The sequence below is a fragment of the Emys orbicularis genome, chromosome 3 (genome assembly GCF_028017835.1).
Source record: "Emys orbicularis isolate rEmyOrb1 chromosome 3, rEmyOrb1.hap1, whole genome shotgun sequence".
Classification (NCBI taxonomy): domain Eukaryota; kingdom Metazoa; phylum Chordata; order Testudines; family Emydidae; genus Emys; species Emys orbicularis.
In genome coordinates this window covers 81,559,857-81,631,945 of record NC_088685.1, presented here as the reverse complement: position 1 = coordinate 81,631,945, position 72,089 = coordinate 81,559,857, and positions in this window count along the sequence as shown.

Here is a 72,089-nt window from a genome sequence, read left to right as displayed (position 1 = left end):
TTGTCTGGGCATTTGATGCACTGGATGAGGTCACCAAATGTTGTGATAGGCATGTATGGGACCCAACAATTTTGAAATGTGTTTTGTGGAAGGTATTGATAATCATAGCAGGGGCGATATGGCTTTGTTTTGCATTTCTTTCTTTCTAGCACGGACTGGTGCCATCTTGAGTTTGTGTGCCCTGATCTATGGGAAGCCTACGTCTGTTAAGGTTGGGGGGGGGTACTTTGAAGTCCAGAAGAGGCAATTTCTGAAGGATTTCTTTCAGGATATGATCACCTCAGGCACAGGTTGTAATTGTTTTATACCCCATATAGATTCCAGTGTGGGTGGTGAGTATTTTTTATATATTGAAGCATGTTTTCTCAGGGAATTAGGGTGGCCCATAGCCCTATACCATAATATAATCAACTTATCTGGTGGAGTGTCTTCGTTTGATGAAGTCAGGTTTAAGTGTGTATTCTAGACTTTCTCCTCTGAGCATATTCTGTGTTCGGCGTGCCTGTCTATAGATGGTAAATTTCTTGGTGTGTATGGAGTCATTGCAGGACCTATGGAGGTAAGCATGGTGATCAATGGATTTCTTGTATATAGCTGTGTTAGGGTTCCATTGATGAAGCTGATCATGGTGTCCAGTAAGTTCTATAGAGAATTTGATGGATGGGTGGTAGTTTTTGAATTTGTGGTAGAAATCTGGGAGGGAGCTTAGGTCTGTCCAGTGGGTGAAAATATGAATGTATAACACTGGTTTTGTTGTACATTTTTTCCAGAAATTCTTCCTCAAAGTGGCCATAAAGAGGTTAGCATATTGGAGAGCCATCCTAGTACCCATTGGGTGTTCCCCAGGTCTGTCTTGTTGAATGTAAAATTGTTATGGGTGAGGATGTAATGGATGAGTTTTGGTGATGTTTGGGATGGATATCTGAGGGCTGTCCCTTGTCTTGTAGAAATTTGAGGCAGGCAGCCATGCCATCATGATGAGGGAAGCTGGTGTATAGTGTGGTGACATCCATAGTGAAAAACATGGTGTTCTGAGGAAGGTGGTTGATGTTCCAGTGTTTCTAGAGGAAGTAGACTGTGTCCTGGAGGAAACTTGCCCTTTGTGTGGTGAAAGGTTTGAAGACTATTTTTATGAGACCAGATATTCCTTCAGAAATGTTTTCTCATTACAACAATTTGTAATACAGTAATTCTTTTTTGTCCTATGACTGCAGAGGTGGTAATTTCCCATTTCATTTTGAATGGTTTCTTGCAACACGTATTAATTCCTTATGCTTAAGTATGTTCCATCTTGAATATAGCTGTGATTACCTTTCCCTGATCTGAAGAAAAGCTCTGTGGAGCAGGAAAGTGTCTCTTTCGCTGACAGAAATTGGTCCAATAAAAGATATTGCCTTACCCATCTTGTCTTTCATATCCTGGGATCAACATGGCTACAACAACACTGCAAACTTAATTTGAAAGTAAGTCATCCTCACTGGTGGCATAATCCCTCCTCTACTGTGAATAAAAGTGGGGAACAAAATCCTGGACTGGAACTTAAAAGGTAAAGAGCATCACTTGCTAAGTATTCTGATTGCACAGCATATACCTTGAAATTCACATACATATACAAAAGCTGTTTTTCTTAGGGAACAAAAAATCCAAGGAAATCCTTACATAAGCTTCCAGAGGATGATGGGACAATTGGTTAGGGAGAAAATGACCATTTTGTAAATACATTGCAAGCAATCACTCCTCCTGGTAAATTGGGTTATGGATACACATGAACTGCAATGCCTTAGTTATTTAAGAGTTTAAGCCTGGATAGCTCAAATACTGCATAAAATGGTGCAGTGGGATAATGACCTCATCTTATTTGATCTCAAGGTTTTGAGGGAGACGTGTAACATCTGGGTCCTGCATTCTCAATAACTTATAAGTACAGAGACAGTTAAATAAAATGCTTTGCTGCAATGATCTAAAGGTAAAAATGGAGTCTATTAAATGTTAAGATTATATAAGGGAATATTACTCATTGGTAACTTCCATTCAGCATTATTTCCTCTTCCTCTATCTAGGATAGCAATGACTGCTATACTGCACTGCTTACTCGGAAAAGGAGGGAGCAGTACCCTGTGGAGGAGATCTTGCTTTGTGTCACTTAAAGGACTTTGTGTGCAAGAGCTTGTGTCTTTAGTGACACTTGTGGAAGTAGATGGGCAGAGTGGAGAAGTCCATTGTTGGGCAGGGGAAATGATACCATTAACCCAAAGAAACTTGCACTGCCTAGATTGAATGTGAGGCACTAGATCAGTAGGAGGAACAGGGGTAGCCGATGCAGGGTTTAAGTCCAGACTGGCTGTGGAGCTTGGTTCAGAGTGAGGTTAGTTGGGGGACCAAAATCTGTCCATATCAATCTCCTTTTATAAGATACCTGCCCTACATTTATTTAATGAATATTTGGGTCCCAAACAAAAATAGGCCAGGTGTCCTATAAAAGGAAATTGATACAGACAGATTTTGGCCCTGTATCATTGTATCTAACCAATAATGGTGGTTTTATTTGTAACTTAAAATGTTATTACTTAGACTAAAGCTTTTATAAGCACAATTTTTAACTCAATGGTCAGCAAAATAAATGTTCTCTACCAGTTCTGGTGCTTGCCCAGTTTTTTGTGTCTGTCTTTCAAATTGCTTCTTGCACTGTTTACTCTAAATCCTGCCTTGTAATAAACACATCCCCTTTTCAAAAATTGAAAAAGGGGACTACAATGTCTATCCATTTCCACATATCTTCCACCTACTTGATACCTTGGGCAAGATTATGGCTACCTCTGTGTAGATGCAGTGGGGACAGAGAAGAATACTAAAGCAGCCCCTGCTCATCCTTAAAGCTATCTAAGTGAATGATGGTAGCTGCCATAAAGCTCTATAACATAGTAGGAAGCTCATGCTTGTAATCTCATTAGTGCAGCCTTTCACACACAAAGTGGACCACACAAATATTTTGACTCTTTTTATTTTTCCTATTAAAAATATCAAAACCAAATAAATCTGCTTCTTAAATATCTAGTTCTGCAAGTTTTTACCCTAAGCAAAAATCAGTCACATGAATATCTAAGTAGTTGAGGGTTTTTTAATTGCAAAAGTGAAACTTATTCATAACACAGAGAGAAATTATAACATTTTCATGGCATCTTTGATCCAGAATGATCCAAAACCACATTACATAGGAATCACTTTACTCATTGTGGAGAATGAGCCACCTGCATATGGTGGAACTTGACAATTGTTCAGCTGTACATGGCAATGTTACAGTTTTGACTGTCAGCTGCTCTATATTTGCAGTTTAGATACGATCATTCTGTGAATGCTTTGACTAGAGAACTCACACTGATCCTTTTTAATCTGCTGTGAATTGGTAACTATCAGATGTCTCTACATTTTCACAACAAAAAACTTTCAGGAGTATTGCCAATCTGAGGTGTGGGTGCAAGATTTCTAGCCTTTCATATGAAACGTTTGTAGTAATTCAGTTTCTAAAATCAAAAACTGCCATTTCAGAATCTTTAAAACCCCCTATTTCCCATATGTTGCCTGGTAGAAAAATTTCAGAAGGCCCAGGCCAAATCTGGAATGCAGTCAACCTCTGAGCAGAAGTTATAGATCTAGGGCATCCTATGACAGCTTCCCTAGTCCAGTAGGGGATAATAAAACTACAGAAAAAATTATATGCATGAGGATCTCAGTGAATGAGTTCTGCACTGGGGATACAAGTCCTTTCCTTCAGGTTTTTTTTTTTTTTTAAATCAGCTTGGTGGAGTCCATTTTTCTGCGGCATAGTGGAAGGAGTTAGATGTTTGCACAATTCCCCAAACATGATTTCCCCCTCCCCCCCCAATAAATAGGAGCATACACAATATACCCAGATTTACTGTCACTCAAAGGGTCTGATCCGGTAGCGCACAAAGCTCCCAGTGAAAATACACACTTTGGTCACAGGATCAAGCAGATAATGAGAAATGCATGTGAAAAATACATGGATTTGTATGGGTGTGTAACAAAAACACAGGGCCATATTCTGCCCTTTAATATGCCATCCTATGAAGTCACTGGGAGATAAACACAAGCTGATCCAAGGGCAGAATTTGAACTCCATTAACTTGTCGAAATGTATTATCTGTGATTTACTTCACCCTAGTCTTTTTCCTAGCCCCACCCCCCTTCCCAATTGGAAGAAAATTGAGTAGGGCACACTAGGGAAAACCAGAAGAGAAAATAATTTGGGTAGATTTTTTTTAACTTATTTCCTAAGACGTACTGCCAGCAGCCAACAAATAACAAAGGTCCTGATCTTGTAAGCAAATCTGTATGGGCCAATCCCTGTCTCTGATTTCAGTGGGTCTCTTCGTGAATGCAAGGGTTTGGTTATTCAGATCCACCTGTAGGATTAGGACCTAAAATGATATTATCAGAAAATCAATATATCTTATTTTGCAAGCAATTATATACAGCTAAGGTAAGAAAAGTTAAATACAGGATTATGTCATATCCTTCAGGAAGCACAAAGTCAGTAGTGGGTTTTTTTTTTTTTTTTTTTAATCATTTGCTTCTGAGGCCCATTTTATTTCTGTAAGACTTTTTTTGCATACTTCATCTGATAGACAGTTTACTGCATAAAATATTTCTGCAATTTGCTACTCTTCCTTTCAAAGTTGAGACATTTTCTTGAGGGGTGCAGAACTCTACAGAACTTCATTCAGACAAAAAAAAAAGTATTTCAGATCTATTGCATGAAGTACAAATCATTTATTTGAAATACAATGACAAACTTCTAAAGTTTTATAATGGATTGGATCCAAAGGGAGCTGTAAGTTATGCAATATAAACATGCATTTTTAAACTTCTAGTGTGTCTGATAATTAACAAAAAATGAATGCTTACAATGGTAATCACTACAGTACATCAGAATGTTTTGATAATACTGAAACATTCTGAGAATAATACATTAAAATAAACCAATATGTCCAAGTTCTTATTTAAAAAGCAGTTTCAAAAAGTTTTATACACAAATATTTTCTTGTTCCTGACCTAGTTTCTACAAAATATAATTGTTCAATTAACTACTAGAGATTAGTCAAAATATATTTTGTGGACCAAATTCTGGTTCCTTTATTCATCAAGTAGTCATGTTAAAATCCATTTAATGGCATAAAATGTCTACAATGATAGAATCAGTAAAAACGGGTGGCTTTGCTTGAATACAGTGAGCAGAATTCAGTCCATATTAGTTTAATATAAAAGCTTTTTATACACATTTAATATAATAGTTGAGAAACTTGGATCACATATTCATTGACTTCAGTGGAGCTATACCAATTTACTCAAGCTGAAATCTGTATTGTTATCTGTTGCTGGGATGGACTGGATCAAATTCTCTGGATGTTTGACATACCTTCCAGAACTTTCATATATTACCAGTAGGTCGCATAATTTTTAGTGGATTCCCTTATTGAAGTCAGTAGTTGCTATTTAAAAGGAAGTAACTAGAAGAGAAGTAGGTGTTTACACACCACTCTGAGTTACATTGATTGCTATTAATAAAGCAACTTCTGTCAAATTGTACTTTACAGCTACCAGTGAAGAAGAGTACTAATTACGATTCACTCTATGTAGCTTGTATTTAGGTTTGGCAGAATTCAAATTTTAGATTTTTTGTTTGTTTGTTTCCATTTCAATGGATAATGCTGATATTTATTTTGAAGCATTTTTTATTAATTTAAATTTGCAGGGCTGCAAGAAGTTATGGGGGATTCAGACAATTATTTAATGGTAGATGTTGAGATTCAAAAAATTTAAGCTTCATAACTGTTAAAACACAAATTGTTAACATGTGAAAATATACAAAGTAAATATCCTTAAAACAAACTCTTAAATTCTCCAGCAGCCTTTTTTCTTTTTTTGTCTATCTGCAAATTTCTATTATCGACTGAAATATTTTTTGCAGTGTGTGTGTACAATGACGTTGATATTAACAGATAAAAATCTAATCTTTCCAAACCTACTTGTATGACACATAGAAAAAAATTAGTATAAACTTGATTATTTTCCTTCAAATTATTTTAAGAATACAAGGTTCTCAGTCAAAGTATAGTGGTAACTTGGGTACTGAGTGATATGTGCAAATACTGGCTTTTAATGTCATCACTGTATCAAAAGCATCTGTAAATGGTTGTCATATTAGGATATCAGTGCTACTTTTAATAACAGGAGTACTTGTGGCACCTTAGAGACTACTTTTGTATTATACAGAAATCAAGTCTATAGGTGACCCACTTACGTTTTAATTTTTATAATACTTTTACATTACTTTCTGTGTTTTGTGTGTGTGTGTGTGTGTGTAATACATCAAACCTTAATTTTTATTAGAAGGTGGTTAAGGTTTTCAGTACCAACCCATTGACTCTATAACTTGATACAGGGTTTAATTTTAATTGAACGTCTGTTTATTCAGTTAGACAGATTAAATGTTTTACTATTTATCTTTACTGATATCTGAGGGGAAATAAGGTGGGTTTTTTTTTTTCCTCCTCATTCCTACCTAAAATCATAGGAAGAGCCTAAAGGCCTCATTAGGAGATGTCAGGATTAGAATAGTTCTAGGCCAGGGGGGTTTGAAAGCTTCCAGAGGAGCATGTCTTTATAAAGTGATTGTTTTGTGAACCATCTCACCTCCCACTTTACCATCACATATTTTGCATTGGCCACTACAACAACAGTACATATGGAACAGTAATACTAGGGGAAGGAAAAATTGTCTTTGGCTTTCTTTAAATAATGTTTGGCAGCTGGAAGCAAGGAGGCGAGATGGCACCACGTGATCATCAATTTTTGATGAACCACTGGTGTCCCATGTGCCACAGTTTGGGAACCTATGTTTTCAAGTCATGTTAACGTTGCAACTATGCTGAATATATTCTAGACCTAGGCTAATGCCTTTTTAAGAAAAAATAGTTTAATATGACTAGTGGGCCATATATAACATGAGGCAAGATTTCTATATCCATGTATGAGGAAGGTTATTTTAGATTGCAAGATTTTCATAAGCATTTTAAAACTTTTCAAGGTGACCTCTTCAATATATTGCACAAAGTGATTTTAAAACGTGTAATATTTCAAGTGTTTTCTCATTTATACTTGCTTAACATTCCTAGAACCATTTTATATATAATATCGGAAATAAAAATTTAATTGTTTTTTCTTTCTTTCACTTAACATTGTCACACTACTTCTGATTGCAGAGGGGTAGCTGGTAAGCTTCCTTTGCCAGTGTGCTATTTGAGGGAGGAGAAAAATTGATGTTGTTGGACCCTCTGGTCTCAATTTGTTTTGAATAGGTCAATGAGTCTCTCTCTTTAGGTAATGCAGATAATCAGTAATGCTTGGGAGCCCCCTTCCCCAAACTTTGGTTGTTAGGAAATGTCTTGCAGTGGGGAGAGGTATGTGATTTCCAGGAGTCATGGGTAAAGTTAGTGACTTTTCTCCTGGGAAGGGATCAGATTTTTAAGGCCAGAAAATGACATAATTGCCATGGACAGTTGATCAAAAAAATTTTTTCCTACCATTTATATAATATCTCCAGGGCATTGTTTATTTTTAGACTGTAAGAGGTAATACAATTTTACAATCTTTTTTTTATAAATGACTAATTTGCTGCTAGGAGCCTTAGAATTTACTCACTGCAATGTCTTCTGCTTTTCATAGGTAAAGTTCATATTAATCAAAATAATCATATGTAAGTTATTAATTAATCTGACCAGTAATGCTGCCAATGAACTTTGAGAACAAATCCCAACCTACCAGGAATCTTTCAGATTGCTAGGCTTTTTAATGAATGAATGCTTACCTTGTACATTAAATGAAGCTTTCTCCAAAGAGCTTCAATATTTATCTTTTTAAATACAGTGAAGAAAGAATTTGAACTTGTTAGTGGCCTTCTGAGAGGAGGAAGTACAAACCGAACATTTCTTGAAACTGCAAACTATGTTAAACTAAAATGGGTATCATCTACATATAAATTGGTTTTGGAACCTAAAGGGGCTGGATTTAGTATATGTGTGTTCAGATTCTATCACATTGCTTAATGGATTAGATTTTATTAAGTACAATAAAACAGCATGAGATATTTTCAATAGAAAGCAAATTGAAGTGAAACCAGATAATTAATGACTACAGCTCTTTATTTCTTAACACTGCATAGAAATAAATAAGCTTTACGTAATGCATGTGTATATATGGCACATGCCATCATAAAACACCATTACAACCCTTTCAACCCCAAAATAGCAAGTTTTTTTTCATTCAAACCCTTAACTTCTTATTAAAACATACTCCAACGTGTCCTTTTGTTTGTGTGTGCACACACAAATTACTTCATCATTTGCCCATATAAAAACTATAAACTCTTTAACAACTTATATATTTTAAGTTGTATTACAGTAAGTAAAATAAACCATGCTGTGACAGCCAACTGAATCTTCAAATATTGTTTCCAAAGAACTTTATGAGAAATCTTCAATGGGCATACATTCTCAGTTTTAACACAGATAGCAGCATGTAACTTTGCTGCTGATCTGGAAGGCCCTTAACTACTTGGATGTCAACCTATTGATCAGAAGAAGACATGTAGTAATAAGGTCCTCTAGCTAGTATAGTTAACAAAGTGGTTAGAATCCAGGTATGCATACATTCTACTTAAGACCAATGTGCACCTGGCTCAAATAAATGAGATGGAACCTGGAAAGGGGCTTGCTAACAACTAGAATTGCTTAGTATCGTTCATTATTTGGATTGCTTCAGAACAAACATATTGACTTCATGAAAGCACCTTCTAATGAGGTCCCAAGCCACTGTAAGAATTTCAAGTTTGTAGTACTGAACATTTCAACTTCTGGGTAGGACATGTTGGGGGCTCAGACATCTTGCTGAGTTCACAGTTTGAATGCTCATGAATAGCCTGGCAAAAGTCTTTCAATTCACACTAGAAATGAAAAACTAAGAAAATATAGCACAAGACCATTGTACAAGAGATATTCTATTGGTCGCTGGTTAAACTGTAGCTTAGTTCTGTGCTGAAAAATTACCCCATAGGTATACTAGTTACTGTTTTAAATGTTGCATGGGATGATTTAATTATGTGACTTTTATACTAACCAAATTATAGGTAAAAAATCTACAGTGAATGTATATCATGCTGATGTTCTGAACCAACTCAATGAAAATAAAATAGAACACATTCAAACCGTATATAGGGCAACAACCTTCCACATTCCCTGATTAAAGTAGGACTCTTTCTGCATTGGCTCATAATACACTGCTTTCTCCCCTAAATTCATACCTCCTTGGGCTGTGGTCTCCTCAGATCTCACAAGCGTAAGTATGAATTGTATTTGTAGACCTCCAGTGAAAAACCCAGCTGTTACCAGAAGTCATACTGGTAATACAATAAGTCAAATTCTTTCTTCTAGGTTATTAGTGAACCAATACCTCGGCATGGTGTTGTCACATTCAGTTCTTGCTATGCCCTAATCACCTGTGGTCATTTAAAAATCAGACTCTTCACGTGAGAGTAGCAATATGAATCCTGATATGCCTATTTTCCTATTTTGGAGAAATTACATTTTACCTGTCAAAACACCTCCTGTAGTTTCAATGGAAGGTACTAGTCTTTGCTTCCTAACTGTACCCATTGTACTGGTACATTTTTCTATTCTTAAATTATTGTCTTTTCAGTCCAAAGATGACTGGCTACAGTATTTTGGATTGTGTTTAGGTTTTTACATAGATACCACAACTATGGATGCTAACTCCCTTATGGAGTTAAGAATAAGCAGGGAAGACTAGCATCTTGTCATGTCAGGTTTCCTTTCCATTCCTCCCCCTAAGAAAACGTTGTGATTAAAAAAAAAATGTGTGATGAGCATAGGGGAATGTGCCCACCTTAGTCACTCCTTGATGTGGATGTCTCCTCCATTTACTCAAACTTTTAGTCTTGGAATGTTGACCGTTCATTAACATTCTGTGACTTCTCTGTACTACTAGCCACCTTGGTTCAGACCACAATTATCCTCAATCGCCTCTTCTTGCCTGCTACTCTTCTAAATGAGTCAAAACATCTCTCTCACACAAGAACTCTAGGAGGAGCTGAGGCAGAAAAATCAACTCTGGACCCAAACTCTCCCAAATCCAGGAGTTTAACCTTTTACAGAGACATTGGTGAAATCTTAGATTGAAACTGTTTAATGTTTGAGACTGTTTGAATTGTGACTTTTGGTTTGGACTCACCGGGCATAAATATGTTTGATTATTTCACTGCCATATGTAGAGATTCTTTAGTTTTCAGGTGCCAATAAACGGATCATTGCTACCACTGCTTGCCTTTCCCACCCCTGTTTCATTTTACATACTACTTTTTCTTACTCAGACGTTCTGTTATAACAGCTGTTTTTGTAGGCGCTATCTGAAATATCACACGTGGAAAACTCATGTATAGAGAGGTGATCCTTCATCCACTATCATTTTTCTGACACCTTTAAATTTCTATCCTCTGCCAAAGGCTCCCATCATTAAAATAATAAGCACTGTTGACCATTGAAATGAAGATCAATTGATGTGTTAGCTGTAGATCAACTTTGAATTTAATCTCTATTTCCACTGTGGTTATGTGAATTACATACTTGGAATGCATAGGAAAGTTTTCATAGAATCAAATGTTGTTGTTGTTTTTTATCTATTAAGACAAAGTTGACTGCATTTTAAATTTTAAAAATATTTCTCAACTTTTTAAAAGGTTGAGTTTTTTGTTGTAGGTGAGAACTGTTATCCCTCTCTGCATAATATGTGGCATCATCTTTCCTTTTTCTCTAATCCAATCTGTCCGAGGGTCAAGAGACAATTATTTCTTTGTCTGTTTGTGGCAAATATGTTTTTATAGAACTTGACATAAAACTAAATTACCCATAAATGGGGAACTCAGTTTTACTGCAATACCTTTAATGCATTACAGCGAAAAGTGATGGTTCACATTTTTTGTGCAATAGGTATTTTTTTATTTGTTTGAGAGCTATGTATAAATTACCTTATACACTTTTGTGTTTCTGTAATACCACAGTGAGCAAAACAATGAGGTCAAGATGCACTTGACTCAAGAAAAAAGATCAAGTGTAGTCAGGGGGAAAAAGGGAAAAATAAAAAAAAATAGGTCTCTAATATTGTTTGTATTACATTAGCACCTAGGATCATAGTCACTGTGCTAATGTAAAACAAAGACCTTGTCTATACTTGCCTGCACTTGCAGGTGGCGAATGGGGTGCATGTAGCTACACACTGCAGTGAAAGGCAGGCTGCAGCCACATTCACTGATGCATGTAGCTACACACAGTAATGGAATGCTCTGGCAACAGGGTGGTGGAGGCAGTGGGACACTATGCTGCTAAAAACTGCAGTATTGATACAGGAAGCATTGCTTGGGCATGTAGAGAGTCTGTGTAGGGTGTCGGAGCCCTAGGGTTCAGGCACATAGTTCAGTACCTCACCTAAGCAGTGCCTCACCATCTATTCTGCTATTATTCCCATGTTAGCTGGGCATCATGTGTCTGTACTGTATACACTGCTGTTAACTGTAGACCTATCCAAACTCTGTCTTTGCCCCAAAGAGCTTATGTGCTCCTACAATGATGGGCTCTAATCTATATTACTTTCTAATGTAAATGCTGTTTTATTTGAAGATAAATCATCCCCTCAAATTTGTCAGGTCATTCTTCAACCAAAGTATTTCTCCAATGTCCTAAAACCACTATTCTTACATTGTATTAGAATTCTGCTATCTATATAATGGACCTGGATTGCTAACTCTTTTCTGATCGTAACTGTCCTTGGAAACATTAAAAAAATCTTGACTTTACTTACTGCTTGAAATTATTAGTAGATTTCTTCAGTGAATAGTTCTTGCTTTGTAGATTATTGAGGAACAGTTTTGTTACAAATAAGTAAATTTTGAAATCTTGTCCTGTCTTGTTTACTTAAGATTTTTTTTTTTTAAATCAGTTTTCAATGTTGTATGTAGCTAGCCAGCAACAATGACAGGAAAGGCAACAGTTCCACATCTGTTAATAGTTTTGGAATGTATTTCTTCAATCCTTCTGTAATTTATCAATTTATATTTTAACATCTCCATTTTGGTACAACCATGTGAGTTTTCCCTTAGCTAGAGAACTTAGTTGCGTTGTATGGAAGAGAGCAGTATGACTGCTCAGAGCTCCAGTATGAAACTGTACAAAAACCTGAGTCTCTGGATTAAGTTTAGAAGTGTGAACAACAAGGGTGATGTCGTGGTGGGAGTCTGCTATAGACCACCAGACCAGGGGGATGAGGTGGACAAGGCTTTCTTCAGGCAACTAACAGAAGTTACTAGATCACAGGCTCTGGTTCTCATAGGGGACTTCAGTCACCCCGATATCTACTGGGAGAGCAATACAGCAGTGCACAAACAATCCAGGAAGTTTTTGGAAAGTGTAGGGGACAATTTCCTGGTGCAAGAGCTGGAGGAAACAACTAGGGGCAGAGCTCTTCTTGACCTGCTGCTCACAAACAGGGAAAAAATTAGTAGGGGAAGTAAAAGTGGAAGGGAACCTGGGAGGCAGTGACTATGAGATAGTCGAGTTCAGGATCCTGACACAAGGAAGAAAGGAGAGCAGCAGAATATGGACCCTGGACTTCAGAACAGCAGACTTTGACTCCCTCAGGGAACTGATGGGCAGGATCCCCTGGGAGAATAACATGAGGAGGAAAGGAGTCCAGGAGAGCTGGCTGTATTTTAAAGAATCCTTATTGAGGTTGCAGAAACAAACCATCCTGATGTGTAGAAAGAATAGTAAATATGGCAGGCAACCAGCTTGGCTTAACAGTGCAATCCTTGCTGATCTTAAACACAAAAAAGCTTATAAGAAGTGGAAGATTGGACAAATGACCAGGGAGGAGTATAAAAATATTGCTCAAGCATGCAGGAGTGAAATCAGGAAGGTCAAATCACACCTGGAGTTGCAGCTAGCAAGGGATGTTAAGAGTAACAAGAAGGGTTTCTACAGGTATGTTAGCAACAAGAAGAAGGTCAGGGAAAGTGTGGGCCCCTTACTGAATGGGGGAAGCAACCTAGTGACAGAGGATGTGGAAAAAGCTAATGTACTCAATGCTTTTTTTTGCCTCTGTCTCAAGTTAAGCTGAAGCAAGCTAAGTAACTCTGACTGATTCAATGTGGTATGTCTATAATGAAGACATACCCCAGTGGGCAAACCTCTGTGCTAGAGGAGTATTCTTCAGCATGTTAATGTCTGTCAATATCAACCACACAGTTAACAGGTGTTCTTTGTACAAAAGACAGCATACCAAATAACAATATTAACTCCGCTATTACTGTGTTGTAACTAATTGCAAATGCTGAATCTTTTAAATGGTGTCCGTGGTGATAGCCATATTGCATTGAGGTATCCTGCAATTTTAATATCCCTTGGTCATTAAAAGCTAATAGCCCTAGTAGACATTAGGCACTGAATCTTTTATTTTGTTGTGTCCACTGGAAGAGTTGATATTTCTGTTTGTGTCCTATATCGTCTATCCTCTGCTTACTGTACAAACTTATTCAGTGAAAACCACATTGCACTTGAGTTGCAAGCTATTAGACTGTGGACAGTATTTCAATGCACTGCAGTTCATGCAGCCACCTAGACCAAAGCTGATTAACTTTGAAAGAGACCATGTATACGTGGTTACATGGAGGAAGAAGCATAGCCTTATCCAGCTGACCCAATGATGAAACCGAGAAGCTCAAGAGGGAATCTTGTCCAGTTGATTAAAGATGGTTGGACAAATTTTCCAGAGGCAGGCGATTTAAGAGAAGGGGCAGAGAAACATGATTTACTGGGATAGGGAGTGGACAAGAGGTCATGGGGCATTTCCCAATAGTTGTTGTTCTGCACTTACCCCATAACCCTTATTTTTGTCACCGTTAATGTCTGTGTAGATTTGTTTCACTTTAGATGTTGTAGTGTGGTGAGTTGAACTAAGGAAAGAAGAGCCAGGTTTCAAGAGAGACTTAATTTAGTGTGACCCCAAGGGCTCAGGCTTATGGCAGGCAGTTACTACAAACACATACCTCTCAGCATGTAACATTGGCCTATATACATGCTCATAATCTCCCTGCCTCATACCTTACTGCTAATGAAAGAGATGTGGGGTTAAAGCTTTTCCTTACTTCCTTAAATAGTCAAATGGTGTTGTCATTTGGTTTCTGCACTGTTTTTTACTGCTGTTATGTTTGTCTTGTTGTTCCTGCTTCTTCTACTACCCATAAACTTCCACCTTTTTCCCTTCAGTTGCATACTCACCTTAGATGACCTTTAATCAGCTATTTCTTAGCTACTCTTGTGTAACAACCAAGTACATCACAAAATGCTCTTTTGTGGTTACAAAAGTAACAAAAGTAGCCAAAATGTGTGACCATCTGATCTTAGATGTCTTACTTGGGCAAAACTCCTGGAGAACTTAAGAAAATTAAGATTGTAAAACTGAAGATTTGAAGAAGTTCTGGTAAATGTAAAAGATCTAGAGGTTCTCTTCTGAAGAAGCCTTAAAAAAAAAAAAAAAAGAAAGAAAGAAAGAGAAACATATCACTGTTAAATATAAAAGTGAGCATAAGAAAATGAGAGCTGACTTTTACCACTTTTTGTTTCTACCTGTCCTCTACTTCAATAAAGGAAGTTCTTCTTTTCAGCTAATCTGATTTTACAGGTCCTGTAGCAGGGTATACATGATGTAACTAAGTCTAATTTTCTAGGTCATCTTTACCCTTTGGGAGGAAAATGAGCATATTATGTCTTTGAATTAAAATGTGAGAGTGATGTACTCTTCAGATCCCATAATATAGTTTATTTACAAATGAAAAAAATTTCTTAAAAATGAGAGAGGATATTGAACAGAAATATTTGATGTATCTTTACAATCTTAAGCATTGCTTGGTACCATTTTAGAGAAGGTGGTGGAATGGTAAGGAATGTTAATAGTGCACATGTTTGGAGACTATTTGGAGACCGAGATGTGAAGCTATTATGTCTTCACTATCATAGGAAGGTAGTTTTGAATGGATTGACCCCCACAAGATGGATAAATAAAAATGGAAATTTTTTATAACCCGTTCATAAGCTGACCCTATAATTCAGGGGTCAGCAAATTTGGCTCCTGGGCCATCAGGATAAGCCACTGGTGATCCGAGATGGTTTGTTTACCTCGAGCGTCCGCAGGCACGGAGGTAAACCTAAGTAAACAAAGTGTCCCGGCGCGCCAGCTGCTTAACCTGACAGGCTGGACAGCAACTGGTGGGGAAACTTTTTTTGGGGGGAGAAGCTGGGAGTCAGGGGAGTAACCCCTGTGACCACCCCCCACATGACCTCACCCCTAGCCCGGACCCCCACACTCTCCCCATCCCATCCCTTCCCAACTTATCTGGGGAGGGCCAGGAGAAGATGTCTCTGACCTGGCTGGAGCTACTCCGGCAGGCTAGGCAGCGTGGCCGCAGCCCGCTCCAGCAGGCCAGACTGGGCGGCGCGGCCGCAGCATGATCCAGCTGGCTGGGCCAGGCAGCATGGCCGCAGCGTGCTCCAGCATCCGAGCAGCACGGCTGCAGCCTGCCAGCCCCGGAGCTGCAGCTGCTTTCGAGGCTGGGGGGAGAGCAGCGTGGCCAGAAGCCGAGAGACTCTGGCCCCGCCTCTTCCCTTCTGTCTCTGCTGGCTGTGCTGCCTCTCCTTGCTCCCTCTGTTGGGGGGAGGGGCTGTCCTACCTCTCCCTCTCTATACCCGTTCATAAGCCGACCCCCGTCTCTGGTGCTTCCCTTTTTTACTAAAAAATTTTGGCTTATGAATGAGTATATACGGTACATCATTCAGGAGTGTGATGTAGTTATACTGACCTAATCCTCCCCCCACCCCACCCCCATGTACATAGCTACTACCTCTCGGGGAGGTGGATTAACTATGTCAACGGAAGAAGCTGTCCCATTGATGTAGAAGTGTCTTCACTAAAGCGATACAGTGACACAGCTGCACCATTGCATCTGTGCCCCTACAGCATTGTACGTGAAGACAAGCCCTGAGAAATTCCCAGACCTGAAGAAGTGCTCTGTGTAAGCTCAAAAGCTTGTCTGTCTCACCAATAGACATAAGATATTACCTCACCCATCTTATCTCTGTTGGATCCTGGGACCCACAGAGCTGCAACAACTCTGCTTACCTCTTATTCTGCAAAATCTGCAAATTGCTTTACTCTTACTATGCTACACCTTACCCCAGCTCTGTTTGTATGCTTAACAACAAAAGTACACCATGCAAGGACTGAAGACTTGGCATGCAACTGTTTTTTTATTATTTGTCAGCTTCACTGAAATTCTTTTTGGGTGATACTCTTAGTCTTGCCTAAAGACAATCCTGCTCTGACAAAATCCTCACCAAAACTGAGTCTCAGTGAAAAGAGCCTATCTAAATGTATAATATTGTTTTTCTTCAAACATTAATATTGTAATATTAAAAAAAAAAACTGTCATTATGAAGGATAATAAATAACCCACCTCCATTTCCTTTTCTTGCTGTTTTTATTCAGGATGAGTGCCTCCATGTTGATTTTAGGAATATCTTGACTAAAAGTAGTCCCTGGAGCTTTCCTTATTTCAAGCTACCACTCATTTCTGGTGGGATTTCAATCAGGCAGCTGGTGTTCTGTAAACACCACTAAGCACACTGCTAATAAATATCTCCACTGTTGACTTGTGCTACCCTCAATCTATTTGCTGTACCCACCTGTTCCCTTGTCATACTTGGATTGCAAGACATTTGGGACAGGGACTGTCAACTTATGACGTGTTTGTATAATACCTAACATAACAGGGCTGGAGCTTTTATGTGCTTCCACAGTATATATAATGAAAATTCAGTGAAGTCTTTGCTTATTAAATGGAAGCAGTAATGTTCACTCTGGCATGGGGGGAGGGATAGCTCAGTGGTTTGAGCACTGGACTGCTAAACCCAGGGTTGTGAGTTCAATCCTTGAGGGGGGCCATTTAGGGATTGGAGCAAAATCAGTACTTGGTCCTGCTAGTGAAAGCAGGGGGCTGGACTCAATGACCTTTCAAGGTCCCTTCCAGTTCTAGGAGATAGGATATCTCCATTAATAATAATAATAAAAATAATAATATGAAATTAATCAAGATAGCTAAGTCCAAAGCTGACTGTGAACAGTTACAAAGCAATCCCCAAAAATTGGGTGACTGGGCAACAAAATAGTAGATGCAATTCAACAATAAGTGCAAAAGCAATGCACACTAGAAAAAACAATTCCAACTATGCATATATGATGTTTCAAATGAGCTGTTACCACTCAAGAAAGATCTTGGAGTAATCATAAAATCATAGAAATTTAAATCTAGATATCTAGTTTAGTTCCCTGTATTGAAGCAGGACTAAATATTATAAGACCATCCCTGACAGGTGACCATCCCTGACAGGTGTTTCTCTAACCAGCTTCTTTAAAACCTCCACAACCTCACTAGATAATTTATTCCAGTGCTTAGGTACCCTTACAGTTAGGATATTTTTCCTAATTCCTAACCTAAATCTTGCTGCAATTTAAGCCAACCTTTTACATATTGAAGACTATGTTCCCACTCAGTCTTTTTTTCTCCTCCAGAGTAAATAAACTTTTTTTGTCTTTCATTATAGCTCATATTTTCTAGACCTTTAATCATTTTTGTTGCTCTCCTCTGCTCTGTTGATTTTTCTCAAATTTGTCCACATCTTTCCCACACGTGGTTTCCAGAATGGGACACATTACTCCAGTTGAGGCTTTATCAGTGCTGAGTAGAGAGGAAGAATTATTCCAACATCCAGTGGTAGAGAAAGCTGAAGCCCTCCCAGAGACACCATCCATGCATTCTTCTCCAGGATGCCTGTCTCTGCCCTTGATTGGAAGGATTATTGAGAACACCACATGCACTCCTAACTCTTTTACCCTCACTCAGAGCCTTTTAGTCACTTTTGATCTACTCAGGGTCCTTCTGTGAGAATCTAGGGAGTAGGACCTAGGTCTGCAGAGAGTGGGACAGCTAATATTCCCACAGTACCACTGGGAGGCCATGCAGAGGCACAGATAAGAAGCACTATGGAGAGTATGCACTGCAGGAAGTACTGCCCAAGAGACCTAGTGTGACAGTACCCTGCAGCTCTCTGATTAACCCCAGGGATTGACCCAGGAAGCTGTCTGAGCAACCACACAAACTTCGGCCTGCTGCAATGCCAGAATTTGCCTTGTCTCCTGATCTCCAGTCTCACTTCAATCTGACTGTTGCGGATTCCAGTCTCTCTATTCAAACCTGGTACTACCTCTTGCCTCCAGTTTCCGATCCTGGCCTGACTCTGACCCTGACTCTTGTTTACAGGACCTCGCCCAGGTGATTCCTCCAACTCCTGCCTGGCAACTACTGTTCTTGGCGGGCACAAATGTGTGAAATTTGTTGGTCAACTGGAATCTGCATTTTAGGTGAATATACATTTAGTCCAAAAATATTCACCCAGCCCTAAACTTAAAATATTGCAGTTACTATTTTAAACACCTGAGTTTGTTTTTGAATAATGTTTAAGTTAAAAAAATTCTACATATCTTTAAAGTGTTTTTTTCCCTCCATATACAAAAAGAAAACATAACCTCTTGGTAAACTTGGTATTAGACAACAATACCTGGTGGTAGTCCTGCAAACCATCCCAATACACTAGTACTTTGGTATCTTTTAGTGATTAATCTTGTCAATGATAAGGACTGTCTTCTTTGCTTGACAGTCAGTTTATCTTTTCAGTAAATGCATTTTCTCTTTTGGAAAATTGACAAGGAGAACATACCTTGTAGCTAATGGCTGTTATCACTCCAGCTTTACAGATGATAGATTTTCTTCTAAATACCCTCAAGGGTGATATTTGCTGTCAGTGTCTACCTTGCTGTCATCCCCTGAATTTGGATATGGCTGATAAAATTATCCCAGTGTAACACTGGAAGTTTCTTTTCTGTCTTTCAGATAATAGTTTAAATTGTTTTGAGGGTGACACCATATGTAGAGCAGACAGTAATGTAAGCCAAGTGCTCTACATGAAATTGTTAAATTTATGAAAATGGGAATCTCTTAAAGTACAGTATGTGTTGGAATCTGTTTTCCTTCTCAAATATAGAATGGGAATTTCCCTTACAAGCTACATTTTGTAGCATTGTCTCTTGTTTTTATTTATACCTCTAGTGACTTGGGAACTGAAGTAGTGAAGAATGGTTTATGTTCTAATTTTAATACAAATAATCAAACAGTCTTTCCTGTTAGCCTGTCAGTACATTTCAAAAATCCAGAAAGAGTTCAATTTTCCCTTGTGACATGATCAACAGTACAGTAGTTCCCAAAAATTCAAATGGACAAATGTACATGTATTCATCATAGTTCAACTTAGCATCAGAATCAAATGAGGGGAAGACATTGTTTGTTTGTTGGTTTGTTGTGGCGATGCACCAAGCCCTTCCATTTGTTTTATAGGTAGATAAGAATGGCACAAATCTATATTTTAAAATACAAAAACTTAAAAAAACGGGTTGAGCTCTTTCTTTGGCCAAAGAGATCTTGGATGATGATAATACTTTAAACTCTATAGAAGTTTCAAAGTGCTTTGCTAACATTACTGAATTTAGCCTTTCAACAGTCTCCATAATTAGTAATATCCTCCTATTACTGATGGGTTCCCAAAGCCAAAGGACTTTACCAAAATATGCCAGGAAACTTGTGGCATAGGAAAAAACCCAGGTCACCTACCTTTCAGATCCATACCTTACCCTATGCACAAGATCACCCTTCCTCAATGGGAGGTGCATATGACTATTTAAAAGTTGAACTCTTGCCCCTTGTGGTGGGTAAAGATCAGCAGGGATATTTGGGCCCACTATGAAAGAGGACTCCTAGCACTTCCCTTTCTGAAGAGAAGGTGTCTGGAGAGGGTGGTAAAGCGTCTGCTCAAGAAACCATCTCTTAGCATTTTCAGCCTCCCCAGCATCTAAGTTTGCAGAAAAGCTCTATAGAACTTAACAGAAAAATACTTTTAGTATCATTTTCTTAATGTTCTTGTAGAATGCAGAAGAGAATTGTATTCCTTTATATAGTATTTTGTAGGATGATTAAGAAAAAGTTTATAGAAAGGATATGTATTTTTCTATCAAATTCTTAATAATCATGTTAAATACCATTCCCTCACCCAAATGTGGATATGTATGATACAAGTATCATGACTTTGTGAATGAAGCCCAGGGCTGGGAGCCAGAACAAATATTTCTAAATTGGTATTGATACTGCACAGGCCTTGAATCGTGATCCTGTGAGAACTCACTACCCAACTGGTTTCATTGAAGTCAAATGTGGACTCGATCTTGCAAATGCTTACACCAGGAATGCTGCTTACCCTCAAAACAGTTCCCCCATTAACTTCAGTGGAATTAATCACAGTAGGAAGTGCTACACCTGGTAGTAAGTATTTGCAAGTTGACAATATACTTAAGTACTGAACTTGAGCCGAGTTGAGCATCTGATACTTTTCTGCTAACAGTCAAAAATGAGAAATTACAGTAGTCACTTGAATGACAGCAATCATTTTATCTGCAAATTGCCTGTGCATTTTGTTTGACTGTTGCAAATATGCCAGTTGCTGATCAAATGATTTTACCAGCCTATGAGGTCTGGTCTCCCACTGAGCATATACATAACTTCCATTAATGATGATGAGAGTTCCAATGCACATCAAAGAAAAATAACTTCTTGTGTGTATTGGTTCTGACAGCACAGATTAGGAGAGGGGAAATTCTACCTTTGCATTCTTTAAATGATTTAAATACTGAAACTACTTTGAAATCAAATGAGTTTGAAACTGATATGGAATTTATTGGAAATATAAACTTGGCAATAAAATTACCTTGAAAGCACAGAAATGAATAAAGATTGCAACAAAATAACTGCAGAAATAAGAAATAGCAAAAAAAATAGTGTGAGAGATACAGTGTTCTTAATGGCTGTAAGCAATTCACAAATATTGTCCAGATATTGCCATATAAATTGCTGTAGTTAACTTAGGTATTTTTAGATGAACTTGTGTTTTTTCCTTTAGATAACAGGAAATGTAAAACCGTTCTCCTGATGCTTACATCTATAAGAGTACTGTGATTGGTTTGTTACCCCTTGCAGTATGAAAAGCAATTGGATCATTCCCCTGTCACCATTTTTGAAGGCATAGAACCTGACCCTCGGAAAGACATTCAGAAATACACAAAAATAGCATAATTGCCCGTTTTAAGCTTTGTATCACAAGTAACCTATGTAAAATTGGTGGAAATTCCCTGTAGAATTTGGCACTCAAATGCTTGCCATCTTATTTTGATGACTTTGTGCAGTTAAACCTTGGCTTTACTGAATGAAATAGCATTTCATGTGCAAAACTCCAAAGCCACATTTCACTGGCAAACAGAAGAACTTTCTCCGCAATGGGCTAACTTTTTTCTTAATTAAAACCTCAAACTCTCAGATACTCAGTTTTGTGAGTATTTGACAAACATTTGTCACCATTACTATAGGATGGAAGGGGGCTGCAGTACAGAGAGCCTGAGACATGGGGCCTGGTATAAAAGGCCTAGTATAAGGTCTAAAGCCCAAACAGAATCAGGCCCTGCCTTGTTACAAAGAAAATGCTTGCTTGCAGGTTTCGATACATGAACTTGGCAAGAACAGGGCTGGCATTGCAAAAACGCAAGCACTCCTAGCCACTAAGTATTCATGTAAACACATTCCAGAAGGGTAGTATCATAGGGTTGGAGTGTAAACTAGGGTTACCATACGTCCGGATTTTCCCGGACATGTCCGGCTTTTTGGGCCTCAAATCCCCGTCCGGGGGGAAATCCCAAAAAGCCGAACATGTCCGGGAAAATAGGGAGGGGCCGGCGCCGCTGGGTGCTCGGCCAGGGGCCGGGCCGGGGCCGGTGGTGTTCGGCCGGGGGCTGGCCCGGGGCCCGGCGGTGTGGGGGCTGGCCCGGGGCCCGGCGGTGCGGGGCCAGGCCCGGGGTGCTGGCCCGGGGGCCGGCGGTGCTGGGCCGGGGGCGCTGGGCCGGAACCGGCGGTGCTGGCCCGGGGGCCGGGGCCGGGGCCGGCGGTGCTGGGCCGGGGGCTGGAGCCGGGCCGGGGGCCGGCGGTGCTGGCCTGGGGGTGCTCGGCCGGGGGCTGGCCTGGGGCCCGCATCCTAGGGCCCGAGCCGAGCCAGGCTGGAGACGCCGGGGCCGGCTGCCGGAGGGAGCCGCTCGGTTGGGGGGGCCAGACTGGGCTGGTACTGTGCTTTGTTGGCAATAAACCTGGCCGAGCACCTTCACTACAGAACTGAGTCAGGTGTTTTGGGGCAGTTCAGTCGGAGCCTGCTGTATGGGCCATCGGGCCAGAGCCAGTGCAGCATGCAGAGAGAACACACACCCCAACAACAACTGATGATGACATTCTGTACCTCAGGGGAACACCCTGCACCCCCATGTTCATTCTTATAATACGATTGTGTGATATCTAATGCAAAGTTCGTCATGTTGGGTGTCTTCGGAAGGCTCATGATGTACTGAGCATTGTTGTTATAGTAATGTTATAAGCTGAAATTTCATGTATATAGTTGTGAGGTTGAAGATGTGTCCTCATGGCTTAAAACAAGCCCAGGTAAAAACTCTCTAGAAGCAGAGGGATAGTTCACACCTCATCAGGGCATTTATGGGACAAACCCAGCCCAGCCTCACAGGAACAAAGGACACTGGCCTAGGCAACAACAAAGGATCTGTTGGACTCTCGAGTGAGTCATCCCCCTTCCTTTGGTCAGTTTGGGACTGCGATGAGGTAATGCTCACCTGACTCTGAAGGGGGAGGGAGGGCAAAGCCAAGAGGGAAGAAAGGCCATGATAAAAAGGGAGAGAAGTCTGCCATGCTCTTCCTCTCTCTCCCACCTCCATCTCCTCCACGAAGCTATTGAAGCACTGATCAAAAGGGAGAGCCTGGCTGAAGAGCAACCAGCCAGCCTGTGGTGAGAAGCATCTAAGTTTGTGAGGGCACTGAAAGTGTTAAGATCAGCTTAGAATGTGTTTTGCTTTTTTCATTTGACCAAATCCGACTTGTTATGCTTAGATTTTAAGTGATTATAGATCAATCTTTGTAGTTACTAAATCTGTTTGTTTATTCTACCTGAAGCAGTGTGTTTGGTTTGAAGCATGTCAGAGGCCCCTCTTGGGATAACAAGCCTGGTACATATCCATTTCTTTGTTAAACTGACGAACTCATATAAGCTTGCAGTGTCCAGCGAGCATAACTGGACACTGCAAGACGGAGGGTCTTAGGGTTGTGTCTGGGACCGGAGATATTGGCTAGTGTCATTTGGTTGCACAATCCAAGAAGCAGCTTACATGCTAGAGGATGTGCATGAACAGCCCAGGAGTGGGGGTTCTCACAGCAGAGCAGGGTAAGGATGGCTCCCAGAGTCAAGGATAGGAGTGACCTAGCAGATCACCGGTCCGGATAACACCAGAGGGGAACGTCACAGATGGGCAACTGTGAAGAGACAGTTTTCTAAAAAATATCCCACAAACTCTTGACCTAGTATTATGACAACTATTTTCTTAAAATAATCTCCATGCTCAGGATGCTCTAGTTGTTATGGCACTAACTTGGGATTCAAACCTACATTCAATTCCTTGCTCTGCCACAAACTTACTGTGTGATCTTGGTCACTGTGTCTCAGTTTCTTATCTGTAATATGTGGATAATAGTATTTTCCAACCTCCTAGGAAGGCCTACTAACTTTGGTTACCTCAAGTTGTGGTTGTCCAACATGAGTCATCTGTGGTCTGACTTTCCTCAGAGGTGCTGAGGACCCGTAGCTCCTACTTATTTCAATTACAATATAATTGCTCAGAATAAAGTTCTTGACTTGTCCAACATCACATAAGGAAGTTGTTGGAGAGGTGAAGAACCCAGACTTCTTGAGTATGACTCCAAGACCTTTAATCACTAACATTTTTTTCACTTCCTGTAGCCCCTTCCTCATTCACACCTTTCAGGCATAGAATTTTTCAGCCATATCACTTATCTAAGATGTAAGCATTTATTGTGCATTTATTTTTCTCATCATAGGTTACCTAAAGTTTAAAACAAAAATCCCAAGTGCTATCTATTATGCTGACCACTATGAAGATTTTAGTTGACTATGGATGAAGGATACAATTCCTTCCCATTTTATATGTAACAAATCCATGCCAACTCATAATACACATTTTATTTATTGGAAGGGAAAGATTAAGGCAACCGATTAAGGCAAAATCACATGAGGGCTAAGCATAGTACACTGGGAGGATCATGGCAGTATATACAGTTTTGAGGATGGTCAGACAAATTAATGGAACTTGAACCATTTCACTTGGTTTAAATTGCTTTCATACCTAGTGGAGTAAAGACCACTCTGTAGGCCTGAGACCTGATCAACCCTCCCTCCCCACCCCCCCATATTAAACCAACCTTGGGTGAAACTCAGGGAGTTCACCACTAAAATTGAAAAAAAAAAAAAAAGAATGTTCTGCTGCTGATAAAGCACCCCCACCTCAGGAATGTCCCTAACGAGAGTTATAACCACCAAGGTTGTAAAGATGCTGGGAAATTAGGGAGGATATAGAAAGAGACTCAACAAATGGTAAGATAAACTCTGACCAGCATTTTATGCTGACCATCTGGACAAATAGAGAAGGTCACAACTATGTTACAACTTGGGCATGAAAGATAAAATATATAAAAAAAAAAAAAAAAAAAAAGGAAGGAAGGAGGATACATAGGTGCCAGTGTGTAATTGATTAAAAATTTTGTTATTTAGGAATGTGGGATAATGTGATAGGTTTAGTAAATTTGAAGGAGGAAGCTAGTTTTACCTATATAATGTAAATGAAAAACAATACTCTTTGGGAAACATTTCCAGACTGCAGTTCAACATCAAGCTGCTAGAACTCTGACCCCTCTGCACGACCATAAAGTGCAGAGGCATTGCTGAGAACCCCCAGATGAATGAATCCTGCCTGACTGTCCATCAGGTGAAATTTGTCTGTATATTGGGAGTGGTAAGCATAAAAGATTTGCTTGGTATATGTATTCTGTGTGTGTTGTTAATAAACAGACGTTTAGGGCACAACTGTGTAAGGCTCTTTCGCTGGGAAAAGGTTCTGCAGACCCGTAGAGAGCCCCAAGGGAAAGGGCGGGTACTTAAATTGACCAGGTTTCTTCTTGATCCCTGTGGGTAAGGATAGGTGCCTTACACCCTGAGCCTTCAGAAGGGAAAGGATGGGGGTGCCTAAATTGACCAGGTCATGCCTTGAGCCCTCGGAAGGGTAGAGGTGGGGTGCCTTAAATTGAGTGGGTAAAAACTGTTCTTTAGTTATGTGAATGGAGCCATTCTTCCTACTTTTCCATTTGCGTTTAAAATCTTTCATGGCAATTAAAACACATAATCAAATAAAACTATATGAAAATAAATTTCTTTAACATATTCCTTTGTAAAATGAAAAGAAAAAATAGTATGGCATTATCTATTCTCGTGGCAGCTGTAAAACCACAGTATAATGAAAACAGAATTAGGGACAAAATGTATTCATTCCGAAGACACAGACTGAAGTGAAAAAGGTAACTGGGTATGAAATCAATACACTGTTCTAGATTTCATGCTGTCATCAGTTAGCCCTCTTCTGATGCCATATGTTAGAAATCAAAGAAATGGCGGACCATACATAATTCCTCCTTCCTCTTGTGGAGGGTTGTATTTGTAGTTTACTAGAGTATTAATACACTTTGATTCTTTTATTTAGACTTTCATTTGGTCAAAGACTTTTTGTTGTTGCTGCTGTTGTCATGGGGAGTGTTGAGGAACTAAAACTAATTACTGGTGAAGTTTGATTATATGGAAAGGAAAATGCAGAATGCTGGATGTCATGTTCTCATCCGAGTTTTACAACATTTAGCTGATGAAGTGTAAAATCCCATAATGTTGATTTTAAAAGCTACCTCTAGACAGCTTGTTTTTGCTGAGAAATTGTTTCAAGGGAACTGATCCCCACGGAAGATGAATGATTGAATTTCTTGATGTGCTGTAATACAAAGTGGGAGTGAGCAGTCCCTAAAGCGCTGAAGGCCTGTTAAAGCACAACTAACAGAATAGCAATATCAAAATAGGTTATTTACAAGTGTATGTTAATTCATGTAAAAATTCACTTGGATTTCTATTGTTACTCAAGAACATTGTGTAAGTGAATGTAAAGCAATCTATAAACCATACTGAATTGATGCAGATTTCTTTTTCCTTTTAAAAGAAATTCATTTCACAATACAATTGCTTTTTTTAATTCTAGTTTGAAATGTTATCATTTGGGACATTCACATCTTCTTGAATAATAAGTCCTTACTTTAAAACATGCTCAGAAAAAGTTCTTATCTCAAGACTTCGAAGCCAAGCATTTTAAGTGTATCATTTGACTATAAAATAAATCATCCCCACTAATATTTTCTGTTATTCCTTCATTTATTTTAATGTTATATATTTGTTTCCTCTTGGAGCATTGTTTGTATTTGTAATCTTTTTTTACACATGGAACTTAATGAGTTTCAAAAGAGCTGACATTTTTACAGCCTCCCAAATTGTGTTTTTGGAAAAAGAGAAAAAGCTGCGGGGGAAGTCAATTGTTTTCAGTGAACAGCATATTGAATCAACCAAGACAGGTCAGAAAGACATCACTTCAGCCTGGTCCCACTCTGCTTGGAATGTAGATAAAGCAAAGATCTATGTGTTAGGTAATTACTTCAATATAGATAACTTTTGGGTGCCCTAAAACAAAGCTTTCAACTGATAAATTTTAAAACACAGTTTGACAGGCTTATTTCTGCTGTGGGCAAGGGTAGTTTAAGTCACAGCAAAGATAACAGAGGAAAAAGCCTCTTAAATTGTCCTAAGTGATAGGTACACCCTGGATACACCTTCTTTTTGACACCATTCTCACTAGGAAAGGCTTGCAAACACTTGTACACTACATTTGTTGTAATTATAGGTTCTGACATAATGAATAATTTTAATATAGCATAATTTAATTATTCATGCCTGGTCTATACTAGGAAATTAGGACAGTATAACTATGTTGTTCAGGATGTGAAAAATTCACATCTCTGGATGAGGCAGTTAAACCGACCTAACCCCAGGTATTTTCAGCACTAGGTTAACTGGAAAATTCTCCTGGCGACCTAGCAGCTGCCTCTAGAGGAGGTGGATAACCTATTCTGACAGTAGAACCCCTCCAGTTGGCATAGATAGCATCTTCACTGAAGTGCTGCAGTGGTGCAGGTGCAGCTGCAGCATTTTAAGTGTAGACAAGCCCTACGCGTTGTCATACAGTGAGTTGTGCTACAGTATATAACAGAGAGACAGTCCTTAACACTAATGTTTAGATCAGGCGTCTCAAACTCAATTTACCTTAGGGCCAGTGCTAGTCCTCAAATCCTCCCAGTGGGCCAATAATGTCACTAATGCTGCCCAGAACCTGCCCCCCCCAAACTCCGCCCCCACCTGCCTAAGGATCTGGGAGGGACTTTGGATAGGGGATTGGGGTGCAGGCTCTGGGAGGGAGTTTGGGTGCAGAAGGGGTGAGAGGTTGGGCTCTGGGAGGGAGTTTGGGTGGGGTTGGGGGAGGGAGTCTCGGGGTGCAGGCTCTGGGATGGAGTTTGGGTGAAGGTTCTGGGCTGGGGCAGGGGATGGGGGTGCAGAAGGAGGGGGATGGGTGAAGCTCTGGGAGGGGGTGTGTGGGAAGGGAGTGGGTGCAGGCTTTGGGAGGGAGTTTGGGGGCTGGGGTGTGTGTGGGAAGGGGGAGGGAGTGCAGGCTCTGGGAGGTTTGTTTACCTGCCACGTCCGCAAGTTCGGCCGATCGCGGCTCCCACTGGCTGCGGTTCGCCGCTCCAGGCCAATGGGGGCTGTGGGAAGCAGAGGCCAGCACATCCCTCAGCCCGCGCCGCTTCCCGCAGCCCCCATTGGCCTGGAGCGGTGAACCGCGGCCAGTGGGAGCTGCATCGGCCGAACCTGCGGACACGGCAGGTAAACAAACCAGCCCGGCCCGCCAGGGTGCTTACCCTGGTGAGCCGCGTGCCAAAGGTTGCAGATCCCTGCCCTAGTGGCTGCTATAAACCTTTGACTGTGGTGCAATGTGGTGGAAAACTTGAGTGTCCCCCCTACATGATACAGGAAGTTTGAACAGCCTGCCAGTACAGACTACCAAGGAGTCATTTTGGTCAGTGTGCTCCCAGCTACTGCAGTCAGCAACATCAAGGAGGAAGATTTGGGGGAACTTCTCTTGCTTGCACTCTCACTCCTGTGTCAGGAAATGGGCAGCGCTTCCATGAGGCACTGGCAGATGTTTCAACAGCATTTTCTGACCCACCAAAGGCACCTGGCACAGCTTATGATAGAGCAGCAGGAGGAGGAGGAGTGCCCAGCTGTGGCAGATGAACTGGCTGATGCTTCTGAGTACATTTGGTACTGCTTCTGATGCCCCCTGTGGAGTTTTAATAACATGCAGTGTACTTATGAAAGACATGGACACTTATGAAATGTAGGGAGGAAGGTGACTCACAGTATGGAATGATATAAGAAAGTGATTGAAGTATGAATGGCTACAGATAACTAAACTGAATGATGGTCTTTGCCAACTAATTCCTAATGGTCCCTGATCATGTCTTTACTTTAATTTTGAATACACATCAAATGATGTGAAGAAGTAATAGATATACACTTTGATTAAATAAACTTCTATTAGAAAAGTTCACTCATTCTCAGGCAGGCCAGCTGCCATTACCACTCAACGGATATGTCTACACTGCAATTAAATACCCATGGCTGGTCCATGCCAGCTGACTCTGGCTTGTGGTTCTCGGTCTAAGAGGCTGTTTAATTGCAATGTGACATCTGGGACCTTCCCACCTCGCAGGGTACTAGACCACAAGCCCAAACATCCGCACGGCAATTAAACAGCCCCTTAACCCAATCCCCACAAGCCCAAGTCAGTTGGTACAGCAATCTAATTGCAGCGTAGGCATATCCCACAACACCAGTAACAGCGGAACCTTACGGAACAAAAAAATAAATAAAAATAAAGTGCACGAACAAGTGCAAACAGTAAAATCACATACAAGATAGAAGCTTCTCTACCATGGCATGTCCACTAGCCACCTGTTCTACTTTTCCTTCTTTCCATATTCGCCATGCATGTGGCGCTGTAGGAGGTAGATGGAGGCATCCTCAGGGGAGAAGATCAATATGGAGGGCTGCATGGCCAAGCTTGCCCTGCCCAGCTGCTCATGAGGCTTGTTTGCATGGGCCACCCAGCCAGGGAGTCTTCCAAGATGCTTCTGGGCTATATCACAGGGTTGTGCACAGGGGACTCAGTCTGCTGTGTGGATGATGCAGGAGCAGGAGCCACTGTTCTCACAGTCACTAGTGATATCAGCAACTCAAACAGTTCTCTCTCATGAATTCTGCCCTCCCTTATCCTCCATTCCTGTTCCAGGAACCGCAAAGCAAGTGCCTGTTCCTCTGCTGAAACGCTGTCCTCAAGTTGTGCAGCCAGCCTTTGACTTTCCGCTCCCCATAAGTCCCTGTTTTTGGCACTGGACCTGCTTGTTGGCCCTGTCCAGAACTTCAACCATGAGTTCATCACAAAAACACTTATTTTTGGAACAGTCCATAAAGGAACATTGGCCCAGGCTTCTGCTGCACTGTGGGCGAGTTGTGGAGGTACTAGGGTCAGTAAAGGTCGAGGGGCCTTGAACTGGACAAGACACAGAGGGTTATTGTCTCAAAGAGCTCAGTGCAGAAGCACAAAAAAAATCCTTGTGGAATTCCAAGGACATAAAATGATACTTTCACAACCTGAACAGAGTTTGAGCCCAGGCTTACACTGTAGTGTAGACATACCCATAGAGTCTACCCAGACTAGCCTCATGCGCCCAGAGGCTTCTGTGGGGAGGGTGGGTGAGACAGAGAAAACTGAGGTGCAATTGTGCTGCTCTGTTTTGTTTCTGGTTCCTCCTGCATTCAATCTTGTATACTCCTTGTAAATAAACATGATTGCATCAAAGAAAATACCAGGCTTCACCATGAGTTTCTACTCACAACTTGATCATCCCCAGAGCCCTGAACTTTGATTACCTGCTTAGGTCAAAAAGGAGCAAGAATATTTATAAAACATAATACACATTCCCTCTCTTTAATATAGTGTGTGTGTTGGAGTGTAGATGATTTTGTGCTAAAGTTTTTGCAGAAGGATTAAAGAAACAGGTGCCTGGTGTCCTTTAGTAAGAACATTTGGTGAGGTACTTCCTGGTCTGCTTACATTACAGAGGTAGTATTAAACAATGCTACATGTGTATCTAAAGTAGTAGGGAAAGGGTTTTTTTTGAGAAATAGAATTATCATCCAGTTAGTTTGTTACCCAGGGGTCTTTCAACCCAAAGCTCTTGGTAACTTTTACTCTATGCAAGGTGGTGTCAGGAAATAAATCAGGGGAGACACGGCCGTCCAACCGATAGATGGCTGGCACAAACAGGACAACACGAGAGTGCTTTCACTTAAAGCTAAACTTTACTTAGTCTCAAGCACTTACACATGTCCGCAACAAGTTAGTAAAACACCCCAACCCTTGATAATTACCAAAGCTGAGTATGGCTCTCGAGTGACACAGCGGCAGCCCATTTGCTGGTGGGGAACACAAGATGCATCCAGAGGGAGAGTCCAGTCCTGAAGAGTCCCCCTACCTCAAACTTTCCCCCTTATTTATACATTAGTAATAGAATGCCATGTCCCTTAAAGAAAACTTGTTAAGCAAGTAGTTTCAATGGTCAAGCAAGAGGCTTCCTTCTGATTATTGATTAACCAGGTGTGGGGTTTTCCCAGAGTTTTCAGCCTAGAGGCCCCAATAGACATTCCTGCTCTTCTAAAATGCATGTATCAGCAACTTCAACACAATTCTTATCAGGAAGGACGCGGGGTCAAGCTGCCCTTTCTGTGGCTCCCAAAAAAACCCTCCCCTCCTGCCTTGGTCAAGCTGAGACTGCTGAATAGGCTGCTTTTAACAATAAGCCATAGTGGTTTCAGGCACTTTACTGGTTTGCCAAAATCTCCCCCTACAAGTTAGTATCATATAATACACATGCACAAAGGGAGCCAGATTTAAGCTTGTGCATGTAACCTTACATTTGGTATTTCCTGAGTGTTGCATGCTTATAAGAACTTCCTTAACATTCTCTTAATGTAGGGTTTTTTGTAGGAATCACATAGGGGGTTTTTTTGTACTGAACTTTTGGTTAGACACCTATCTACCCTGGACTTAGATTCAGAATCCCAGTGGTCTTTGACTGAGGCCTTCTGCCTACTGGGGAAAATATTCCCCTGAATCTTATTTGGCAACTTGTATATTTAAAGTAAAGTTTGAAATTTAATATGTATTTAGCATCTGGTTACTCACCTTTAAACTATTTTGCACTAGCTAAATGTTTGATAGTACTATTCACTATCATAAGTCTAAACTTGTTCGAGAGCTGTCCCCCTAAAATGGCTGTCCTGACACTCTGTGTGTGTCCCAATTAACTAAAATATTTTGAACATATCTTTCCAAAGCACTTCATATAGAGCACCATGGAACTGGTCCTTGAGATGGAAAGGCTCAGTCAAGCATGTTGCACAGGAAAGGGAGAAGGTGAGATCTGGTATGTTACCAGGATAAACTACTGCTTTTGTAGAATTCAACAGGAGCTCTTTCCAGACATGTCAAAGGCTTCAGACCAACATTTTCTAACTTTGAGTCTCAGATGGAGGTGAAAGCTATACACTAGTACAGTGGGAAATTTCTCCCTTTAAGACTAACTTCTTTCTCTACAGGACAAGTGTGTGTCCAACGTTTCAGTCCCCAAATCCTTTTTTTGACTTTCCTAATAAACCTAAGCTCATCTTATTTGCATATCCATAAACTCTATAGACTGCAGTAGAGTTAGGGTAAAGGGAGAGGATGCTTTTTGTCTCCCCTGCACTTTCTGCTTCCCCAAACCGCAGATAAAAGAAAATGAAGATACTATTAATTGTATAGCGCTTTCCTTTCGAAGATCTGTACAATCACTCTTAGTGTTCATGGTCCTCCTATGATATGGCTACAGTAAAGTACAGGTAAGTGAGTTGTGTAAGGACACAGAAAATAAGTATCAGACTCTGAGTCAAACTGAAGTCATCTGGCTTATGTACGAAGGCCTAACACATCACAGACAAGTCACCCATCCTTTCTATATGTGTTTTCCCATCTGTGAAATGGGCCTAATACTTTGCACTTACATAGTGTGTGGGGTTTTTTTTCAGCACTGGATTTCAGCCTGAGTAGCCCCATTTGTAGAACTAAATACATAGATTTAAAGTAATTTTTCTGAATCTCTGTGGTCTAGTGGATAAAACATAGCTGTGTTGCAGCAGGAATGGATACTGTTCCTAGTTCTGCCACTAACTTTCTGAGTGGTCTTCTGTGACTTGCCTAACATCCCTATGTTTTAGTCACTTCAGCTGTAAAGTGGGGTGATGATATTTACTTATGCATTTGGTGGTGATGTGAGTTTGGCTACTCAAGGGTTGAGAAATATACAGAATTAAAGCCAGTTAGTAGAAGAGGTAGGAAGGGGAACTCTGGATCTCAACATGTTCTGTTCGGCTTAGGGGATATCTGAGCCTAAACAACCCGTTTACCAGGTTTGGTATTCCTTGACACTCTTGGACATGGGTGCTGGCTGGTTCAGATTAATTTAGAAGACTAAGGAATCGAGTGGGGTGCTAACATAACCATTCATGGCCATTGCCTCTTAATTTGCTCCAAACTTAGCTTTAAAATTATATAAACTGCAAAAATTAAGGGGTATGACATGCCCAATTGAAACCTGGTTTCAAAATCAGTGAATTGTTTGCAGTCAGGCTTTTAAACTATTCAAACCAGATCAGTGAGTAAAGATTGCAGAGTAAGATTAGTGTATCTTAGATGATAGCTTGTCACAAGACAGATATGATCAATTTTGCTCTATTTTACCTGTCTCCTTCATTCTCCTCCTCAAATCAATGGATGGAGTTTAATAATTCACCAGTGTGTGCCTTCACAGTTAATTTGTTTTTAGGGGAGCTGGTTGTGTTTTGTGGCTGGGTTATAGTGTATAAAATACTTCATTCCACGTATTATAGAAACATGTCAGTAAAGAAGCAAACATTACTATTGCATATGAAAGCAACATGTGAGCACTGGGAGAGAACAAAATGCTCTAATGTTTAATGAACTGACCTTATTATTGAACAAACTTTTTACCTAGGCCTCTGGGCACAATCTGATACAATTTATTATAAAACAAATCCAGATTGCTTTAGTTTTCTGCCTCAGTAAGTAATTCATTACTGTGACTAACAAAGGCAGGGAGCTCAAAATAAAAACTATATACTAATATGTTTTCACACAAATTAAAACACATCACATTTCTCAGAGGTAGCATAAGAATGCAACAATAAAGCTGTAACTCCCCAAAGTGACTGAAATAAATAACACATAAATGATGCATAAATAGATAAGAAGCAGGTGGATTACATCTATGAATGCACTGAAGTGCAATGTCAGGACTGACTATGACTTATTCATGTTATAGGCTCTTCTCTGGGAAATTGATCCAATAATTATATAGAGTAATAGTCTCTTACAACATCTGTGATTGCCTGAAAATCAGTGTTTAAGGGTCAGCAGTAGGGTGTTTTCTAGTAGAAGCCCATAGAAGTAATTTCTCCAGACTGTCAGGATGAAATTCACCCCTCTGCACAGCTTCAGCACAGTCCTTTACACCACAAGTTCCAATCTATGTCCTTAAAGTGAATCCCCTGAATAGAAATTTGAATCTTCTAATCTTTTAGTACTTCACTGCATATATTTTGAAAAACTTGGGGTGGGGGCAAAATTAAGAATAGGTGGGTGGTTGATGTGAGTCATACAAGGTGGTGGCGATGAAGGCTTATATAGCCTTGAGGGATTGTCTAGAAATGAACAGACTCATTTTAAAGATATACATGTTTTGTAATGACTATAATTTTTAAGCTGGGGTGAGGTGGCAGGGTATTACTGGGAATCCATGAAGCACATTTTCAAAGTCCTTTTTAAAGCATGTCTACCTGGGCTAGGTTCTGTGCACAGACAGACACAATGCACCCAAACATGAATATTTTTTTAAAGTAAGCCAGGGTCTGAATGAGCTCTCCCCTGTCACCTATTGATGAACTGGTGGGGGTGGGGGGAAAGACCTCAGAAGCAGATGGTATTTGTGTAGAAACACATCCTTTCCTCTGTGATCAGTTTTGGTTGTCATGGGCTAAAATTCACTTTAGTTTTTAACATCAGGGTAAAGAAATGTTGTAAACCTTTTTGTATGACTAAGGAGTAGCAAACCTGTACTTAGCATGACCTAACTGAGAAGGGTCACCCTAACTTTAACCCCTCTAACTAAGCAGCGGGTAGTGATGCCAATCCAGATGTAAGTCACAAGAAATGGGGACAGATGTTCCTGCCTCTGAGGTGAATTCTGTTTAAAGACTTCTAGAGTCTGACACTCCTTCTCTAGTGGTTGAAGATAGAGCTGATCAGACTCAAATTAGAGTTCTTTAATATACCCCTGAATTCTGGGACTTCGCTGACTTTGGATAACCAACTGTGAGTGGGATCCAGCAGAGAGAAAGTGGGGGAGGCTTGTTAAAGGGACATATATCCACTGGACTTTCACACTACAAGGTGATAAACTGTAACAAAGGACTACAACCCAAGATACTGTGGGGTTGGTGTTTGTTTATCATTTTCAGCCTTTTGTTATGAGGTTTTCTCAAATTAATAAATTTCCTATCCCTCATTTTTTTGGTTTGGTTTGTGTGATACACAGACTCAGCGCTTGTGAGTGGGGAAGTATTGCCTCTTCAAGGTGCCTGGGGTGGTGTTTCGTTTTCCCAGATTTCTGAGTGGGCGCTTGAGCCGTTTCTATTTTGTAATGCTGAGAGGAAGTCCAAGATATTGAACCCAACTCTTGTTACTGCCAACACCACCTTGGTCTCTGTTTTGACCAGAAATTCCAATCTGGACCCAAGAAACCTTTCCTGGTCAAAGTTCTGTCAAACCTAGTATGTTCCCACAAATAGTTTTGATGAATTGCAATTCTGAAACAGAAAATTCTCAACCAGCTCTAGGCATAATAGATGGGTCACTGGCTAGGAAATCAGGAGGCCTGGGTTCTATTTACAACTCTGCTTGTGTAACCTAAGGCAAATCTCTATTTCCCCTCCAAACATTTGTCTTGACTATTTGGAATGTAAGCTCTTCAATGCAGGGTCTGTCTCTTACCCTGTGCATGGACAGCAACTCAACGGGTGCCGTCTTGGCTGAGGATACTAAGTGTCACTGTAAAAAATGCAAATAACGTTTGAGGTTGTGTGTGTGTGTGTGTGTGTGTGTGTGTGTGTGTGTGTGTGTGTGTGTGTGTGTGTGTGTGTAAAACCTAAAATACAGATTCTTCAACTTTAATATTTATTGTATTGATACTATTAAATGCATAGCAGTTGTTTCCCTTATTTGCATTTATACACTGCCTACTCCACCACTAATCCTCACACTGTTAATATGAAAGAAAATATAAGATCTATGTATTAGAAATTTTAAAAAAATCCCTGTCCTAGAAATATACTAGTAAGTAGTAAGATGTTTTTGTGATTCACTATAAAGAAAGGTTTCTTTGAGTGAGGGTTTTTTTTTTTTTTTTTTTTAAATGCAGGGGATAAACAGCAAAAGAGAAAAGGAAAAAAGATGGGGAGTAGAGATTAGCGCACTCACAATTCTGAGCTATTTTTCAGCTTAGCCATCTTGTTGACCTAAATGGTAAGCTTTTTTTTTCTTTAAGCTAAAGAAAGTGAAGTACATTTTGAAATGAAGATGCTGCAGTGTTTTTCTTTAAATTCTCGTAAGTACAAATTGCATTTATATTTAGTTAGATATTTAAGTTAGACATTAGTAGGTTATGCTTCCCTTTTAGATATGAAAAAAAAAATCAACTGTGACAATTCATCAGTCTTTACCTATAGAAACTAAAAACATTTCCAGATAGCAGAGTTGAGCTCTGGTAAACAACCAGATTTTGAATATAAGTCTCTGAACTAAATCGTTAGTTTTTTCATGGACATATTCCTCCTTTTTGTTCAATATTGACTGCATTGTCAGTGCTTACCAAAGGATAAATAATAACTCATTCAATCAGCAGCTCTTGATGGGCAATCATATAGTGTGACAGCATCAAGGGTGGAAAGGATAAAATAGAAATCACTGTCTTCAGTTACTGACTTATTCATTTAAAGCATAAATTGTAAACAGTGATTGAATTAGTCAGAAAATATTTTTTCCCAACAGAAAATGTCAGTGCAAACAAAATTTGTCACAATAATTAATGGAAAATGAGTTTTGATGAAAAATCAAAACCCAAAATACTTTGGTTTTGGAAAACTGTTACAATGCCTCATTAGAGATGAGGTTTGGGTGCCTCATGCTGCCATTCTCTGCTGCAGACTGGGCTTACTCATTGGACTACATCTCCCATGATGCACCACCAACTCCATTCTTGGTGAGGAGAGGCCAGGCATCATGACAGCCACATGATGTAGCTTGGCTGCAGACCTCACCCCATAGAGTATGAAGTACCCAAACAACTCCCATGAGGTACTATGCTAGCAATCTAGATGTTTATATGTATATATATATATTTTTTTTTTTTACTTGAAAAATACTTTTTTCCTTTTGCAAAGCAGGCATTTCTCATGGAAAGCTTTGTTTATCGTCATTTAGTTGAAAACTCAATTTTTTGTTGAAATCAGTAGTGATGGAAAATTTTCTACCAGCCCTAACAGTGATATATCCTAGTATATATCTTGGGTGAGATTCTTCCTGCACTGTTGTTTCCTCTATATGTAATGTATATGGACCAATCCACCCTCAACCTGCTCCTGTCCATTTGCAGTTCTGAAGTAGTGTACACGGGCCTTGAAAGCCCCTTAATCAGCCTAGGGAAAATTCACCCATTATAGGTATTGTGCAAAACAGCCACAGGGTGCTTTATGTGCTCCCCCTCACAAGCATTGGTCCAAGAGTGAGAAGGGTTATGCTGGGGACATGTATGGCATAACACTATGGGGATTCCGGGCAGACCAACTGGCTGTCTGTTCATGCCAGGATATATTTGGCCAATGAAGCAGAAAAAGACTTGGAGGCCCTCCTAGAGACATAGTGCACAAACCCACCACAGTTAGTTTCTGAACCTTATGGGTAAAATTCAAGCAATTTGATAGGAGTTGGGTCTTTCCCCCCCCCCACCCCACCCCACACTTCTCTACAGCTTTCTTTCTCCTTCTCTTATATAAGAAAAGATTTTCAGCTGTCGCTGCAGTAGCTGAAGGACACCAGACTCCATTAGTGTGTTACCTAATTCTCCTGTGGGTACCTCTTGTGATTATTTATTTGTAGAGATTTATTTTAATTGATTTATAAATGATACTTGGCCATAACAGTTGGTGATTATTTACAAAGTTTAATTGCATTAATTACATGATAGGAAACAAAATAGTGATACTCAAATAGAATAAATACATTTTGCATCATGCCTAGAGCCTGGCTAGACTTTTTCTCTGAACTGTGAAGAACAAATTCCAAAGGTAGGGGTACTCAACTGAGGAAACTCTATAACTGCCCCAACAAGATTTACACTCAGTGGTGACAAGAGACTTCTAGATGATCTTCACTGCCATGATAGGGTGATTGGAGCCTCAGATAATTGGGTCCCAAAGAGTCTGTGGCTACAATACAGAACACCCGATGCCTTCATACTTTTGTTCTAAAATAAAGAATTTTGTTAAAGTTCTGTGGAGAAGCCTACACATTATAATGATAAAAAAAATCACCAGTGAGAACCTGAGAAATTTAAAATTAGAATATAAGACATCCTAATTCAAAAAATATATTTAAACAGTCTCAATCAATCTTCTGGGTTTCTATGAGTAAGGCAAAATAGAAAAGAAAAAAAAAAAAAAGGACAAAGGGTTCACTCTTCCAGGGATATGACAACTAAGGGTATTTGTGTTGAACTGTTAATTAATACAAGTTTCACAACAAGCTTCAAGGTCTTCTGTTGCTTATTTAATTTAATTTTAGACAAGTTTATATATAACAACTCTAGGAGAAGATGCTCCCATTCCCTTCCATACCTTCATTTTATACAAAGACTGCCCATTCTTTGCCAAAGAGAAAGGCCCTGGCCTTGCTCAATTGTGTGGCTAGTGTTAGATTTTAAAAATTTCTTAGAGCAGATATAGATGCCTGCTTCTTTATTGCCCACCAGGAAATGCACACACAATATATAAGAAGCAAAAAAGTTTGCTGCCTAACTTACATATTCTTACTTGTGAAGACAAGCATTTAAATATTGCAAAGCCCTCAAACTGGTGACATTGATGACTTGTAATAACTGAACTGGTCAGTTCAGTTGTGCTCCTGGATTCTTCACTAACATGAAGGCCCAGATTTTTAAAGGTATTTAAACATTGCTCTGCTCAGTGGCGCAAGTACTGAGTGATTTAGGTGACCAAATCCCATTCTCATAAGTGCTTAAGTAACTTTTGACCTTAAAACCCATTGAAAGTCAAGCTTTAGGAAATTTCAACTAATTTAGAACATGATAGGTATGACGGTGACAAGGGCAGTACAAAAACTTATGTAGAATTGAATTGCAATATAAAGAAAGAACATTATAAGCAATGTTAGTTATAGGTTGGTTAGTTACTAACCCTTTGCTGGTTGTACCAGCCCCTGGACACATTTCTGATCCTTTCTAGTACCCTTGGAAGATGCAAACCATCCTGAAGTGTCTAGGAATAAAATAGCCATGGGTACTCACTCCAAATCAGCCAATAATAAGATAAGGAACAATATCTATGGGAGTTTTTTGCATAATCCCCATGCGGGGGGGTGGGAATAGAGTTTTAAAGGACAGACTGCTCATGGCAAACAAGATCCAGATGCAATAGGGAAAATTACATTTCAAATACTCCGTTTTTATCTCACTTTAATTTAGGTAAATTAGAGGGTGTGCGTTGGATTTTAAAACCAGCCTCCTTGTGTCAACATTACTAAAAAATATGGGTAAAACCAGTCAGATAAAGGGCTAAAATCAGAGGTAAGTACAAACCGGTGAAACTTACACTCTCCTCCATGCTATCCAGGGTTTAAAGTAAGAATGGGGGAGGGTGGAAGAGGGCTCGCTTCCCCTTTCTCTGCTAAAACCAGAGGGTGAGTGCATTTTCCTCTTCCTGGGCTTGGTTGAACAGCACTCTCCCTCTTTGGAAGGTGCCAGAAAAGTTCCCCCACTGTTTCATTCTATTTTAGCCACTGGTGCTGCACACAATCCATGTACTCTACACCTACTTCTGACTGATTAAGCCCAGATTTTCACAAGCCCTATAGCAGCTTCATAAGAGGAGTGCATGGTCCTCCACCCTCCTGTGTGAACTGCCTGGGTTATGAAGCTGGGCAGGCAAGAAAAGTACTCCCCCCCCCTCCCAGGATCACTGCTATGCCCTCCTTTCCTGATTCCCCATAAGGAACTGGAGGGGGAAAGTGTAGGCAGAGTCTAGACACCCCCTTAACAGTCTAGCCAGCAATGGAGATGTGGGGCTAAATCATAACACAGCTTGCCTGGGGGTATAAGATACCTCTTTACTCTCCTGCTCTGGATACCTGTGCCATAGTTAGGACTCAGAGTTGTGGAAGCAGAGAAAGAACTGACAGGAAGGGGATGCAATGCATGACAGTTTGTTAGCAAGAGTTAGGCTAACTGTAACCCTAATAACGCGAGATTTGTAGAAGCGAAGAATGTGTGAGGCGAGTGGGAAAGACGGAGAGCAGGTCTATCAGAGTTTCTGTTCTTCCCCTCACCCCATCCACCCCATACATACAAGTTGTGTAGGGGTGAGTGTGTTTGGGGCACAGGGAGAGCAAATAATGGAGAGACCCAAAGGAAGGCTGAGCAACTGGGTCACAATCTGCTTCTCTGTCTGCTCCAGGACCAGTCAAGAGACATGCTGCTTCTTGTTCAGGGATTGTGGCAAAGCCACAATTTGAGTTTGGTGTGAAGGAGAGAATAAGCAAGTGGTGCTCTAAAAGCAACTTGGGTTGGCACAGCTAATCATCTTTTAGTCAGAGCTTTGAGCAAAGGCTTAATCTAGCCCTCGGACTGTCACAGTCCCGTATTCACATGTAATGTGTATTCACGCAATCTTTTATAACAAATGTTCACAGATGAAGGCCAGATGCATCCATTATGATGATCTGGTCCAACCTTCTGAATAACACAGGCTATAGAATATCAACATGCTTGGTATGGTCACTAATCTCTAAGGAAAAGCTATGGAATGTATCATGCAGTGGCTGGGGAGAAGTGGAAAATGTAATCCCTTGGACCAAAATCTGTTAGAGAAAGGGGATATGAAGCAATGCAATATGAACCACCATTGCCTACTTTCCCATGTTAGGGATATTCCTTTGCACAGTCTTCTCGTTGTACGACTTTCATTGGCATTTGAGGATTTCTTCATATGCAGTAGACTCTCCACATGAGCCACTTAACATATATACACATATGCATAAATTGGTAATTTTTTGTTTCTTTTATTTCTAGTATATTTTAACAGATGTATAGAACTCTACAGCCAGGGATGGACACTGGAATTTCAATTTAGATATGTTACTAGGCAAATATCAGAGGGGATGATATACTTCTCTGTGAAGTCTCAATCCCCCCCCCCCCACACACACACACACACACAAAAAGAACAGGAGTACTTGTGGCACCTTAGAGACTAATTTATTTGAGCATAAGCTTATGTGGGCTACAGCCCACTTCATCGGATGCAGGTAGTGGAAAATACAGGATCCTACTGTATTTTCCACAACATGCATCCAATGAAGTGGGCTGTAGCCCATGAAAGCTTATGCTCAAATAAATTTGTTAGTCTCTAAGGTGCCACAAGTACTTCTGTTCTTTTTGCGGATACAGACTAACACGGCGGCTACTCTGAAACCAATTTTTTTTCAGTTTGACTCAACTCTACCATATCATGTTAGGAAAGTCTTTCCTGAAGCATAGCTTGCAGACCAGTTGAAGTTTTGGAAGTATCAAATGATCAACATGCCTTGCAATAAGTGAATTGGTGAGTTCAGCTGTACTCCTGGATTCTTCACTGACACGGTAAATGATCAGCAAATCATTGTAAAAGGCAACCACAGAGTAAATGATTATATACAAATATTTCACAAGCCGTCTTAGCTGGGGTAGCTGATATTAAAAAAATTTCAGCACCAATTGATTATCTGGGCAAAATCATGATCCAAACTTAGGGCTGGTCTACACAGTGCAGTAGTGCACACTAGAGGGGTGTGAATTCTAAAGCACACCAATGTGTTGCACACTAATTGGCCAATTTAGACCCTGCTGGGATGCATTAACAGGTCCCGAATGCTCATTAAAATATGTAGACAAGCTCTTAGGCTTGGTAATCAGAGTTTCACTTCCAGCTTCAAGGTTACCATCATCAAGGTCAATGGGGGAATCTAATCTTGTAATGTTTGGTCCTGTTCTCCCTTTCACACTGTGTAACTCAGAAGTAATTCAACTGAAGTCATTTGGTGCATCATTTTCCATGGGTCAAGGAGGGGCAGTTGCCCACCTAGACCTTAGTTTGCCCCCTCTGATTTCTCATAGGTCTATACACTCATTATGTCTTCAACTTTTTGAACCGTCCCCTTCCCCTGACTTTGCAGGATATAATATAATCACATATAATATCCTTACGCTGACAACTTTGCCACCCCCCTCACCACCACATCCTGATTTTTTTCTGAAATGATGCTCCTGAAGTCAATGGAGTTACATGACAATAAAACAAGTGTGAGACATTGGAATCAGGCTTGTTTTGGTCTCTTGCTTCATCTCTGAGGGGTAAAAACCAAATTCAGTCATGGAAAGTTGCAAATGAGTGAGGGTATTTGGTCAAACATGGTCATAGAATCATAGAAGATTAAGGTTAGAAGAGACCTCAGCAGGTCATCTAGTCCAACCCCCTGCTCAAAGGAGGACCAACACCAACTCAATCATCCCAGCCAGGGCTTTGTCAAGCTGGATGTAAAAACCTCTAAGGATGGAGATTCCATCCTTACTTTACTGAAACACAGCTTTATTTTGTAATGTAGGAAAGATCATAACTGGTCTATAAAGGTTTAGGACAACTGAAAGATCAAAAAGTCTCAAAAATGGTGTCTTGGTTAAGGCCCTTCTCAAAAATCAGACCAATAGACAACTATAGAATCTAGCCTGGATTTTGTGAAGTGCTTTGAAATCCTTTTATGAAAGGTGCTATGTAATTGCAATTAATTATTACTTATACGGTTTTCTAAAAGTTCTTCACTAACAAATTTAGGGAAAGCAATGTTTTCCCATAATAGGAGAGAGCATAAAGAGAAAGAAACCAATTTGCTTACAAAAAAAAGTTGGTTTCAGCAACTCTGAAATCCTATTTAATGTAGGATTTTTTTATTATATTACCCATTCTAAATGCCTGAGAGAAGCTGTGTATTGAATTTTGCATTGAAAATATGAGACCTTATTGCTTGTGTTTTGTCTTACTATCTAAACGTAATAAAAGACCAAATATGTGAAGGATAAATTTAAAAGGATATATAGATCTATAAAGCAAGCACACATGTGGAGTTTCTTGGAGCAAGGAACAATAATCAGTCCACTTCCTGGAAATGGATGACCTCCTGCCAAGGAAAAGCACTGTCTTCATTGCAAATTATGCCCAGGATGTTCAATAGAGATCAAAGCTCAGACTCTGACCTTCAGTGACCGTGACTATAGACACTATAGACTATAGTAAAGGGTGAAATTTCTGTTGTAGGTGTTCAGCACATACCTTAGAACTTGGTGCAATATTTTTTAATCAACCCTATTACTAATAATTGATTTTAAAGAAAATTTTTAGAAATATACTTTTCTTCTATTAATGGTCTTTGCTTTTTCTGTCTGGACAGTTTGAAACTAGACTGCGAGTTTCACTAGCTTTTTTCTTTCCTGAGAAACAGTGATATTATATTTGGATTTCAGCACCACAGGGAATGGTTTATTTCCATGTTTTTTTTACAATTCCACAAAAAAAACATTTCTATTAGTTTTTTTTTTAGTTCCTTCCTCCAAATTTTTTTAAAAAAAAACTATTTTTAGTAGAGTCCTTTTAAGAAAATTGATATGTACTGATTGAATTAAATTGAGAACATAATTTTAGGAAAATGGCTATAGTTCTAAATTGTCTGTTTCTGAATTGTTTAAGTTTTGAATGACAATATTTGTTTAAGTAGATCAATGTCTACACTACAAAAATTAAGTTGATGTATGTTAGGTCAACTTTCAGCCACCTCAGTAATTACTGTGGTTTTTCATGTCCATGCTATCCTCCTTTTGTCAGTGCCGCACATCCTCACCTTGTCTCCGCCCAGGCTCCCTGCTGGACATTTAATAAGTTATACATGCATTAACTGGCTCTGTTAGCTTACATCTGATTTCCCACTTGTGACTATAAATTTTTCAAGCATATGAAACATTTCACTAAATTCATTTGTGAAAATAAAAGTACAAAATCCAACTCAGCTTCAGGATTCTACCAAATCTTTGGGATTCGTCTTCATAATTCAAAAAAAAAAAAAAAAAAAAAAAAAAAAAGCGGGTAACCACAAGGAATGGACAGTTGAACTCAGAATCTAGCTAAGTACTTAAATGTCTCCCAATCAATATAGTATATGAATACCTCACATTTTCAACTAAAAATAAAATCCTTCCCCCTTTCTTCCCATCCTATAGAAGAAAAAACAAAAAAAAAAACAAAAAAAAACCCCTACCTTGAGTAAGCTAGAGGGTGTGTGAATAACTTGTTGAGGGAAAGCTAAATAACTAGGGTCACTCCAATGAAGAGGTTGGAATATCAAAACAGAGACCATGAACAGGACTCTGTATTCAATTGCAAGTATGCAGGGAAAAGACTACAGAAGTGGTATGCTCACAGTAATCTGCCATCAGAAGGGCTGCTTCATTTTGTACCAGCTGGAATATGTCAGGTGCATGGCTCAATGTTTGAGTGGAAATAATCAAGCCTTGATTGCTCCAGCCAACTCTTCAGTGGTGAGGATGGGATTTTCAAAAATGCCTGAGTGCCTAACTCCGACTGAACTCCCAGTAGGCACCTTTCTGCATCTTTGGAACACAAATACCTTTGAAAATACGGCCCCGAATGTCTCAGATCCCTTTGAAGTTATATGAATGGAGGGTGTTCTAAACCTTGCAGTACTGAGCACTATTTAAGATAGATAGAAAGCAATTTCTATTCTGCTGGGAATTCTGATATTTTGACTTCTGTTTTTCTCCCAAAACAAAAAAAAGTTAAATTAGTGAAAACTTTCACAGAATGAAAAACTATGGGAAAAACTTGAGTTTGAAACACCAAATTGGAAAATTCCAACTTCCCCCCCCCCCCCCCCAAAACTAAAATTTGTATTAGAATAACCATTTTGTTTTGAATTGACACTTCAACTTAAAATGTCATTAAAACATGTTGGGTTATATTTACATTTCAAAATAAAACATTTGGCTTCAAAATGTTGTTCGGCTGTTTAGTTTACAATCCATCTTTCCCAGTTTTCTCTGTATCTGGATCTAATAATGTACATGTGACTAATTAATTCAATATTCTTATGATTTTAAGGATGTGTAAAAAGGAAAATTGGTAAGGAGTCTGAGCTTACTTCTGATCTTAGGGTACATCCACATTGCATTTAGACACCCGAAGCTGGCCCATGCCAACTGATTTGGGTTTGTGGGGTTGGGACTAAGAGGCTGTTTAATTGTAGTGTAGATGTTTGGGCTTGGGCTGGAACCTGAGAGGTGGGAGGGTCCCAGAGCTCAGGCTCTAGCCCAACCCCAAAAATCTACACCATAATTAAACAGCCCCTTAGCCCAAGCCTTGTGAGCCAGAGTCAGCTGGCATGGGTCAACTGTGGGTTTTTAACTGCAGTGTAGGCATACTTTTTAAATATCAATGCTTGATTTACATCAGTAGAAGATAGAAATAATTGCTTGTGTCTTCTGCTTGTATGCAATCAATAAGAGTAAAAGTATAATTTTATTGCATCAGAGAAAAACTGATTTAATTTTTATCATGAATATATGTGTAGCAGGCAGCATAGAAGCAAGCACAAAGTTGGTTGTGTGAAAAGCAAAGAAGAGAAAATGTCTAGGCTGACATTCCTGGAGTAGCACAGGCAGGGGACATCATGATAATCAACAAGCAGCATCAGATACTGGTCATTGTCAGTATGATACTTCCTTTGTTCTTTTATAAAGGTCCATCATAGCTGTAACTAGGAATAAACTTCTAAAATCACTCTGGAACACACTGAATAGAATTGTTTTCACTGGCACTTGGTCAAAAAAAGACCCCAAAAAACCACATTCTTCTATTTTTTCAGGCCTAAGATGTGCTCTGGGAGGAGAAAATTACTTTTGCTAAATGAAAATTGAGGAAACAAGATAATCTACAGATGCTAAGTGTATATACCATGACACAAGGAAGGAGGGGATTGGATCTTTTATATTAGAAATGAGTGGATAAAAAGTTGTAGGCTGAATATCAGGGGAAAATTCCTAACTGAGACTATGGAATAAGCTCCTACGGGAAATACCATGTCTATCATTTAAGCCCCTTTTAAATAAGACAGTACAAAGCACTGCTCATTGCCAGGGGATAGACTACTGACAGGTGACCAAATAGGTCTTTTCCTACTGTTAATTTCAGTTGTTCTATAAGCTCTGCCATGTTTGCTCACAATCCAACATTTTTTCTTCCAAACATACTACCATATATTAGCCCACCCAATATCTTTATGTAAATACAATTTCTCAGATGTGTACTGTACAAATATAATCAATTACACAATGTCTAATAAAATGCTTTACCTGCCATGCCATGGGGATGGCAAATATTAAAGGTAATTTCAGAAGTATTTTTAAATTTTGGCACACATTATGCCACATCACATAATGTCAAAGGTCACCATTTTTTAAACAGATATGAATAGGAAATAGTTGATCCACAATAAGACGACTGAGTGCAAAACTATATCAAGCAGGTAGCTTGCATTAGTCATTCATTAAACGCTTAGTTTATTCATTCATCTTGAGTCTTTAAACCAGTTTCTGAAACTCTAGCTGATCCTATATTTTACACATTTGCAAATGTGCTTAACTTTCTTAGTATCATGTAATCTTCAAATAGCTGCTTGTGACCTTGAAACTGGGTCATGAAGGAAAATGCTATAAAGGAGAGGGCAAGTTCTGCTCTGAGCTACATGTGGGTATTAGCCTCAAAAAGGTAGTTTGGGTCTATCTGAAATGATTTGTGAATTTGACATGAACTCCTGAAATAGTTTTAATCACTTTTTTGTAGGGGTGTGGTGACTTAATTGCCATTCACAAAATGAGGAAGGGGAGATTGAATCTATTTCCCCATGTTAAGTATCCTCACACCTCTTGTCAACTGATTGCTATGGCCCATCTTGATTATCACTACAAAAGTTTTTTACTCCTGCTGATTATAGCTCATCTTAATTAATTAGCCTCTTAGAGTTGATATGGCTACTTCCACCTTTTCACGTTCTGTATGTATATATATCTCCTTACTATATGTTCCATTCTATGCATCTGAAGAAGTGGGCTGTAGCCTATGAAAGCTTATGCTCAAATAAATGTGTTCGTCTCTAAGGTGCCACAAGTAATCCTGTTCTTTTGGGGAAACAGACTAACACGGATGCTACTCTGAAATCTGTCACAGTTGTTAGGGCATCCATCAGGAACATGGGAGACCTGAGTTCAATTTAATCCTTTGCCTGATGTCAAGAAGGAATGTGAAGTTGGGTCCCCTACATTGCAGGAGTAATTATTGTCATTCTAAATGTCTCTGAATTGCTATTGTGAATGACATTGAATAGTCATTGGACCAGGGGAAGCGTGAATGATTTGTATAGCCTACTGGTTAGAGCAGTCACCTAGGATCTGGGAGACCATGTTCAAGTCCCTATTTCAATGACTTTTTATACAAGATAAACAACTTAAACAATGGACACACACCAGAACATGCTACAGGCTAGGGTGCAGCCAAGTCCAAATCCTTTTTGCAGATCAGGCAGAGGGAGAAATTGAACACAGATCTCCTGGGTGAGAGCTAACAACTGAGCTAATAGTTATAAGGAGACCTCACTGCCTTTTCCCATTTGTGAGTCTAGCTGTTTTAAAATATCACAATGGATTTTTTTTTTTTTTTTTTTTTTTTTTTTTGAACTGGGTGAAATTTTTCACTATTATCAAATTTGGTTCAACCCAAATAGATTTTTTCGGAACTGCAGCGAACCAAAAAAAGGCAATTATTTGCCAAGCTGAGCATTTGTGTAATGCCAGTGAAACCAATGGAATGGCATAGGGCCGGTTGAATTTGGCAGCAATTGTATTTCCGAAGTTACTTGAGTTATTCATTTGAACACACAGATATGATGAACAGCCATGCAATTTGAATTTCTGATAACATTATGGCATTTTCTGTGTTCTCGTGTGGCTTTATAGTTCAATCTGTGAGGAGAAAGGTCACAAACAGATGTCAACATAGGAATGTGTAGGCTCCCACCAAAGCTTGGCCCCTTTTTCAGCCAGTTTTTTTTTTTGCATCTGTCTTTCTCAAAGGTATTTACAACCGTTATTTATAGTTGCTATCCATTCAGGTCTGTCCTTGGTGTGTCTTTGAAATTATCCATATTTATGCTGCATGAGTTGAGGTTCTGCTTAAGGGTGTCTGTGAAGCATTTATGTTGATTGCCCTTCTTGCACTTAAGTTTCAGCTCACCGTAGAGGACTTTGCTTGGGAGTGTATCTATTTAAGAGGAGTTGTGACAGTCATTGCCTCGTTGCTGGTTGTTTTTGCTCTTTCAAAAATGTTATTGTTTAATGCTTTGTCTTGCCAGCAGATGCACAGGAAACAGCGAAGACAGTGCATGTGAAACTTTTCAAGTTTCTTGATGTCTGTGGTAAAATGTCCATGTGTCACACCCATATAAAAAGGGATGCTATTCCTACTGCATTGACTTGTTTATCAGTGTTGTTGACAGTTGAATGGCATGCTGGCTGTGTATCCCATGGTGACATATTCTGAAGGCTTGTCTTGTCTTTCATATTCTATTTGATATTTCTTGATCTAGGGAACCATCACAGGAGATGGTGCTTCCAATGTACGTAAAGTGATTGATGGTCTTTAATTTTGTACCATCACTGGTACTCACTTTTGGCTCACTGGCTGATGGGACTGGTTGAAGAGGATTTTACTTTTCATCCAGGCTAATGGTGAGTTCAAACTGTTTAGTTGCCTCTGAAAATCTGTTCACTAAAACTGAGTACAGTCACCCATTACAAGGGCTACACATACAAGTGCCTCAAGAACTTCTGGTTTTGCAGTAAGCCTTTAGAGTTTTCGACCAATTGTGTATCTTATTTAGATGCCCTTTTGAAGGTTGTCATTTGTGTAATCCACAGTATTGATTTTTTTTAGATCAATGAAGGCAGCATACAGTTCCATAATTTGTTCAATGCATTTTCCTGAATCATAATAACCATGTCTGTGGTGCTCCTGCCTGATCTAAATCCATATTAGATCTCTGAAGTTTTTACATAACAACCGTACTGGGTTAGACCAGTGGTTCATCTAGCCCAGTATCCCATCTTCCAACAGTGGCCAGTGCAATATGTTTCAGAGGGAATGAACAGAACAGGACAATTTCAAATGATCCATCCCCTATCATTCCGTCCCAGCTCCTGGCAGTTGGCTGTTTATGGACACCCAGAGCATGAGGTTGCATCCCTGACCATCTTGACTAATAGCCATTGATGGTCCTATCCTCCATGAACTTATCTAATTCTTTTCCAAACCCAATTATACTTTTGGCTTTCACAATATCCTCTGGCAATGAGATCCACAGGTTGACTGTGCATTGTGTGAATAAGTACTTCCTTATGTTTTTGTTTTTAAACTTGCTGTTATTAATTTCATTGGATAATGCCTAGTTCTTGTTATGTGAAGGGGTAAATAACACTTTCTCCATACCATTCATGATTTTATAGACCTTTATCATATTCTCCCCTCAACTGGGTTGTCTCTTTCCTAAAATGAAAATCCCAGTCACCTTAATATCTCCTCATATGGTAGCTATTGCATATCCCTAATCATGTTACTTGCTCTTCTGTGCACCTTTTCCAATTCTAATATCTTTTCTGAGATGAGAAGACCAGAACCGCATGCAGTATTCTAAGTGTGGGAGTGACGGGATCCCCTGGGTGCAACCTGGGACTGTGTGACCGCTGTGCCCTCTTTACTCACTATCAGAGGTGCTGGAACAATTTTTATAGTGGGGGAGCTGAGAGCCATTGAAGCAATCTGTAAACCCTGTATATAATGGAAACCACTTCAAGCCAGGGGTGCAGCAGCACCCCTAGTTCCAGTACCTATGCTCACTACTCTGGGTTGTCTCTCACAATGCCTTAATGGAGGCAAGCAGCAAACCCCTCCATGTGCTGTTACAACTCAGTACAACAACATATGGAGCCACACACCCAATTAGATTGCATGAATGCCCCAAGAGCCACTCATGAATCACACAGAGAAAAGCACCAGCCAAGCCCCACCAACTCCCAGCCTTGTACCTTAAGAATATACCATCTTTCACTGCTGAAGACCCTTCCCTGAGCTACGCAAGTTTATTAATTGGTTCACCACTTCATCAATGGAAAGTGGACATACACCAGCCTTTGTGACCTGAGCAGATTTACCAAGCACTTTAGGCAAACTTGTTGATAAAGATAAACAGTAAAACAAGTTTATGGATTACAAAAGATAGATTTTAAATGATAAGTCAGAGTGGTTACCAAAAGAAAAGAAAATTTAAGCATGCAGTCTAAACTCTCACTCTATATAGACTGGGCAACATCCAGATTAAGCAATTTTTCTCATCCCACTGGATACTGCAGGTTGGTCACAGTCTTTCATACACAGGCTTGCCTCTTAGCCTCGGGACCAGTCTCTTCAGCTCCAGCGTTCTTGTTGCCTTCAGCGTAGTTGGGGGAGAAGAGAAAGGACGAAGCACAGGGCCACTGTGTTCTGGTTTATACCCTTAGTCCATGTGCTTGGAAAGCACAAGTCCAGGCATGTCTGGTGGGCATTGCTGAGTCACAGTGAACAAGCAGCCCCCAAGTCACAGTGATCAAACAGTTTCCATTGTGTGGTGCTTGCCTAGTTGAGTCATACATTTGATTAATGGGAGCTCAACACCCACCTGGGCAGGAATCCTTTGTATGTCACTAGCAAATTTACAGCATAATTCAGCAAGAACCATACAGGGGTGTAGAGTGTCACAGTGGGTGTACCATGGATTTATATAATAGGATTATAATATTTTCAGTTTGATTATCTCTTTTCTAATGATTCTTAACATTTCTTTTTGGTCACACATTGAACAGATGTTTTCAGGAAACTATCCACGATGACTCCAATATCTTTTTTGGATGGCAACTGCTAGTTTAGACCCATCATTATATATGTATAGTTGGGATTATGTTTTCCAGTGTGCATTACTTTGTATTTATCACACTGAATTCCATCTGCCATTTTGTGTCCAATCACCCAATTTTGTGAAATCCCTTTGTAGCTCTTCACAATCAGTTTTAGACTTAACCATCTTGAGTAATTTTGTACTGCCTGCAAATTTTGCCACCTCCTTTACCCCTTTTCAAGATCATTTATGAGTATATTGAAGAGTACGGGTCCCAATACAGATCCTTGGGACCTCACTATTTACATCTCTCCCCTGTGAAAGCTGACAATTTATTCCTAACCTTTGTTTCCTATCTTTGAACCAATCACTGATCCACGAGAGGACTTCCCATGACTGTGTACTTTGCTTAAGAACCTTTGAGGAAACTTGTCAAAAGCTTTCTGAAAGTCCAAGTACACTATATTAACTTTATCATCCTTCTCCACATGCTTGTTGACTCTCTGAAAGAATTCTAGTAGATGTTCTGATGCTGTTTGAACACAATGAGCAAATTGCCAATTGAGCAAAATGATTTAGGATTTTACCATCTAACACGGTGGTTTTCAACTTTTTTTCTGGCAACCCAGTTGAAAAACATTGCTAATGCCTGTGACCCAACAGAGCTGGGGATGAGGGGTTTGGTGTGTGGGAGGGGCTCAGGACTGGGGTGAGGGCTGCGGGGTAGGGCCAGGAATAAGTGGTTCAGGGTATGGGAGGGGGCTCGGGGCTGGGCTGGGGGGTTGGGGTACAGGAGGGGGTCAGGGCTCTGGGCTGGGGATGAGGGGTTTGGGGTGCAGGAGGCAGCACTGGGTTTTGGGGGACTCGGGGCTGGGGCAGGATATTGGGGTGTGGGAGGGGGTCAGGGCTCTGGGCTGGGGGTGCAGGCTCTGGGCTGGGGATGAGGGGTTTGGGGTGCAGGAAGTGGTTCCGGGTTTGGGGGGCTCAGGGCTGGGGCAGGGGATTGGGGCACAGGGTTGGGACATGGGCTTGCCTCAGGCGGCTCCCAGTCAGCAGCACAGTGGGGGTGCTAAGGCAGGCTTCCTGTCTGTCCTGGGACTGCAGACCGCACTGCGCCCTGGAAGCGGCCAGCAGCAGATCCGGCTCCTACGTGGAGGTGTGCAAGTGGCTCCACACGGCTCTCGCCTGCAGGCACCGATCCCCCAGCCCCCATTGGCTGGTTCCCGGCCAATGGGAGTGTGGAGCCGGTGCTCGGGGCGGAGTTAGCGCGCGGTTCCCCGTGGACCCCCCGCCTAGAAGCCAGACCTGCTGCTGATCACTTTCAGGGCACAGTGCGGTGTCAGAACAGGTAGGAACTAGCCTGCCTTAGACAGGCAGCACCGTCAACAGGACTTTTAACGGCCCAGTCAATGGTATGGCCCAGAGCCGCCGTGACCCAGTGCCTGCCATTCTGCGACCCAGTACTGGGTCGCGACCCGCAGTTTGAAGACAACTGATCTAACACATATCAGGGAGGTATCCTGGTAGTCTTCAGTCAAATTTGTTGCTTTTATTTTTGTATAGTGTAACTGTGATTGCACTTTTGAAAGTCAGATACATGATTTCATCTATAAAATCAAATAAATAACCACGCAAAGACAGTATGCCAGCTGAAATCTTTAAACTAACAGGTCCCAAAAACATAACTATTTACATGAAAGTAAGGACATCAACAAACACCATACAGCTGCTTCTATGTACCTAACAAACACCCAGCAGAATGACTGTGGGGCCATTATCAAAGGAGCTCACATTTGGTTTAAGAGATGTAGGATTATATTATTTTCCACGTACTGATTTTAGCATTTTTAATTTAAAAAAAGGTTGCATACAAAGGGATTTGCCTCTGTTAGACGTATATATATATATTGAAATTCTTCTGCATTATTGAATCAGAATTAGACCCAAAGACTATTCTGTACTGGATTTCAGTTTCTTTGCATTGCCTAGTTATTAAAGTACATAGAGCTAAATGCCTGTCACTGGGATTTTCATTAAAGCTAGTCCATTACTGACAAGCTACAACTAAAAACAATGGAATGTTAAATGATTTTCAATAAAGTACCTCATAAGGCTAATGCTGCAAAATACTTTGTAAAAGTTTAATTGAACTTGGCTTCAATTAAATTTTTAGTTTGCTTTAAACAAATATTCTGGCAGGCTAGATTAAGTACACTGAGTGCAAATGTAAGGAGTTGGACTCACCCCTGCGGTGCCTCCTGCTGGTCGTCTCTGGGAATTAGCTCATTTTCCAGCCAGGAGTGTCCTCTGCAGGCCGGTGATCCGCCTTACCACACGCTGGCCCCATGTCCCTCCCAGGACCCCAGTGCCCCTTCACTGGGTTTCTGCGCCCCTTGCAGAATCCCTCAGTCTCAGTGTCTCCCCCCCCACCAGGGGAACCCCCACCCACTAACCCCACCTCACCTCAGTGTATGGCTACTGCCAGTCACCATCTAGCCCCACTCCCTGGGGCAGACTGCAGTATATGCCACTCAACACAGGCAAGGTTGGGCTGGACCTGCTGCCTCTCTCTCTATAGCTGGGCTGCCCCTCTGCAGCCCCGGTACTAGTCTTAGGCCCTCAGCTAGGCCCACAGCCTGGGGGTTTTCCAGGCTGGAGTTCCCCAGCTCCTCTAGCCTTCTCCCAGCCTTGCTCCACTCTCAGTAACCTGCTCAGCTCCCTTACAGCCAGGCCTTTCTCTCTCTACAGCTGAGAGAGACTGTCTTCTTGAGCTCCAGGCTCAAGCCTTTATAGGGCCAGCTGGGCCCTGATTGGGGCATGGCCCCAGCTGAGCCTGCTTCCCACTCAGCCTGGGCTGTTCTCCCAGCCCTCCAGCTCCCTCCCCGGGCTGGCTTTAACCCTGTCAGCAAGTAACTTCTTTTCAAAGCAGTAAAGGTGTGTACTCTTTTGCTTGCTCTTCAGAGAAGTGCTATCTAATAAAACGTTGGACTGGGATTAAGGTCACCTGGGTTCTGTTCTCAGCTCTGGCCTGCAGGGTGACCTTGGGCAAGTGACTGTGCCTTAGTTTCCCCATCTGTAAAATGCAGATAATCATACTGACCTCCTTTGTAAAGCACTTGGAGGTCTACTGATGACAAGTGCTATATGAACTAGTATTTTTATTTGTTTGTTTATTTTCAAGTTATGTGCTGTGCTACAAGCTATCCAGTCCTTACCAAAACAGGATGGTGGCTGAGCCAACTGCACATTGCTCACCAGACACCTGTCTATTTACCAGTGTGGCTTCCCCCAGTAAGTGCAGTCTATACAAACCAATATTATAAAGACAGGTTTCAGAGTAGCAGCCGTGTTAGTCTGTATCCGTAAAAAGAACAGGAGTACTTGTGGCACCTTAGAGACTACACATTTATTTGCGCATCAGCTTTCGTGGGCTACAGCTCACTTCATCGGATGCATAGAATGGAACATATAACAAGAGTATATATATACATACAGAGAAGATTATATTATATTATAAAGCAGCATTTCCAAACTGTACCTATGCTTTCATTTCTTTTCTAATGTAAAATTGTCTTTGCTTACTTGAATGAGCAAATTGCACAACTACACTAATTAGTGAATGAAGTTATATAGAATCTGCTGCTGTGTACTAAAGTGTCTTTTAGCTAGAATTATTCCAGCAAAATGGCTTTAGACCAAGAATGTGACTGATGCTTTTGCCTGAACAAATATAATTTGTAGGAATTGTGGAATTAAAGAGCAGACAAGTCAAACACTTAAAGAATACTTCTTGTCAAATGTTGCTTGAAAGCAAACTCTTTTGAAAGCATGGAAAAACATCTAAACAAAAATGTAAAGGATAATTTTTCAAATTTTTGAGAAGGCTGAGAAAAAGTTTCTTGGCAAACTGTCTACTAAAGCATTTAATCTGAACCCCTACTACAAGTACAACTCTTTGATTACATTTGGAATGCAAATAGGAGGCTTCAGGCTCTAAGGACTCACATTTGCCCTTCTGCTTTGGAAAGCTAAGGTTAGAAGATCTGACAGTATCACAAAAACAATTCATTCAAAAGTGCCTAAAGCTTTAGATAATAAATAATATAAAATCAAAGAATATTGGAAGGCAACATTGGGGGGGGGGAAGTCAAAAAGATAGCACAAAGCCTGAGGCGCACATGTTTTACCTTGAACTAGAGCTGGTTAAAAAAAAATCCAACATAACATTTTCCACTGGAAAATGCTGATTGCCAAAATTGAAATTGTCCAGTGGAAGGTGTCAAAGTTGTTTGGGAGAGGGGAAATCAAAACAGAGAATTCACCTTTATCATAACAGAATTATGGTGTATTGAAGACTCTATTTAAGAACCATGGTGGGGGAGGTGGATTGCTGATCCTGCTTGCAGATTAGGGGCTTTGTGGGGAAGTGTGAGATCAGTCAGTCTGCAAAGAGACTTAAACCAACCTGTTTTCTCTTTATATATTTCTGGGTGCTTGTGAGCAATCATTCTGAATTCTAAGAAATATGCTGTGAACATAACATTTACACATTTGGTTTTGAAATGACTGTTTGAAATTGTATTTGTATTAGTTTTACATTAGACCAATTACTGACTTAGTCACCTGTTACAACATGAATATAAGTAAATATTTTATATTACAATTTTAAAATATAAAAAATATATACATTATACAATTTACAACAATATATATAAGATGTCAAAATTGAAAGGAAAATTTTTGATTGACCTAAAAAAAATCAAACTTCATTTAATGGAAAACTGTGAAAAAATAGAATTTGTTCTTATTTGGATTTTTTTTTAAACCTTGGAATGCAAATTCTGAATTTTGCCAACTGTACCTTGAACCAGGGAGGAGTTTGTATTTCTCTCTACTGCAAATTAGGCCCCAATTCAGCAAGATTTAAGCACATGCTTAACTATAAGCATGTGAGTACTCTCCTATTGACATTAGTGGGGCTACTCATATGAGTAAAGTTTAAATGTGTTTAAGTCTTTCCAGGATCAAGGCTTTAAAAGGCCCAGAAAAGATAAACTAAAATGGTAGATTAAAAGGACTGAATATTTTTCTTCAGCAACTACAGATTAGAAGCCACTTTCACATAACCAGAAGATGACATGACATGACACTCTGACCAGGAAGTGCTGCCACACTGCTGTCCCTTCTGACTTCTCTTTCTCCCCCAAACCCATACACATACCTATGCTCCTCTGTTTCTCTTTGGAATGGTGATAACGGATGTGCAAACAATCCCCTAACAACTCCTCACTGCTGCTGGCCACTTATGCATTTTTCTTCATCCTCCCCATCCTTTTCCAAACCCTCCCTTCTTCCCCTTCCAATTCACAAAACTACAATGAGTTTTCAAAGCAGCTATGCTGTTGGTATGGATATGCACGTGAAAACAAATTTGCTTGAGTACTCTCTTCACTTTCTCATTTCACAAATGTTGTAGCAAATTTACTCTCATGAACAAAAAGCAAATAAAAGGAATAAATACTGTCAAAGCAAAATTGGATACAGAATTCTCAGAATGGTTCTAAACTACTTTTCCCACTATATAGTGAATGCTAAATGTGAGAATATGGGGGGATGGGGGCAGAATGCTACCCTTTAATTTAGAAAAGACATAAATAAAATAAAATAAATGTTAACAGTTCTGAGTAGAGAACTGGGCAGAGCTACTCAGCTTCAGTTCAGTGATTTTGGTGAAATTCAATTGTTGGGTTGTCAGACCCTGCTTGGAATTTCAGCTGTGTGCGAGGTGAATTTCAAACATATGCCATTGAGGTTTGCAACCCCAAATTTTACTGTCAACTCCTGATATTCACAGACCTCAAACTTCTCCTCATTAACAAGACTCCTCTGCCTCTTTTGGCATATCATTCTGTGCTTGAGAACCCTTTTAGTTTAAACTATTAGTTGCTCACTGTTTTAAGATGTTTCAGCCCAAAACCTTATTGACCTCAAAACATCCACAGCATTACCTTTTGTCCATCAAACTTATAATTAAATTGAAAATATGATCTCTCATAGAAAATAAGCTCTGTTTCATTAACTTGTTACTGCTCCTGAGGTTTCTAAGTGTTTGCATGTATTGTTTCCTTTACCTGCTAACTTTTTAAACTTAGAATTGAAGTCTAATTACCATAGTGTAACCAATTCATAATTTTAAGTCTTCCCTAACAGCCTTTAAGAAGTAAAAAGAAAACACACATAATTGTAATAGATAAAATAATTAGCCTACTCTTAGTTGTAAATGGATACATGGGGCCTGACTGAACTTTATACTAAAGTAAACCAGGAGTAACTCCATAGAAGTCAATGGAATTACATTAATATCAATATAGGGTAATGTGGACAAAATCAGGCCCATGGTGTTCACTCTCTAGTGGAATCACACCACGTGTATGGTGGCATATGTATTTGTTTTCCACTTAAGTTTATCACAAGTGCTGTAGTATAGACTAAGCTTTTAGTCTATATGCCTATTCTCAAGGAGTTTAAAGCAAAGTACTGTAAGCTTTAAAAAAAAAGCGTGTTGTGTTGTGTGGAGATTCAGTGGAATTTACCTCGATGGGCAGGAAATCCTCTGCAGAGCAGACTGTATTTTAAAACTCCAGTGTGCCTATAGTGATATGACAGTCAAAAATTACTTGGTTTGAGTCATAAATACTCAGCAAATATCCTAAAGAAGGAGAGACGTTGGGGTTAGAAAACATCACAAATCTAGTAGCTGATTTCTTGCAAACACATTTGCATAAGGCATGGTAAAGTAAAATGAAGTGAAGAATAAATGAACCCTCAAGTAAAAGAATTGAGTCAGTATCTTAATATCCTTATTGGAAAGAAGAGAAAATAATTTAGTAATATACAGGGATTATCTGATGCTTTTGTGACTAGTGGATGCAGCATTTAAATAACAATTAATTATTTGAAATGACATCAAGTTCCCAGATGACCAATCTGCACGTATTGACCATGCAGATGCATTGAAGTGGGATCAGTGTGCTTAAGAGGAGATTTACTCAGAACAAGAATGCTTATTAGAACTGAGCTTGAGGGAATTCAGTATGAGTCAGACCTTATTGTCCATAGAAGAGGAAATAGATACTTGCCTAGTCTTTTTATTTTGTGAACCAAATATAGAATAAGCCTAAGTACTCTTTATCATAGCAATGTTATGGTTCATAATGTTGTCTCATTCAATCTCCCAGCCAGAGGAGAGGTGTGTAAAGTAAGAGCACCCAGAAAAGTCCTATGAATTGGAAGATTATCCTCTCTAGCTCAAATATAGGATTTGGTATTTGGAATTAAAGAATAGATCTTCAGCACCACTGAGATTAACTAATGCTCATAAATAAACGGACAGAGAGAAATCTGAAATCAGTATACACTAAAAAAATTGGAGATAGAGATTCTCTTTGCTGACGGACAATGCAGAAAATAAGGTCCCTTATTGTTCACAAATTTTATAGTAGATTCTAAGTTTTGACATTTGCCTAGCAGTCGATATATTAGAGGCCTGAATGTGTCCAAAATATTTGCTAAATTGGGATCCATTCAAGATGCTGAAAAGTAACTTTCAGAGTGAGATTAACATTTTATTAGTCTTATTCCGGCAGTGGATTTTTTTCCTAGAGACAGTGGTTACTAGAATGCAGTAATGAAAGACAGGAAAATCAGAAGGGAAAGGACTGAATTAAACATGTTAACTGTGAAACATTAGTTTTAATTAAGTTTTAAAGGATTAGAGATCAAGTGTTGGTGAGCAATATCTCAAATTAGCAACTCTTCTCCTAAATAAAAAATAACCATTTGGTGTTACTGACAGTTAACAGAACTCTAGGTAATGGCAGGCACAATACAGATAGGTTCCTGACTCTACCTTCTCCATACAAAACCGTCTTGACCTAGATAATCTCTAGCCTCTTCTGAACCTAGACAGATTATAACAACAATTTTTGTATTGAAGAAAACAACCAAACTCTTTCCTTTGGTGATTTTCAAAATATATCTCAAGCTAGGTCCCCAAAGGTGAAAGTTAGTCGCTTCACCACAACATTGTAAGAGTCAAAATTTGTGCTTTGAGGCACTTGTAGTTTCTGCTGGTTCCACTGGGAGATGCATTTTAAGGCATAATTTAACCCTGGGAGGTGTATTTAATTTTTTTAGGGCTGTCAAGCGATTTAAAAAAAATAATCGTGATTAATCGCACAATTAAAAAACTTAATCATGGTTATTCATATATTTAATCGTGCTCTTAAACAATAATAGACTACCATTTATTTAAATATTTTGGATGTTTTCTACATTTTCAAATATGTTGACTTCAGTTACAACACAGACTGAAAAGTGTACAGTACTTTTTATATTTTTGATTACAAATATTTGCAGTGTAAAAAAAATAAAAGAAATAGTATTTTTCAATTCCCCTATTACAAGTACTGTAGTGCAATCTCTTTATCATGAAAGTTGAACTTACAAATGTAGAATTATGTACAAAAAACCCCTGCATTTGAAAATAAAACAATGTAAAACTTTAGAGCCTACATGTCCACTGAGTCCTACTTCTTTTTCAGCCAACCACTCAGACAAACAAGTTTGTTTACATTTGCAGGAGATGATGCTGCCTGCTTCTTGTTTACAATGTCACCTGAAAGTGAGAACAGGCATTTGTCTGGCATTATTGTGGCCGGGGTTGCAAGATATTTACATGTCACAGACATACATTTTGGATACACATAAAAAACTTCTATATTTTTATCTTAAGCAATCCTATGAATATTTTAAGGTTTGCCTCAACTATTTTTAAACTGAGTGGGAAGGTATGACAGGAACCAACTTAAGGACACTGAGATAAACTTCGCAAAATAAAGCCCGAACAATTTTTTTGACTTTAGAGATGGGCATCACTAAAGTACAATTTTGAATTGACTATATTTTCATATGATTTCTGAGAAATGAGTATTGCCAGGGATTAAGTATGTTGCCACTGAAACAAGAATTTTGCAAGAGGAAGAAATACTTAAGGAAGAGCAGAACTATAAAGCATGACAGTTCCATTCAAATGTGTGAGGTACAGCAGAACCCCATTTAATACAGAACAGAATGAACAACAGCTGTAAGGTTTAGTACAATTGAAGCAATAGTTTTGCCTGTCTTTTAGCAAAGAAAAATAGGGAAACCTTAGGAGCAAAGTAATAAAGAAGAAAACTAGAGAGAGCAATGTTCATACAAGGTTTTTGATAGTAAATTATCACTTAGTTCTTTGTGGATCTATAACCTGAAATAGTAAAAATACCTATTGATGAAGAGCAGATAATACTTGGAAAACATGAATAAATATATACAAAGCAGCAGCAATGGATGACTCACCCTAGGATGTTAATGGAATGAGGCAACAAATGAATAAATTGACTGGTAATTATTTTAAAAAATCATGGAGCAATGAATAAAGCAAATAGAATGTGAATACTGAGACAGATAGGTGATCATAACAATTATCCTGCAAGTCTATAATTTTTTTTCTTAAGAAAACACAACAAGCATTCTGAGGAAAATATCTGAGGACAACAATAAATACTATGGACAATAAACTGTATAAGAAGGTGGGTGAGGTAATATCTTTTATTGGACCAACTTCTGTTGGTGGAAGAGACAAGCTTAAGAGCTCATAAACTCAGAAGTTTGTCTCTTCCACCAATAGAAGTTGATGCAATAAAAGATCTTACCTTACCTCACCTTGTCTCTTTAATATCCTGAGGCCAACAGGGTGACAATATTTCAAACAATAAATAGTATCGATATACAAATGATTTTGCATGGCATTTAATAAACTTTCAATATTAAGTGAATAAAAATGTAATATTTGGATATTTATAAAGCATTTAATAAAATCTCATGCAACACTATGCTCACAATTAATTAAAATGGGTTTGGCTTCGCATTCTGTGACTATTCTCTCACCATAATCCAGAAAACGAATAAACATTTTTAAAGGGGCAGTTAGGAGAACAGGACTGGGAAACCAAATTGCTTTCAAAGCAGAAGTCCAATCCCTGCCAGAGATGAGAGAATAAAATTGTCTAGATCAAAGACAGCAAGAACGTGAGACAAGTTTTAAATCATATTTGGACTGTCCTGACTATGAGTGATATATGACTACACTCTTAATCAGTACCATCTTATTTGTAAGAGACACAAATTCCTCTCTCACATCTGGCTTTATTTAGATGGGATTGCACTTGTGAAATTAAGATAGAATTTGGTGCATAAAGCTTACCTAATCAAGTCAAGAACATTGAAGCAAAGGTTCATATTTAAATATTCAACACGTTAGTACTGGCCAATAGCAATTCCTCTGATATTGGCACCTTTGAAGAGCTTTTGCATCCTGTAATGTTAATTCTGCAAGTTCAAAGAAACCAATTGTGGCTGTGCATGGCATAATCAAAGAAGCATTTTTATTTGAAATTGAGGAGTGTAGCTGCTAAGAATCAAAACCCAGCAAAAACAACTTTTAGTGACACAAAAATATAGAACACTTTGTTTTCTTAACAACAGAGTAGACAACTCTAAAGATAAACCCCAAAATGAATAAGGACAAGGAGACAGAGCTTGATTGACTGCAGGGTCAGTGCAGGGTGAGTGGTGGAAAATCCACCAGGAAAAAGGTTTCTGTAGTGTGAAGTTGCACTGAGGGAGCCGTGGGTATTAGCAGAGTCCCACAATGTGAGTGGTACTGGACAGAGAGCCTATGCCTACTGCCCTTGTGCTGATACACTGTATCCCATCAGTAACCTCTGCTACCGAGACTTCTTAGCTGTAAACTAAAGGTCTCCCCTCCTTTTTGCCCCTTAGCAGGATCCCAAATTACCGCTATAATGACCCTGGGTTTTCTATGTCCTGGGCTTGGGTAACTGCTGCCTCTACCAAGTTTCATACTTGGAAATTTATATTGTCACCCCTCATTCTTCTCCCTTATTCCAAGGACCCTTCCCCAGGATCCAGGGTGCTCACTGAGTATGGTTGGTACCCTTCAAAGGCCACTGCAGGAAAACCCAGTCACCACAGCTCCACTCCACATTTGGTTAATGAATTCCTACTTTATTAATTACAATGAATGAACTCCATGAACTCCAATGAATGATCAGCTAGAGATACACTCTCAAGTATGGGACAGATCCCAGTTCAGACTTCCTTCTCAGAAGCTGCTGTGCCCTATGTCTTCCAAGCTTGGTTTCAATGCCACCTTCCCAGTACCCTGGACACCTACACTCCCTGATGGACTAGTCTCTGGTGTCTTGAGTCCAGTCCTGGCATCTTCATTGAGACACCTTAACAACCCATTTCTCACCAGGAAGTCTGACCTCTCCCTTCCAGTGGTCCTTGCCCAGCTGCTTACATTTGAACCAACATTCCATGGTTGCTCTTAGAAACCAAATGGGCCTTTACTGAGTCCTCAGACATTAAATCACCATTTCCCGTCCGATCACATGTTGTTCACCCTACAGCCCCATAAATAAAACATTGATTTAACATGTAAACTTTGGGAGGGCTAGAGTTTACTTCACCACCCCTCTACTAGTGCTTAAATGCAACTCCTATAGAAAATGGAAATCCAGAATTCAGTGACTGAGGATTTTTAGCAAGGATTGCACAGGGTCAGCCTCCCTACTATCAGGTTCAAAAAGAACAAAGAGAATTAACTTAATTTTTGAATACCAACTTTATAAAATCTTATGCTGCTTCATAATCCACATATCTTATCTACACAGTTAGACAAAAATATAAACAAATAAAAACACATTAAATCTAAACAGGTCAGTCCCCACAGAAATACTGTGAGAAGTAACTCAGAGCTCCAAAAACTGATGTTGTGTTCACCTGAGTCTTTGTTCATCTGCTCTTTGCAGTTCACTCAGTCAAAAGCACTGCAATAATATCTTCCCTCCTCTTGCTTGCTTGTTAAAGGTATACTGTATTTATTCTGTGTGTTTTCCCCATACACACAAAGCAAAACACATATTTCAATCTAGGTTACTTTCATTTCTAATTAAGAAAACCAAGAAACAAATAAGTTGCTGTTCTCACAGACTCACTTTGTAATATTGCTTCACAGCTGCCCCTGCAACAGTCAGGGAGACTCACTTAAAAGGTACAGGTACATACCTTTTAGTTAAATACGTACAGTAAGAGTAACTCTAAACCTGGAATATCTCTGAAACCAAAATGCACTTTGTGTGTCCACTGTACAAACACAGAAGTGCTGTTTAACTCATATATTTTTGATAAATTATGGTGCAGTGGCAGCTCCACCACAGCTAAGATTACACTACCGAATTCAGATGAACAGGAATTTTAAATCTTTAAATCTTTCTTTTGTAAAAATTTCATTGAAATGACAAAAACCAGGACATGGAATGTAAACTTTGAGCAGTACTTGCATTTGTCATAGTGGTGTGATGAAAAAGTGGATTTATACAGAGACAATAATGAGTTCCAGGGCCGCCTGGGGTGGGGGTCGAAGGGCAAGTGGGGCAATTTGCCCCAGGCCCCAGGCCCTGCAGGGACCCCCATAATACTATAGTATTCTATAGTATTGCAACTTTTTTTTATGGAAGGGGCCCCCAAAATTGCTTTCCCCCAGGCCCTCTGAATCCTCTGGGCGGCCCTGAAGAGTTCCAGAAATCTAACCAATCAGATGGTGTAGCCAGTTTACTTCAGTCAAACTGCACTCATTAGGTTGCCTGAAGACCTGCTCTGTTGCAGGCTGGGCTTCCAAACTGGCTCTGTTACAGACCCTGATTCCAGACAAGGAGTTATTTACAGGTTACTGTAAATGGAGTTGGGAAATATGAACCCAAACCAGACCATGTCTCTCATTTTCCCAACATCTCTTCTTTATGGCCCAAGATCCCAGTGGCTACAAAGGGTCCAGTCAAGTCTAATGGAGGTAGCCAACCACCAAGCCCCACAGAAGCTGGCTAGGATGTGTTCCCACTTACCTGAGTGCACTGGGAGATGGGTAGGAGGCAACCTGATTCCAGCTGAGTTGGCCAGATTCCAATATTGGCTCCAGTCTATTTCCACCTTGGGCTGGCCTAATCGTTGCATCCTCTGTGACCTTGGCAAGAGATCATTCAACTATAGGGTCTGAGCTGCTAAACCTTTCCTTCCTTATGGTAAAGGAACAAAAATGGTTGGATTTTTTGATCACTGTATCTTTGATACTCATTTCTCTCCAGAAGATTTATGATTTCCAGCTCCCACAACCACCCAGTCAAGTTCTTCTGATTTGGGCAGAATCTGAGTTGTGCTTCAGCCAAGATTATATGCAATAGTCCTGAATACCTTGAAATATTATTTCATTACTAGTAAGTCCAGGATACCTCTCCATTCTGGTCCCTAAGGCTTCAAACACTTGGATACACTTTCAAAGCAGACTCCCATTTATGTCAATGTCAAAGCTACAATCCTTTGTAACTCTCAAAACATCACAAAGTTAAGAAAAAAAGTAAATGAAACCTAAAGTTGAAAAGAATAGTGTGATTTGAAAATATACCCCCAAGATTCTAAAGCATTAGGGAGCTAAAATGGAGTTGTATCTTGTGACTTGTTAGTAATAAGAGATTAAAATATTCTGGGACATTATGTAATTTGTCTGTAACTGAATATGCTAGTACTATTTGTACTACTAGTGCTAGTTTATATAAATACACACAATTATTGTTATTCATAAACGTAGAGGCACTTCAATAGCTGCTGAATGCTTTAAACATAATACAGCCTTGCTTTGGCTTGCTGTATTTTGAACATCACTTTAGGATTCCCCCAGTGACATAGCCAGCATGGGAGAACATGAAAAATCTCTGCTTTGTACAAGGTATTTAGTGAAGTGCACATGCACTCTGCAGCTAAAGATGGAAAGTTAACATGGAAAATAAAGCTATAGGTAGGACTTGGATTCTACAAGCACATGACATAAAGGAAGACATGTTCATCCAGTAACGATAAAAAGTTAGGCAGTGAAATTTTAAAATAGTTCATCTGCAAGGTTTTGAAAAAAACTATAGGTGAAATGAACGTGTTTGCAGTAGGTTAAAGTACTATATTACCGTATTAATACAAAACATAATATTACTTATAATGCTAATATATTTAGACAGAAGTAAAGGCTTTTTTTGGTTTGTTTTTGTTTTTGTTTTTTTTGCAAAATATCAAAGTTTTAGAGAACTGTCTAAGTTAGATCCTTAATTGTCCTGGTATAAATATGACAATTTTGATGCCTTTCCTCTCCCAGCTCACCGTCCAAACCCTCAAGATTTTTTTTTTTTGTTAATCACCTTCTCCCCACCCATAAGAACATAAGAACGGTCATACTGGGTCAGACCAAAGGTCCACCTAGCCCAGTATTCTGTCTTCTGACAGTAGCCAATGCCAGGTGCTTCAGAGGGAATGAACAGAACAGGTAATAATCAAGTGATCTGTCGCCCATTCCCACCCCCTTCTCAATAGTGCACCACTATCAGAAGTCTAAGCAGAGAGGGTTACATTTTAAAATCAGTGGATGTGGGTGAGGTCACAGATATATATGCACCACTTCAAAAATGTACCCTTGTATGTTTAGGTTTCCCAGGAGAAATGTTTTTATCTAACTGCCTGTGTGTAAACAAGACCAGAAGCATGCTGGCTTGTCCTAGTTAGTGAAGAAAGCTGACTTTCTCCATATTCTTCTCTTGAAGATCATCTTGGTTCAAAGGTCTCCCATACTGTGTTTTTCTTTTCAGGGACTCAAAAGAAAAGAAGTCAGAAAAAAGTCTATCTCATTATAAGCTACATTAACTTGTCGTAAATGCTGCCTTTTTAGAATACTTTTTTCCCCTCAGAAACCTAATGCATTTCATTTAGTATGTCTTTATCTTTGAGACTGAAATGCACTGAATCACAAATAACCGGCATGAGACATAAGATAGGGGAATGATTTGTGTTTCTGCTGCTATAAAATAATGCTAGACTGTCCTGTAGAAAATGAGATGCTTCTGATACAGTATTAAGATTTTGGTTCTTAAAATATCATTGTGTGTGTGTGTTTGTGAGAGAGAGAGAAAATAAATTTGCTTACAAAATATGTTACTTTGCCTGAGACTAATAGCAGGAAGCAAAATCAGAGATATTGCATTCCAGGTTACATTGACTTCTTAGTATCTTTGATACTGTTATTTAGAGAGAGAATCTGTTAGCAACAAGGGGAGTCATTGTTTTACCTTGTTGCTTCAACCTTTATTTAGGCAAATTAGTACTTACATTTAAAACAAGGGACAAAATATATTCAATTGCAGCATTCCTGTCAAGATTTTTTCCAGGGAAATACTGCAAAATTAATCCATACATAATATAATTTTCAGTGAAAGGAAATATAGGATATTACTTTCACAAAATATCAATAGCTATAATGACATCTGCTGCCTCCAAGAACTCATTTCTTAAGGGCATTTACTGATTTAATTTTATAGTCCTATTACTGTAAATATTGCAAGTGAATTGCTGTGATAAAATTGGGTCGTATTGGCTATAAATTAAATGTAAAGTGTCCCAACTTCAGTTTGGATAAATTCTGCCTTATTAATCATTTTTACCTCTTATTAAATTACCATAGCAACCCTACTAGATATTCTGCCTCATTGCCTGAGATTTTTTTCTGAAGGACACAAAGAGTGGCAGATAGCAGATATTGCAAGACAGTAACAAGAAATGCTAGATTATCAGAATATGTTGAGATAGGTCAAATGAATCATGGAGAAGGGTTATTACTGATATTTCTGTGGTGTTCTGTCACCTAATGTAATCATCAAGATCTAGTCCATCAATGACTGCAGGAAGCCTATAAGTCTGCTAATAAAGAACAGTTGTGCAAAAGGATTATATAAATCTCATTCCTAATATGCCCTGATAGAAATCTATAACACAGCCACAAGTTGAACTGACACATTGCAGGACTCATGTAGTAGTTAATTTAATGATGAAAATAATTGTGTATCTATTTCTCTTTATTAAAGACCACAGGCGATTAATCACACTGAAGACTTTTCTATCTGGGAAAAGTAAAAGTGATAATTGAGAAATACAGGATCTGGACATCATGCTATGTGTGAGGGCTGATTTTTTTTCAGGCACATAATGTATGGTACAATATATTCATTTTTACTTTTTTTTTAAAAAAAGGCACCTCTCTGCCAACTTGAGAAACTTTTGAGAGTCTTTTAGATTAATCCTTTGTCATAAATAGCAAGTGTTATTCCCTCTCTCCTTAAATATGTAGACATGTGGCAAATATGCATTTAGATGTTAGGATGTATTCATAATGTTCCCATTCACTGCTTTGGACAATAAGAAATAGGGAATAAGTGCCAGGACACTGTGTTAGAAAAAAAACTTTCTTCTACATTATAACCTTCAAGAAAACTCATCAAAACCCCTTCTTAAATGCACAATAAATGAGTAGTGGCATTGTTGTAAAATATAAAGAGCCTTATTAACAGGTATTGTGGAGCTCCATGTTTCTATCTCAGTTACTTCCATATCCGATTTGCATGGAAGTCCTTCTACAACACTTTAGCCCTGTATATGGGCTGTGCAGGGGGATTTCCAAAGCTGCATTAAGGCAGATACACTGCAAGCTTTTAAGCTATGTCTACACTTGGACCTAGTAGTGTGATTCGCAGCTCAGGTAGAGATATTTGCAATATCTCTCATGAAGCTAGCACACTAAAAATAGCAGTGTAGCTGCTGTAGCCCAGGCAAGCAGCAGCATGACCTAGCCCCCTCCCCAGGTACAAACATGCGGGGGGCGGGGATAGCTCAGTGGTTTGAGCATTGGCCTGCTAAACTCAGGGTTGTGAGTTCAATCCTTGAGGGGGCCATTTAGGGATCTGGGGCAAAATCAGTACTTAACCCTGCTAGTGAAGGCAGCGGGCTGGACTCAATGACCTTTCAAGGTCCCTTCCAGTTCTAGGAGATAGGATATCTCCATTAATTTATTTATTTATGCCTGGACCCTGTGAGCATGTACACAAGGTGGCTAGCCTGTGCTACTGCTTGCCGCTGACCATGCTACAACGGCTACATTCTATTTTTTGTGTGCTAGCTTGATGAGCTAGCATGAGTATGTCTATGCAAGCTGGGAATCACATCATTGTTCTTAGTGCAGACACAGCCTTAGAGTCACAGGTTGAAATCAGAATCTGAGATTTTGTTAAAAGAATATAAGTTTCTCACTCTCATGGCTGTGTAAGTCAAGAACTGAATGTGATGCAGCTACATCTCCCTGAGTGTGCTCATAGTTGGAAAGCTTAGCTATAAGAGATGTAAGCTGGTTCACTCATATTAACTCTAAAACCTGCTGCTTAGGGGGCTCTCACAAAGGCCACCTCAGTACAAGACTCGTGGAGGGCCTATCCTATCAAACCTCTGTGGTGGTTTGACAGGGCCTTCCTCTGTTGTGGGGGGGCTGAACGCTCCCTTCACGGCGAAAAACACCAGCTTGTCTGAGGACAGGGAGCAGGGAGGCCCAGCTATCCCAAAGAGACTGGAATAGTGACCATTCCTCCAGCAGATAGCTCCGGTGTGGGTGGTCTCATACCCTACCACCACAAGGAGGGCCAGGGCACTATATGTATGGGGGCAAAGTCACAACCTTGGGATGACTTAGGGACTGCTTATGGTGTAAACATGGAAGTGTGCATGTGTACCTCATATTAGTTTTGCAAAGGGTGCCTGAACCAAATGTGGACTGGGATGTGAGGCCCAAAGTTGCCAACTTGCAACCACAAATCGCTTGGTATGTTTCTTAAAGCCCCAATTCCTGGAACCATGCAGTTCTACGAGAATCTCAGCTTTTTGTTAAGTTTGGTTCTACTTTAGACCTTATGGTTACAGAGAAAATATTGAAAGCCTAAATGCTAAAGGCTCAAAAATGAGAAGAAACATCAAAAGAACCCATAACTAATTCGTAATGTCTTATTTTATTAAGCCAATCTCATGATTGTTTAATTATTTTTAAATGTGGGGTGGGCAAAATGGAAGGTCCCAGTTGAAGCAGGAAGTTGATAGGTCAGGAGAGAGGACCACAGTTTTGTGTGCACGAAGATCCTGTTGCTCCAACTACCTGAGCAATGGTACAGAGGCATGAAAGTTGCTATTCCAGGACTGTAGGCTTGCACCCTGGCCTTGGGTTTGAATTTGGAAGGGATTTTATCCTTCTTCCCTAAATTCAACTTTGGATCCAAAAGTCAATTGTGTTCTTTCAACTTTGGCATTGTCTCCATTAACCTCAAGCAAAATTAAATGCACTATAGATGCAAAAGAGGCAGACAACTTTTGGACAACTAGAGAAGGAAGTTCTACATATAGAAGTTTCCCAAAAATTGTGTTGATAAGCAAATCAGAACAGAATCTAAGTTCTTTCATAGCTATGTTGTCTCTGTTAGCAATGGTAAAAGGAGTAATAAGTAGTAAAACCTTATTGTCACTAAATTTAACAAATATGACTTTGGAAATGCATAGGGGCCAGATATATGAAATGTGAAAACACACTTTTTACATAGTTGCTTTTCTTCATACCTAGAGACATACCATTCTTCAATAGAGTGGGGCATGAACTGCAGTCTATATTTGTCTTTGCAGCACCTAGTACAATGGGATTCCTAGATTCTACTGTAAGAAAAATAATGACAATACACAACCTCAAGAGGTGGCAGATTCAACGGAGTGAAATGAAGATAAATATGAGTCAACAGTGTGATGCTGTTACAAAAAAAAGCAAACGTGATTCTGGGATGCATTAACAGGTGTGTTGTGACCAAGACACGAGAAGTCATTCTTCCGCTCTACTCTGCGCTGGTTAGGTCTCAGCTGGAGTATTGTGTCCAGTTCTGGGCACCGCATTTCAAGAAAGATGTGGAGAAATTGGAGAGGGTCCAGAGAAGAGCAACAAGAATGATTAAAGGTCTAGAGAACATGACCTATGAAGGAAGGCTGAAAGAATTGGGTTTGTTTAGTTTGGAAAAGAGAAGACTGAGAGGGGACATGATAGCAGTTTTCAGGTATCTAAAAGGGTGTCATAAGGAGGAGGGAGAAAACTTGTTCATCTTAGCCTCTAAGGATAGAACAAGAAGCAATGGGCTTAAACTGCAGCAAGGGAGGTTTAGGTTGGACATTAGGAAAAAGTTCCTAACTGTCAGGGTGGTTAAACATTGGAATAAACTGCCTAGGGAGGTTGTGGAATCTCCATCTCTGGATATATTTAAGAATAGGTTAGATAAATGTCTATCAGGGATGGTCTAGACAGTATTTGCTCCTGCCATGAGGGCAGAGGACTGGACTTGATGACCTCTCAAGGTCCCTTCCAGTCCTAGAGTCTATGAATCTATGAATCTATTAATATTGTCCGGATTCCTAATTTTTATCATAACCTTATTAGAAACTTCTGACACTCCTTCTTCCCCTTTCAGCACAGTGTAATCAGTGTGTCTTTATTGTGGAGTTTATTTTTCAAAATTCGCAACCTGTTCCTTTAAATGTACTGTTGCTGAGCAATGTCCTCTTGTATTTTAGGTACCTATATTATATTTGGAGGTAAGTGCAGATCCAACTTATTAGTGGTGTTTGTAGAGATTACCATCCAGAGCTCGGATTTTAATATCTGTTGCAAATGCAAAGGAGTCTCAGTCCCAAATTTCTGGAATATTTTACCTGAGCATTTAAAACAATATGTTTTTGGCAAATGTCCAGTATTGAAAGAGAAAGCAGCTAGCTCCCTGAAAAGCAGCACCACAATTGTGGAACCCGTCTCTATGCTTAATTATTAATAAAGATCTACAGTACGGTGTCTGTTATTCCTTTTGAACTAATATGTTCATACTGACGCCACTGGATATAATAACTCCACCTAATTCCAGGAATATGCTTACAGTCATTTCCCATATGCATGAGGATTTCAGCAGTGCAAACTAACCACAAATCAGTGTATAAACAATAACTTTATTCCTGCAGCAAATATAAAAAATAGTCGTACACTGGGAATGGTACCAAGAAAAAGTCATCCGCCAGTAAAAATCCATTTGTTTTGCATAATTATTCCAATTTCAGAAAGGGAAAGGAAGAATGTAAAATACTTTTTGTCCATAAACATAATCACTGCATTTTCAGGAAAAGGAGAAAGACAGCATCCTGTACTGGGTAAGATTCCATCTAAAAAATACAATAAGCTCTCTAGGAGTACAGAGACATTTTGCATGAAACAGATGGATTGTATCAAAGAGATTCAAGCAGAATTCATTTGTTTAAAAGTGTTGCTAGGTTAGTCCCATCTAGTTATTTCTGTGTAAGCTAAGTCATTGTCATTGGTGGTGGTATGCATGTCAAATGCAATTTTATTTGGAAAAGAGCAACATCACAATAACAAGAAGCACATCACTCTGCTTTCCAAGCAGCCTCCAGTCTCCAGCTGTTATACTAATTCAAAATTAATTCAATATTAGGACAAGATTAGTTTAGAATTACTCCTGGGCTAACTAAAATAGAAGAACTTCATTACAAGCAGTGAATAGATTCATTCTGGAAAACCTAGTAGGATTGCTGTGTTCTAAAAACTAAACTGTTTCTGGCATGTCTTCATCAAGGAAAGATCACAGTTCCTTTACACATCTGTATTAGATGCTTCTTTCACAGTGAATGACATGCAACTGAAGGTTTTCCGTGTGATTAGAAACAAATCCTTAATGTTATTTCATTCACAACTCTCAGAATGTAATTATGGAACCACAAATAAGTATAAAACCTTAAACATAGAATATGTTTTGCCAAGTGAGGCTTATTATATTTGAGCTATGCTTCAAGTTGCCATGACCTAAATCCTTATTTGTAGGATGTAGGAAGAACCCCCAGTATTAACGCAAACTAATCCTCTTGAAGGCATTAGAAACTGTTTGATTAACAAGTTTAATAATAGATATCACGATATATTGCCATACAAACTGCCCACAGGGCTGTTATCTGTCAAAAAT